The sequence below is a fragment of the Mus musculus genome, chromosome 3 (assembly GCF_000001635.26).
Source record: "Mus musculus strain C57BL/6J chromosome 3, GRCm38.p6 C57BL/6J".
NCBI classification, from domain to species: domain Eukaryota; kingdom Metazoa; phylum Chordata; class Mammalia; order Rodentia; family Muridae; genus Mus; species Mus musculus.
The window spans coordinates 28,874,486-28,946,574 of NC_000069.6; the positions used below are offsets into that span (position 1 = coordinate 28,874,486).

General features: G+C 39.3%; 1 protein-coding gene and 1 long non-coding RNA gene across 7 annotated transcripts; one reads left to right on the forward strand and one right to left on the reverse strand.

Annotated features, from left to right (window-relative positions):
* Positions 1 to 8,793: 8,793 nt before the first annotated feature.
* Gm33102 lies at positions 8,794 to 22,729 on the reverse strand. Its single transcript, XR_389636.2, has 4 exons — positions 22,506 to 22,729; positions 18,106 to 18,178; positions 16,779 to 16,870; positions 8,794 to 8,999 (listed from the first exon to the last, which is right to left on the reverse strand). It is a non-coding gene; the product is annotated as a predicted gene, 33102 (long non-coding RNA).
* On the forward strand, positions 18,134 to 52,240 carry Gm1527 (predicted gene 1527). Of its 6 annotated transcripts, NM_001033479.5 has the most exons (15): positions 18,134 to 18,241; positions 21,070 to 21,253; positions 24,214 to 24,366; positions 26,316 to 26,357; positions 27,743 to 27,824; positions 28,887 to 28,964; positions 35,894 to 35,957; positions 39,881 to 40,060; positions 40,763 to 40,938; positions 41,187 to 41,348; positions 42,945 to 43,054; positions 43,444 to 43,627; positions 45,932 to 46,184; positions 47,111 to 47,184; positions 51,972 to 52,240. In NM_001033479.5, exons 2-15 carry the CDS (start codon positions 21,108 to 21,110, stop codon positions 52,218 to 52,220), a joined length of 1,953 nt encoding a protein of 650 aa, NP_001028651.1. In that variant the 5' UTR covers positions 18,134 to 18,241; positions 21,070 to 21,107; the 3' UTR covers positions 52,221 to 52,240. The 6 variants fall into 6 exon arrangements, with proteins under 6 accessions (NP_001028651.1, XP_017175122.1, XP_030108523.1 ...); XM_017319633.2 differs by lacking the exon at positions 18,134 to 18,241 and having other exon boundaries at positions 21,056 to 21,253; XM_030252663.1 differs by lacking the exon at positions 18,134 to 18,241 and having other exon boundaries at positions 21,056 to 21,253; positions 51,969 to 52,234.
* The last annotated feature ends 19,849 nt before the right edge of the window (positions 52,241 to 72,089 follow it).

Here is a 72,089-nt window from a genome sequence, read left to right on the forward strand (position 1 = left end):
GCAGACTCAATTAACCTGACCTCCAAGATCTCTCAGACACTGGATCACCAATCAGGCAGCATACACCAGGTGCTATGAGGCCCCAAACACATACACAGAAGAGGACTGCCAGGTCAGGTTTTAATCAGAGAAGATACACCTAACCCTCAAGAGACTAGAGAACTCATGGGATGGAGAGATTTTGTGGGGTGGGTTGATAGGTGTGGAGTCATCCTTGTGGAGATAGTTGGAGAAAGTATGGGATCTGGAGCTATTAGAGGGTGGACAGAAAGGGGAATAAAATCTGGAGTGTAAAAACCAAGAGTTAAATACGATTAAAACAAAAAATAAAAAATAATAAAGTATTCAAAGTCCTTAGTCATGAGGGCAAAGCAAATCAAAACAACTCTGAACCCAGCAGAATGGCTAAGATCAAATCCTCAAGAGATAGCACATGCAGAGGAGAATTTGGAGCAATGGGAACACTTCATTGTTGTTGTGAGTGTAAACTTGTAATCTCATTACAAATTAATTTGGAGATTTCTGAGAAAGCTGGGGCTAGTTCTATCTCAAGATCCACCTATACCACTCCTGGAAGCATACTCAAAAGCTTCATACCCAATGAACTATGTTCATAGCAGCTTTATTAGTAATAGCCAGAAACAAAAAGAAGAATGAAAGAAAGAAAGAGAGAAAGAAAGGAAGAGAGAGAGAGAGAGAGAGAGAGAGAGAGAGAGAGAGGAAGGAAGAAAGGAAGAAAGAAAGAAAGAAAGAAAGAAAGAGAGAGAGAGTGAGAGAGAGAGAGAAAGAAAGAAAGAAAGAAAGAAAGAAAGAAAGAAAGAAAGAAAGAGAGAAAGAAAGAAAGAAAGAAAGATGTGAGGAGCCGCCCTCACAGTCGCCATTACAAGATGGCGCAAGCGTCAGGGTATCTTTCCATTACCTGAGCCCTGCCTCTCCTGTGGCGTCATCTGGGCTGATGGTGGGCAGCCAATCCGGGTGGTGCACGTCTCCAACCATACTTCGCAGCCTATATAAGGGAAGGGTTTTCTGCTCTCTGCGTCTCCTCTCCTGAAGCTGATCATCTATCTCTCGAGATGCATTAAAGCTTTACTGCAGAAGGATCCGAGTGTCATGCATGCGTTCTTGCTGGCGAGACAGTAGTGCAGGTCATCTGGTGCTGGAAACCCAGGATCAACATCGCCGGCATCGAGGAGAACCCCTGGAGACGGGGTGGATTCAGAACTGCAGGGAAAAGGTAAGTTCGGAGAGTTATGTCTGATTGTGAACCTCTTATCCCTTTTGATTTTGGTCTTAATCTAGATGCACCCTAGGAAGGGGTGGTAGAAGCTCTAGTCTTGGTTGCCCTGGCCCTCATTCTGTTTCTTATTGTTTCTTATTCTGTCCATCGAGGCTGGTGTTGAAATTTGCGGTGTGGTCAGTCCGACCTAGATAAGCGGCAGCACCGAGGTATCTTGTAAGCCTTCTGTAGATAAGGGAGCAGAGCGCTGTGTTTACTTTCACTTTGCTTAAGGAGTACCATAAGTTGGGCGTAGATCAGCCGCAGGCACTCACTCTATCATGGGCTCCTCACAGTCAGTGATCACTGTGTTACAGGCAGTGCTAAAGCAATGCGACCTGCAGGTCGCCTCCCGTACGCTGCAGAACTTTGTTAAGGAGGTGGATCGCATTGCTCCCTGGTATGCCTGTTCAGGGTCTCTAACTGTAGCCTCATGGAATAAGCTAGGAAGGGACCTTGACCGTAAGCATGAAGAGGGAGACTTACGCCTGGGCACCATGGCAATTTGGAAGCTGATAAAAAACTGTCTAGGGGATGAAACCTGCCGACCCGCCATTGTGGAGGGACAGGGAGCACTAGAAGAGGTTCAGGACAGTATGTCAGAAACCGAACAGAGCAAGAGAATGGGAGCTCGAAAAAAGAAAGACATGTCTAAGAAAAAGGGCCCTCCCCGGGATTCAGAAGGAAGGGGAGAGAGAAAGAAGGGCAGTGAAACTGAGCCCTCTACTAAGAAAAAGCCTTACACTAATCTTTATCCTATCCATGACTTGGAGGCCTTAGAGATTGATAGTGCAGGGTCCGAAGATCTAGGCCCCAGTGAGGAGGCTGAATTAGAGGAGGAGGCAGCAAAATATGAAGAACAAAGATATAACCCTGACGGATGGTCCTGATCAGGAAGTAATAAAAAGGGTAGCATACCAGCTACTGTGCCCACAGCGCCACCGCCTTATGAATTTCGGTATAGCGCTAACTCCTTTTTTCCTCAGGAAGAGTTAAAAAAGATACAGGTGGCATTTCCAGTCTTTGATACTGGGGAGGCGGGGCGTATGCACGCCCCAGTGGACTATAAACAACTTAAAGAACTTGCTGAATCTGTCTGTAACTATGGGGTCATTGCCAATTTTACTCTGGTTCAGGTTGAGAGATTCGCCAATATGGCCATAACCCTGTAAGATTGGCAAATGATAGCAAAGGCTACACTCCCTAATATGGGACAATATATGGAATGGAAAGCTCTATGGTATGATGCGGCCCAAAATCAAGCCAGGGCCAATACCACAGCAGTTGATGACAACCAGAGACAATGGACTTTTGAATTGTTGACCGGCCAAGGGCAGTATGCCACCAATCAAATTAACTATCCTTGGGGGGCATACGCCCAGATAGGGGCAGCTGCGGTCAAGGCTTGGAAGGCACTTACAAGAAAAGGGGAGGCTGGGGTCACCTTACAAAGATTGTTCAGGGCCCCCAGGAACCATTCTCTGATTTTGTGGCAAGAATGACTGAGGCCGCAGCCCAGGTCTTTGGCGACCCCGAACAAGCCATGCCTCTAGTTGAACAGCTCATTTATGAGCAAGCCACCCAAGAGTGCAGGGCGGCCATCACGCCAAGAAAAAACAAAGGGTTACAAGACTGGCTTAAGATATGTAGGGAGCTAGGAGGCCCTCTCATCAACGCGGGACTAGCCGTGGCTATATTGCAATCGCAGAGGCGCCCTAATGTTAACAAACAAAAGGCGTGTTTCAATTGTGGGAAAGCTGGACATTTGAAGAGAAATTTCCCTGTACCTGAACGCGCAAGAGGAGCTGTTCTTTGCTCCCGCTGCGGAAAGGGCTATCACAAGGCTAGTGAATGCCGCTCTGTCAGAGATGTAAAAGGAAGACTCCTGCCCCTGATAGGTGAAGTTAATCCCTTACAGTCAAAAAACGGGGTGCTGGGCCCCCGATCCCAGGGCCCTCACAAATATGGGAGCCACTTTGTCAAAAGCCAGAGTAGGACAGAGGAGATGACACCCGACGAGTCACAGGAGTGGACTTGCGCGCCACCTCCAGTTTCTTACTCATGCCCCAAATGAATGTGCAACCAATCCCTGTTAAGTCTCCTGGACCCTTACCCCCTCAGACTATGGGTCTCATTATTGGGCGAGGATCTCTCACTTTACAAGGCCTTGTGGTTCATCCTGGGGTAGTGGATCACCAACACCTGCAAGACATTCAAGTCCTTTGCTCCTGCCCCCAAGGTATTTTTTCCATTAGCCCAGGAGATAGAATTGCACAATTAATATTCTTGCCCAGCCCCGATAAGGATGAAGATAACACAAAAGAATTGAGAGGTATGGGTTCTTCTGGCCCCGATTCAGCCTATCTAGTTATGCCTTTGAATGCCAGGCCTACTCTACATCTTTTTATTAATGACAAAGATTTTGAGGGGATTATGGACACCGGAGCAGATAAGAGTATCATTTCATCTTACTGGTGGCCCAAGAGCTGGCCTGTTACAAAATCTTCTCATTCTTTACAAGGCCTGGGTTATCAATCTTGCCCAGCAATTAGTTCATCCACCCTGACATGGCAAACCTCAGAAGGACAGAGGGGCCTGTTTACTCCATATGTGCTCCCACTGCCGGTTAACCTATGGGGCAGAGATGCGCTTTCTGAGATGGGAATCACAATAACCAATGAATACTCAGTTCAGGCCACTAATATTATGGAGAAGATGGGGTACACAAAGGGAAAGGGATTGGGAAGCAAAGAACAAGGTAGACTTGAGCCTGTCTCCCACAACGGTAACCCAGGCAGACGGGGTTTGGGTTTTTCCTAGGGGCCGTTGGGGTTATAAGACCCATTCCCTGGGTAACAGAGGAACCCGTGTGGGTCTCCCATGGAGGCAGTCAACAAGTTAGTTACAGAACAGGTGCAGCTCAGACATTTGGAACCTTCCACGTCCCCGTGGAATACTCCAATTTTTGCCATAAAAAAGAAATCAGACAAATGGAGGTTACTTCATGACCTTTGAGCAATTAATGCACAAATGAACCTTTTCGGCTCAATCCAGCGGGATTTACCTCTGTTATCTGCCCTGCCTAAGCAATGGAAAATTGTCATTTTAGACATTAAAGACTGTTTCTTTTCCATCCCTTTGTGTCACCAAGATCGACCAAGATTTGCTTTTATGATTCCAGCCCTTAATCATATGGACTTATAAGAGGTGCCAGTGGAAAGTCCTCCCTCAGAGCATGGCAAATAGCCCCACTATGTGCCAGCTTTTTGTACAGGCAGCATTAGAACCTGTGAGACAATATTTTCTCTCCTTACTATTGTTACATTATATGGATGATATTCTTTTGTGCCATAAAGATATGATGGTTTTACAAAAATCCTACCCATTTTTGATAAAAATGTTAGCCCAATGGGGACTGCAGATAGCTGCAGAAAAGGTTCAGATTTCGGAAGTGGGTTCCTTTCTGGGAACCATTATTTTCCCAGATAAAATACTTCCTCAAAAATTGGAAATTCGCAGAGATCATTTACATACTCTTAATGATTTTCAAAAGTTATTGGGGGATATAAATTGGCTTAGGCCTTTTTAAAAGATTTCCTCTGCCGAGCTTAAACCTTTATTTGATATTTTAGAGGGGGATTCACATATCTCCTCCCCCAGAGCCCTTACTCCTGCGGCTAATAAAGCCTTGCAAGTAGTAGAGAATGCCTTACAAAATGCCCAGTTACAGCATATTGAGGAATCACAACCTTTCGACTTGTGTGTCTTTAAGACAGCTCAGTTACCAACTGCAGTATTGTGGCAAGATGGACCATTATTATGGATCCATCCCAATGCTTCTCTGGCAAAAGTAATCGATTGGTATCCTAACACCGTTGCACAACTTGTGCTTCATGGCTTAAAAGCAGCAGTCACTCATTTTGGACAAGATCCTAAATTGCTAATTGTTCCCTATACTGCCACACAAGTTCAGGTCCTTGCAGCTACATCTGATGACTGGGCAGTATTAGTCACCTCCTTTTCAGGACAAATTGACAATCATTATCCTAGACATCCAATTTTACAATTTGCCCTGAATCAGGCCATAGTGTTTCCACAGGTGACAGCAAAAAACCCGCTTCCAGAAGGAATCACAGTGTATACAGATGGGTCAAAAACTGGTGTATGCACTTATGTGACCAATGACAAAATAGTGTCTAAACAATATAATGAAATTTCACCTCAGATTGTGGAATGTTTGGTGGTTTTGGAGGTCCTTAAGGCCTTCCCGGGACCACTTAACATTGTGTCAGATTCTTCCTATGTGGTCAATGCAGTCAACCTTCTAGAGGCTGACGGGGTAATAAAATCATCCAGTAAAGTCGCTAATATTTTTCAAAAAATACAGGCTGTTTTATTACATAGGAGATTTCCTGTTTATATCACCCATGTCAGAGCACATTCCGGTCTCCCTGGGCACATATCCGGGGGCAATGATCTCGCAGACCGAGCCACCAGGGTTGTGGCTGCTGCCCTTTCATCCCAAGTGGATGCTGCAAGAAATTTTCACAAACAATTCCATGTGACGGCTGAAACCTTGCGCCGTCGCTTTGCATTGACCAGAAAAGAGGCTAGGGAAATAGTTACTCAGTGTCAAAACTGTTGCCAGTTCTTGCCAGTGCCACATTTGGGGGTTAACCCACAGGGGATTCAACCACTACAAGTCTGGCAGATGGATGTAACACACATTTCCTCCTTTGGGAGGCTTCAATACCTGCATGTTTCTGTGGATACTTGTTCTGGTATCATTTTTGCCTCGCCTCTTACGGGGGAAAAAGCCTCACATGTAATTCAACATTGCCTTGAAGTTTGGAGTGCTTGGGGACAACCCAAAATTCTTAAAACAGATAATGGATCGGCCTACACCTCTCAAAAATTTCGACAGTTCTGTCACCAGATGAATGTAACTCATTTAACTGGTTTGCCATACAACCCTCAGGGACAAGGCATTGTGGAATGTGCCCACCGCACTCTTAAATCTTACCTAATCAAACAGGAAGGGGGAGTCGACGAGGCTCTGCCCTTAACACTGAGAGTGGCCGTCTCCATGGCACTCTTTACTCTTAATTTTTTGAATCTTGATGAACAAGGCCGCACTGCGGCTGATCGTCACTGTTCAGAACCAAACAGACCTAGAGAAATGATCAAATGGAAAGATGTCTTAACTGGAAAATGGAGAGGCCTGGATCCTATTTTAATAAGACCCAGGGGAGTTATTTGTGTCTTTCCACAGGAAGAAGACAATCATCTTTGGGTTCCAGAACGCCTCACCCGAAGGATCTCCCCTTCAGAAGATGTGGACAAAAGAGGGAACACTGAAACAACGATGGATACTGACCCTTCTACTGGAGATCCTGGTTCCTAGTATATCGGGGGAATTGCGTTGGGGTATTATGTCCACTTTTCCCCTGCCCATGCCTGTCATGCACAGTGCACAAGTGTTTCCACGTTTCTTTATTACTGATAGGGAGCTGGGACTTGCCTTTTTACCATTAGATGGGCAAATTCAGGCTCTGATGGAAAATAGAACTTTTCCCTCAAAGGAAGCCTGTGCTTTGTGATGATCTCTGACTTGAAAGACCAAAGCCAGTGTATATCCTTATATAATCAATCAGCGGCCTGGCTGAAAGAGGCTGCTTGGAGAACCCACTTTGAAATAATAGCTAATGCCTCGGTAATCCAAGGCTGGTGGCCTAGTCGTAAATCCAGGAAAGCACTGCCCCAGCAACCCAGAATGGCACCCTTTTGTAAAGGAAGATCCTCAGAGAACTCCATGCTTCCTTGGACTGGGTGCCAGGCCAGAAAACCCGCTTGGGTGGTTGAAGGATTTTTTTCCTTTTTCCCATACATAAGTGTAGAGATTAATGAAATCTTTGCTGGACATGATTTTACCTTCATGAATCCTGATAGGGCAGATGCTAACCCTTTTGATCAATGGTTACTTTGTGAGGTTAATGGGAGCTGTACCGATTTTTTACCTATGACCATGATTGGAGGTGGATATAGTGAAAAGGGCCAAATGGGTTTTGAGTGGAAGGGCACTTTGAGTGCTGGTTCGGGGTCCTTCGATTGGTCCTCCTCTAATACTAAATATAAAGCATTTAAAAGGGTGAATTATACTGTCACCCCGGTTTGTGTTTGGACCCCCTTTCTGTGGGTGGTAAGTAATAAAAGTTTAAATAGTAATCAATTAGAGTTAGATTGCTTGCTTAATGAATGTTTCTATGCCCTGTGTTGGGATGCTACTAAGTATCCCTTTGCTTTGGTTACTGGCATGCCTAGATTTGTTCTAGTTCCTGTGGAAGCCCCTAGCAGTTTAAGCTTATTTAGAGAAAAGAGAGATTTTGGAATCTCTGCTATTATAGTTGGCTTGGTAGTAACAGCAGCAGTAGCTGCCTCTGTCACTGCTTCGGCCCTTGCTGTGTCTGCTACGGTTCAGACAACGCAAACCATCAATGACCTTTCGGCAAGAGTGATATCGGCCCTGGACAGGCAGGCCACAGCCAACTCCCAGATACAGGGAGGCCTCATGTTGGTAAACCAAGAATCGATCTGGTCCAAGAGCAGGTGGATATCCTGTGGCAAATGGCTCAGCTGGGTTGTGAACATAAGCTGCCTAGCCTCTGTATCACCTCAGTACAATTTGAGAATTTTACAAGAGCAGCTAACCTGTCAAAGGCTTTGTCTCGTTATTTGTTACAGAATTGGACCATAGAATTTGAACAGACACTCCGGGAGCTGAGGATCGCCATCTTACAAGTCAATTAGACATGTCTTGACCTGTCATTGATGGAAGGATTTTCTACCTGGATTTCTGCAGCATTCTCCTACTTCAAGGAATGGGTGGGGGTGGGTTCGTTTGGAGTGGCTGTGTGTGGTGGAGTACTGCTCCTACTATGGATGATTTGCAAACTTAAAGCCCAAACAAGGAGGGACAGGATGGTAGTAACCCAGGTACTTGTTGCTTTGGAGCATGGTGCCTCCCCCGATATATGGTTATCGATGCTCAAGCAATAAGGTCGCTGGCCATCCAGCTCCACAAACCCCTGAGGCGAGTCTTGCTGCATGGGGCGGAGCGGGTGTGTTTTAGCAGCCCAGGAGAGTTGCGAGGCTAAGCACTGCACTGGAATGGCTTTGCAGTCTAATTTGAGCTTCTTCCTGGGAGATATGCCATCTTTCAAGAAGGTTGAGTGTCCTAGTGTCCTTCCCCCAGGAAAAACGACATGGGAGCGGACCAAGACCCCTCCGGGTGACGAGCCTGGGAGGAGGTTTTGTGTAAGGCCCCTATGCTTGCACACTGGGGATTTGACCTCTATCTCCACTCTCAGTACTGGGTGGCCTGTTGCTTCTAAAATAAAAGTAAAGGGGGAGATGTGAGGAGCCGCCCTCACGGTCGCCATTACAAGATGGCGCTGATATCCGTTGCTCGTGGTGAAAAATAAGTAGTGTGCGCAGGCGTTAGGGTATCTTTCCATTACCTGAGCCCTGCCTTTCCTGTGGCATCATCTGGGCTGATGGTGGGCAGCCAATCCGGGTGGTGCACGTCTCCAACCATACTTCGCAGCCTATATAAGAGAAGGGTTTTCTGCTCTCTGGGTCTCCTCTCCTGAAGCTGATCATCTATCTCTCGAGATGCATTAAAGCTTTACTGCAGAAAGATCCGAGTGTCCTGCGTGCGTTCTTGCTGGCAAGATGGTAGCGTGGGTCACAAAGAAAGAAAGAAACAAAGAAAGAAATGTCCCCCAATGGATGAGTAGATAAAATAATAATATCATACAAACAACAAACAAAGAGATGTTGTACATCTAAACAATGGAATAGTATTTAGCTATTAAAAACAAAGACATCATGAATTTTGCAGGCAAATGGATCAAAGTTAAGAATATCATCTGTAGTGGCTATTCCTGGTTGTCAACTTGACTATATTTGGAATGAACTACAATCCAGAATTGGAAGGCTCACCATCGACCCTTATCTGGAGGTTTGGAGATCCTTATCTGGATCTTGGTATGGAGATCTTGAGCCATAGTGGCTATGGATTCCAGAAGATTAAATCTCTGAGTTTAAGGAACACACCTTAACCTGGGCTACACCTTTTCATCTGGGATTAAGGGTGTGGTGGAACACACCTTTAATCTGGGCTACACCTTCTGCTGGAGACAATATAAGGACATTGGAAGAAGGGAGTCTAGCTCTTGCTCCTTCTCCTGCTTGCTGTGTGAGACTGAGTAACTGCTAGATCCTTGGACTTCCATTCACAGCTGTGACTGAACAATTGTTGGGAATTGGGCTGCCGACTGTAAGTCATCAATAAATTCCTTTACTATCTAGAGACTATCCATAAGTTCCGTGACTCTAGAGAATCCTGACTAATACAGAAGTTGGTACCAGGAGTGGTTCTAGAGTAACAGAAGTACAAGGATGAATCTTTTAAAATACTGGAATTGGCTTGTTGATCCACCAGCACTTTCAACTATTGAAACCTCTCCAGATTCTCTCCCTCCTGGGAGCTCAGAGAATTTTGAAGACTCATGGTTGAAACTATAATCCGAACTTAAAGAAGCTAATGCCCTTGATTTTCTTAATGAATTAGGTGATTCAGTGCACAAAGCTTTCTACAAGATGGGGAAAAAAATTGGAAAATGATTTTACTGGCTGGCTGGTCTTAGTATCTGTGGAAAAAATGATGAATGAAAGGAAGGAGTTGTGTGATAAAATCGAAAGGCTCCAGACACAAGTAAACAATCTAAAAGTTGCTAAGTGTGTCCTTGAAGAGAATCTTCTCTCTTGTAGCAATAGAGCTCAAGTTGCAGAAAATCAAACTGAAACCCTCATTGTAAGGTTGGCTGAACTACAGCGAAAATTCAAGTCTCAGCCTCAGAGTGTGTCGACAGTTAAATTAAGGGCTCTAATTGGCAAAGAATGGGATCCTATAACATGGGACGGGGATGTGTGGGAAGACCATGTTGAAGCTGAGAATTTTGAATCTTCAGATTCTCAAGGGTTTGTCCCACCTGAGGAAGTAGTACCCTCAGCCCCACCCCTTGAAATAATGCCTTCCTCACATGAGGAAATTAATTTTGCAGAGTCTGATAAACCAGCAATGACTTTCACTACTGATGTTTCTCAAGGCCCACCAATAGTTTCTTCTAGACCTGTAACCAGACTCAAAGCAAAACAGGCTCCTAGAGGGGAGGTAGAAAGTGTAGTCCATGAGGACATTCGCTACACTACTAAGGAGCTTAATGCGTTTGCTAATTCATTCAAGCAGAAACCTGGTGAATATGTGTGGGAATGGATTTTAAGGGTGTGGGATAAGGGTGGAAGGAACATAAAACTAGAGCAGGCTGAGTTTATTGACATGGGTCCTCTGAGTAGAGATTCTAGGTTTAATACGGAAGCTCGCATAGTTAAAAAAGGTGTCAAAAGTTTGTTTGAATGGTTGGCTGAGGTGTTTATCAAAAGATGGCCTACTGGAAATGACTTGGAGATGTCTGATATTCCTTGGCTTAGTGTTGATGAAGGGATTTTAAGACATAGGGAAATTGCAATGCTAGATGGATATATTGTGTAAAGCCTAATTGTCCACAATGGGAAGGTCCAGAAGATATGCCCTTCACCAGCTCTATAAGACGCAAATTGGTGAGAGGGGCACCAGCACATTTGAAGGTTTGTTCTTTCCTTTTTCCTTGTGCCAGATCTTAGCATTGGAGATGCTTCTGCTCAATTAGATGAATTAAATTCACTGGGTTTAGTTGGATTCCGAGGTAACAAGGGCCAGGTGGCAGCATTGAATCACCGGAGACAAGGTGATCCTAGTTATTATAATGGACAGCGAAGACAAAAGAATGTTTATAATAACATACCCAGTAATGGTCAGCACAGGAGAGGTGAAATTTATAATGGCATGACTCGGTTGGACCTTTGGTACTGGCTAATCAATCATGGTGTTTCCAGGAATGAAATACATAGGAAGCCTACTGCGTATTTGTTTGATCTGTATAAGCAGAAAAATTCTCAAACAAATGAAAGAAAGGCTACATTAGATCGTGGTAAACAGCAATCTCGGCCAGTGAATCAATTTCCAGATTTGAGCCAGTTTGTAGATCCAGAACCCCTTGAATGAAGGGGTGGCCAGGTCCCGCTGAGGAAGGATCTTGATAAGACACCCAAAGGTTTTGCTGTTACCCTTTCTCCAGTTCTTCCCCAGAGGGACCTATGGCCTTTTACAAGGGTAACTGTACACTGGGGAAAAGGAAATAATCAGACTTTTCGGGGTTTGCTTGATACTGGTTCTGAGTTGACACTGATCCCAGGGGATCCCAAGAAACATTGTGGCCCTTAGGTTAAAGTAGGGGCTTATGGAAGGCAGGTGATTAATGGAGTTTTGACTGATGTCCGACTCACAGTAGGTCCAGTAGGTCCCCGGACACATCCTGTGGTGATTTCCCCAGTTCCAGAATGTATAATTGGGATAGATATACTCAGAAATTGGCAGAATTCTCATATTGGTTCCCTGAACTGTAGAGTGAGGGCTATTATGGTTGGAAAGGCCAAATGGAAGCCTTTAGAGTTGCCTCTGCCAAAGAAAATAGTGAATCAAAAACAGTATCGTATTCCTGGAGGCATTGCAGAAATTACTGCCACTATCAAGGACTTGAAAGATGCAGGGGTGGTGGTTCCCACCACATCTCCGTTTAACTCTCCTATCTGTCCAGTGCAGAAAACAGATGGATCATGGAGAATGACAGTTGATTATCGAAAACTAAATCAGGTGGTAACTCCAATTGCAGCTGCTGTACCAGATGTAGTTTCGTTACTTGAGCAAATTAACACATCTCCTGGCACCTGGTATGTGGCTATTGATCTGGCAAATGCCTTCTTCTCAGTACCTGTCCATAAGGACCACCAGAAGCAATTTGCTTTCAGTTGGCAAGGCCAACAGTATACCTTCACAGTTTTGCCTCAAGGATATATTAACTCTCCTGCCCTGTGTCATAATTTAGTTAGAAGGGATCTTGATCATTTGGATCTTCCACAAAATATCACATTGGTGCACTATATTGATGACATTATGCCGATTGGACCAAGTGAGCAGGAAGTAGCAACCACTTTGGACTCATTGGTAACACATATGCGTATCAGAGGATGGGAAATAAATCCAACCAAAATTCAAGGACCATCTACCTCAGTGAAATTCTTAGGAGTCCAGTGGTGTGGGGCATGCAGAGATATTCCTTCTAAGGTGAAAGATAAGTTATTGCACCTGGCCCCTCCTACAACCAAGAAAGAAGCACAACGTTTAGTGGGTCTATTTGGATTCTGGAGACAACACATCCCTCACTTGGGTGTGTTACTTAGGCCTATTTACCAAGTGACTCGGAAAGCTGCTAGCTTTGTGTGGGGCCTCAAACAGGAGAAGGCCCTTCAACAGGTCCAGGCTGCTGTGCAGGCTGCTCTACCACTTGGACCATATGACCCAGCAGACCCGATGGTACTTGAGGTGTCTGTGGCTGATAGACATGCTGTTTGGAGCCTCTGGCAGGCCCCTGTAGGTGAATCACAGAAAAGATCTTTGGGATTTTGGAGCAAAGCTCTACCATTATCTGCAGACAACTATTCTCCCTTTGAAAAACAGCTCTTGGCCTGCTATTGGGCCTTAGTGGAAACTGAACATTTGACAATAGGACACCAAGTTACTATGCGACCTGAACTACCCATCACGAGCTGGGTACTATCAGACCCTGCAAGTCATAAAGTGGGACGCACACAGCAGCAGTCTATTATAAAATGGAAGTGTTATATATGTGATCGGGCCAGAGTAGGTCCTGAAGGCACAAGCAAGTTACATGAAGTTGCTCAAATGCCTATGGTTTCTACTCCTGTTACAATGCCATCTGCTGCCAAGCATGTGCCTATAGCCTCATGGGGTGTTCCCTATGATCGACTGACCAAAGAGAAGAAGACTAGGGCCTGGTTTACTGATGGCTCTGCACGTTATGCAGGCACACCCAGAAGTGGACAGCTGCAGCATTATAACCCCTTTCTGGGACAACCCTGAAAGACACAGGTGAAGGGAAATCTTCACAGTGGGCAGAACTTCGGGCAGTACACATGGTATTACAGTTTGTTTGCAAGAAGAAATGGCCAGATGTACAATTATTCACTGACTCATGGGCTGTAGCCAATGGATTGGCTAGATGGTCAGGGACTTGGAAAGATCACAATTGGAAAATTGGTGAGAGAGACATCTGGGGAAGAAGTATGTGGATAGATCTCTCCAAATGGGCAAAGGATGTGAATATATTTGTGTCCCATGTAAATGCTCACCAAAAGGTGACTTCAGCCAAGGAGGAGTTCAATAATCAAGTGGATAAGATGACCCGTTCTGTGTACAGTCAGCCTCTCTCCCCAGCCATCCCTGTCATTGCTCAATGGACACATGAATAAAGAGGCCATGGTGGTCGAGATGGAGGTTATGCTTGGGCTCAGCAACACGGGTTTCCACTCACCAAGGCTGACCTGGCTATAGCTGCTGCTGATTGCCAGATCTGCCAACAGCAGAAACCAACACTGAGCCCCAGATATGGCACCATTCCTCGAGGTGACCAGCCAGCAACCTGGTGGCAGGTTGATTACATTGGACCACTTCCTTCGTGGAAAGGACAGCGTTTTGTTCTTACTGGAGTAGATACTTATTCTGGTTATGGATTTGCCTTTCCTGCACGTAATGCCTCTGCTAAAACCACCATTCACGGACTGACAGAATGCCTTATCTATCGTCATGGTATTCCACACAGTATTGCTTCTGACCAAGGAACTCATTTCACAGCTAGAGAAGTACGACAGTGGGCCCAAGATCATGGGATTCACTGGTCTGACCACGTTCCCCACCATCCTGAAGCAGCTGGTCTGATAGAAAGATGGAATGACCTTTTGAAGACGCAGTTACAGCGCCAATTAGGTGGTAACAGCTTGGAAGGCTGGGGCAGAGTTCTTCAGAAGGCAGAATATGCTTTGAATCAGCGCTCGATATATGGTACAGTTTCACCCATAGCCAGGATTCATGGGTCCAGGAATCAAGGGGTGGAAAAGGGGATAGTTCCACTTACTATCACTCCTAGTGACCCTCTAGGAAAATTTTTGCTTCCTGTCCCCATAACTCTAGGTTCTGCTGGCCTAGAAGTTTTGGCTCCAGAGAGGGGAGTGCTCCTACCAGGAGCTACAACAAACATTCCATTGAACTGGAAGCTCAGACTCCCCCCCTGGTCATTTTGGGCTTCTAATGCCCTTAAACCAACAGGCTAAAAAAGGAATAACAGTGTTAGGAGGGGTGATAGATCCAGATTACCATGGGGAAATTGGATTACCTCTTCACAATGGTGGTAAGCAAGATTATGTCTGGAGTGTAGGAGATCCCTTAGGGCATCTCTTAGTACTACCTTGTCCTGTGATTAAAGTCAATGGGAAACTACAACAGCCTAATCCAAGCAGGATGAGAAAGGACGCAGACCCATCAGGAATGAAGGTATGGGTCAATCCTCCAGGAAAAGAGCCAAGACCTGCTGAGGTGCTGGCTGAAGGTGAAGGAAATACAGAATGGGTAGTAGAGGAAGGTAGTTATAAATACCAATTAAGGCCACGTAACCAGTTGCAGAAATGAGGATTATAAAGTAATATGAATGCCCACTGTAAATTTACAAATGCGTTTGCGATTGTACGAGGGATAGTTATATCATGTTAGGCGTATTCACAACCTTGTTATTGTTTCATGTGAACATGAGATATTATTTGTGTCAAGTTGACAAGGAGTGGATTGTAGTGGCTATTCCTGGTTGTCAACTTGACTATATTTGGAATGAACTACAATCCAGAATTGGAAGGCTCACCATCGACCCTTATCTGGAGGCTTGGAGATCCTTATTAGGATCTTGGTATGGAGATCTTGAGCCATAGTGGCTATGGATTCCAGAAGATTAAATCTCTGAGTTTAAGGAACACACCTTTAATCTGGGCTACACCTTTTCATCTGGGATTAAGGGTGTGGTGGAACACACCTTTAATCTGGGCTACACCTTCTGCTGGAGACAATATAAGGACATTGGAAGAAGGGAGTCTAGCTCTTGCTCCTTCTCCTGCTTGCTGTGTGAGACTGAGTAACTGCTAGATCCTTGGACTTCCATTCACAGCTGTGACTGAACAATTGTTGGGAATTGGGCTGCCGACTGTAAGTCATCAATAAATTCCTTTACTATCTAGAGACTATCCATAAGTTCTGTGACTCTAGGGAACCCTGACTAATACATCATCCAAAGTAAGGTAACTCAGTCCCAAAATAATATGTGGGGTATGAACTCACTTATAAGTATATATTATCCATAAAATGCTGATACCATGCTACACTCCCCAGACTCAAAGAACTTAAACAAGAAAAAAAGCCTAAGAATGTATCTCACTTTGAAGGGGGAATTAAATACTCATAAGAGTTAGGTGGAGGGAGGGAAATTGGAGGGAGGGTGATGGGGAGGGAAATATGAGGTAAGGGAAGGGAAGGCCAAGAGAGATGACTAGATGGCCCTGAAAATGAATAGATATTTGCAAGTGAGGTGTGAGAAGATGGCTGGCATGGACAGAACAAGAAAGAGACCTGGGACAAGGGAGGCACCTAAGAATCAAAGAAGATGAACTTATGTGTGTCTCACTACATTGGGGATCTGCAACCTGAAGAGGCTGCCACTGATAGCCAGGCAGGAACCATAGTTGAGAATAGAATCTCCACCCCACCCACAAAAAAAAAAAATTCAACACCAAATGGGATAGGAAGTCTGCTGAAAGACAACAGAGTCAAATCACCTGGATCCTTGGGGCTCTCAGAGCCCTATCCCACTTAACCACCAAACAAAGAACATACAAGAGCTGAACCTATGCCTCCACACACATCTGCAGCAGATGTGCAGCTTGGGTTTTCATGTGAGTCACAAATAACTGGAATAAGGGCTATATTAGAAGGTGTTGCTTATATGGGGGATGTGTTCTAGCTGGGCTACTTTGCTGGCTTCAACAGATGGAGCACCTAACTTTGCAGACTTGAAGTGCTTTGGAGTGTGTGTGTGTGGTGGGGGCATAGGGAGAAGAAAAAAAAAGAAAAAGAAATAGAGTCACAGGAGTAAGGAGCTCAATTGCCAGGACAAGCTACACATGGCAAAAACATGTATTTTCATTGAGTCATGTTAATAATAACAACACCTGAAGTAAATTCACACCTATGTACTACCCCTGGGTGGAGCTCAAGAAAATATTCCCAGTACAATTCTGTGTTTGAAGGAACCAAGGCTACAAGATTCACATCTTGTTTCCTGGAGCTGACTCGCACGCATTCAGAATTCTCATACAGCTCGGTTCTTGAACTATGTTCTGACAAAATTGAATAACTGTTTCTATTTTTGGAGCTTGTATGACTTACCATGAAGTAAATATCCTCAGTTTACATTGTTCAAGAGGAACAAACTGATTCTCTCAGCACTGCCAAGGGGATTATATTCCAATCTATAATTGCTGATAGAGAAACAATATTTGCAGACTAAATATTTTTCTTAATCTTTTAGTGAATTGCTTATTCTAAGAGAGTACATAAAATGATATTTAAATACAGAAAAAAATCTGTATAATCAAAATCACCATTACCCGACTGAAATTAACTAACCTTGCGTCAATGGATACTTTGATCATTTACCTCAATCTACCAGTTCCCATATTACAAAATTTATCAATACATATTTTGAAAATATTCTAAAAAGTAATGAAAATTTTTAGGGTTCACATTCTGTAATAAAGATTTTAAAGACTGCTTTTCTACTCTGGGATTGAGGGGTCCATAAGGGGATGGAAGACCAAGAGAGCAAAATAAATGAACAAAACCCAAATACCTCATGGAAACTGAAGCAGGAACACAAGGTCAACGTGAGTCTATAAGGATCCTCTGTACATATATTAGGAATGTGTAAGCTACTGAGCCTCTGAATCCATTGCCTTGTGTTGGGGCTCTTTTGCTCTCTGTTAGCTTACCTTGTCATATTTTAATATAATGCTTTTGTTTTTCTTACTGTATTTTATTTTGATATGTTGTTATCTCTAAGAAGCCTGTTCATTTCAAATGAGAGAAAGAAATGGACTGAACCCAGATGTGGAAGTAGGGGTGTGTGTGTGTGTGTGTGTGTGTGTGTGTGTGTGTATCTTTTCCCAGACATGTTGGTCTCTAAGGTTCACATTGTTAATAAACCTGAGTTTTCATGTATATATTTGATAGTTTAAAAAAAGAATTAGGTATTGAGAATGGTTGAGAATGTTTTGCAAAAAATTCTTTCTCTTCTTGAACAGGTATTATTCCTGAAATTAATCTTTCTTTCTTTCTTTCTCTTTCTTTCTTTCTTTCTTTCTTTCTTTCTTTCTTTCTTTCTTTCTTTTTCTTTCTTTCTTCTTTCTTTCTTTCTTTCTTTCTTTCTTTCAATCTCTTTCTTTCTTTCTTTCTTTCTTTCTCTTTCTCTCTTTCCTTTTCTCTCTCTTTCTCTCCTTCTCTCTCTCTCTCTCTTTCTCTCTCTCTTTCTATCTCTCATCTATCATATCATGTATATTTTTATGAAGATCTGCTATTTAATATAGATACCTATGGTTCAACAATTGTTAAAAGAATATTTTTTCAAAGCTAAAAGATTGAAAGACACAGAAGGCTCTTGTGCCCTTGTCAGTTATAGCATGGGCCTTTGAATCTTGACATCACAATGACCTGTTACCTTGACTACTGAAGCATCCTCAGACTTCAGTGGTTTGCTGACCAACAGCAGTCTCCAGTTCGGTATTTAGTGCCTAGAAGAAAAGCAATAATTTATAGTCTTTGACTGGTTCTCAATTCCAGGCTCCACTGTAAAGGTATGTGTAAAATAATGAACTGACTCTTATGATAGCCCTATGGAATCAGGAAGTGCTCTAACTTGATTCTCCAGACCTTGTAAACTAGCTTTGATCTTGGCAGCAGCTTCATGAAAAGTTACACATTAGCAATATCCAGTGCCAATCCCTTAAAGAAACAAAGTTATGACTACCAGGAATGGGTAAGTATGTGTTGATCTTACTTTCTATAAGTCTTCAAAAAATACCTATCCTGGACATGTGAGAGGAGTATTTTCTAGATGATTTCTAGTGGTTTTTTCCTTACTATGAACACAAACTTTTCTTGTAAACTGGTCAGACTTCAACTTAAAACCTATGAACTCTCTGGTTTTCAGCAAATTGTTATTTTTTCCTAATTATGTTGTGATTTTTAAAAATTTTTAAATATTTTAATGTTCATTCAGATAGAAAGGGATCATTTTTTCACATATGTTCACTTACTTTTAATTTTGAATATCATGAAATTGAACTGGTACTATTTTTGTAAAATGTCCTTGCATTATTGTTTTATGTTTGCTATGATAACCATTGGCTTCTCTTCCTCCTAACTCCTTTCATCTCATGGGTCTTAAATGATTTCTATGTAAAAGGTGGTGTCTCTCTACGTATCTTTGAAAGATATTTTGTATGTTTTGGACAGCATGATATTCACTTAATATATGCTTTAGTATTCAAATTGTATGAGCACAGTAGAGTAAACAGCTACCAAAGAGTAGCTATCAGTCTGTCTATTGATCTATCATCCATCTGTCTCTATATTCTGTCACCTATATAGCTTTCATATACATATCAATGGTTGTGAAAATATGTTATTCCTTACAAAGACTTTCAGTTCAATAAATGTTTGGAAAAGGTTTTAAAGTTGCTAAGTATAAGGAAAGGAAATGCATGTGTCACTTTGTCAGATGGCATGAGCCATAGACTACTGACATCACAATGGTCCTTCAGCCTGACTAGGACAGAAACCACAGACTTCAGTAGTTTGTCTACCAACTGTAGTCACCAGTTTGGTGTTCGAAGTAGGAAGGCAAAAGAAATTTTCAAGTTTATTGTAAGTTTCTTCCTTCTACCCTCCACAGAAAAGGTATTTTTATAACTTTTTTTTCATGATAGATTAATTATATCAGGAAGTGTTCTCTTTGGATTCCTCTAGATCATTTGAGCAAACTCTCAACTCAGCATTGTTTTCTTGAAAAGGTAGGAATATTCAGTACCAACCTTCTCTAGAAACAACATTATTATATGAGAAGTATGTTTTGAGCATACAATAGAATGGTTTCTGTAAATTTTTAAAAAATCAGTCTAAGTTAGGAATAAGGATTATTTTCTGTGCAACTAAATTGTTTTAACCACCATGACTACAAGTATTTTTAAAATAAATTTGGTCTCATCTTTTTGGTAGACGCTGAGTATCTGGTTTTCTTCAGATTGTTATAGTTTCCAACACATATTGTGTTCATGAAATGTATTTCTGAGCATTTGCACATTAATTCAGATAAGACAGGAACTACTTTCCTGACATGTTCATTTACTTTCAATTTTGTTCATTACGAAATTGAATTAGTAGTATTTTTGACACATCTTTACATTATTATTTGAAGTGTGTGATGACAACTATTGGCTGCTGTATCTCTATTACATTTTGAATCTCAGGGATCCTAAATGTTTTCCAAGTAAAAGATATGTTGTCTCTGTACATAATTTTTGAGAGATGTAACATGTTTTGGGCAGAATTATATTCCCTTAAAGAAAACATATATCATAAATATTCCATTTGTATGAGCAGGTCACAGTAAAGAAACCACCCAAAGTTTAGTCGCTCTTCTCTCATGGGAAGAATTTCATTGTGGATAAGAGAGGAAACATGTTCAGAGGCAGCTGGAAGAGTTCAGAGAACAGAGAAAAAGAAAATAGATTTGGTATGGCCAAGGCTGGGTAACAGAGAAGGAAGAATATCAGGAGAGAAAAATGGGGATAAGTTGAGTAGGAGAAACTTCACAACCATAAATATGGTTGGCAGGGGTTCTAGAGTTAACATAGCAGAGGAAATGGAGAGGTTTCGAGAGGTACAGGAATCTAGGAGGAGACTTTAAAATGTACAAATATTTTTAGTTTCCAGAAAAAAATGTTGATATCCTTATAGAAGCCACAGGCAAGAGGCAAGGGAATTGATCTCTTTGTCTGGACAAGACCAACTTTCACAAAGATTTTTGAATGCGGGAGGGTTTGTTTGTTTGTTTTTCTGCTTTGACAGTGATCTAGTTGATTATAACAGTTTTGACAGCTCAGCTGAATGAACACCAGGATCACTATAGCAGAGGTCTTTGGCTTGAGTTGTTTCGATTAATACAATTACACCTTCGAAAAATAATATACACCAGCTGTTCATTTCTATGTTTTCACTGTTCAAGACAGTTTGGGAAGGAACAATTATACTAAAAGAGAAATTTGTGAAGGAAACAGACATAGGGCAATATAGGGAAGGTCAGAGTGTTCATATGTTTAAAAAGCAGTCTAAAAATTTTAACTACAGTTAGTTTTTTACATTTCTTACTATCTTTCCCATTAGAATATTATTTATGTTAAGAGTTACAATTATCTTTCAATATCCCATACTTATTTATTTTGAATTTCATGCAGGTATACCATATATTAACTGTTAACATTATAAATGTTGCTATAATATCCCTTTGATCTTCTCTTTCAAATTTATTTCCTGTGTTTTAATACCATGAACACTTTAAAATTTAGTGTGAACATTGGTCTTATAACTTATCCACTGAATACTTGAATACTTGTTCTGTTAGGTGGAGACCTGGATCAGGAGTATCTTTTTTTTTTCTATATGGAAACCATTGTGAAGAAAGACATGGGAGGAATCCATCGAACCTTGCTGTGCCAAGGCCCCGTGAAACTCAAATGTTTCCAGAAAACGAAAAAAAAAAGACATCTCTCCTTATTTAATGATGTCTTGGTTGTGTCGCGTATCCTGTGAGTATGTGCAACATGCATTCCTCATTATGAGAGGCTACACTTTAATTAGTTCTTTCTGTACAAAAATAAAATATGTTCTTTTACTTGTTTTTTAAAAAAAACATTATATTTACTTCATTACTTCATGTTTGCAACTTCTTTTTTCTCTACCATGGTTGAGGTTTGGTGAACCTCCTCCACATTTCTCAATTTATTTTGTCACAAGTTTTAGACACATATTTTAAGAAAGAAATCTTTAAGGTGTTATCCTACTTTTGAATCCGGGGAAAGAATAACAGCGAATTTGAAGAGGAGGCAGATGTGGAAGCACATGCCAGTGATCCCAGCACTGTTAAAGCTGGCATATGAGAACTGGAACTTTGTGGGATATGTGGACTGTACTCTGAGACATGTTCTCAAAATAACATATTTGAAATATGAGAACCAGGTGTCCTCTTGCTTGTTGTTTCCAGATAGATTCAAGCAGCAAGAGTGGGGAGTCCCTGATTACAATCCTTGCACACATGTGACAACACATGTAAGCTTCTTGACTTCATAGTTCCCAAGTGGGTATGAAGAGATGAGAAGCAGCTACTATCCCTACTCATAGCAACTACTAATCAGGGGAAACTGCAGGGACATACTAGAGAAAAATGCTGTGATTAAATGAGAACATGGTTCATTGTAATTTATACTAGAGAAAAATGCTGTGATTAAATGAGAACATGGTTCATTGTAATTTATACTAGAGAAAAGTGCTCTGATTAAATGAGAACATGGTTCATTGTAATTTATACTAGAGAAAAGTGCTGTGATTAAATGAGAACATGGTTCATTGTAATTTATAACCACGGAGGTGTTTTCTGGGACCACATCACATATAATCTCCAGTGACCATGAGCATAGCCTTCATATTATTCTAGAAGGTATGAAGTTGGTACTGACATTATCAAGTAAATAATTTAAGGTATGTTCTCATAAGTTTGTATATGGTTTGGAGGACAGACATCAATAATTAGTTTATTTAGCATAGGGGATAAGCATTCTGGCCATCCTTAAATAATATTCCTGAAGATCCACTTCCACAATTGTGAGAAAATGAAATGTTCAGAAGAGAATAATGGAGTAAATTTGTTTTTCAACCCTGATCAGTCACTGTAAGCACCCAGCATAGAAAATGGTAGTTAGTGTCTGACTGATGCAGGCTCAAAATAAATGAATGGCCTGGCTATCAATCTGTCTTCCTTCTTGTCATTTCTACTCAACTCACCTTCAGTCCACACTTGGAAATCCTCACATTTCCCTACCACCACCACGTAAAAATAAGAATTGACAGCCAGGAGTCACGTCCCGGGTCCTGCAGCATGTGGTTGTGGGCGTTGGGGTGGTTCTGCAGCTGGGGAAGGAGGATATGGTCTGGTCTGGTCTGGTCTAGTCTGGTCTGGGACCTCCTCCGTTTCCCCCCCTCCCTTCTCAGCCTCTGCCTCTGCCTCCAACTGCCTCCAACTGCCTGCCACTGCAGTGGCTCAGCTCTTGGGCATCTGCCTCTTTCCCCTCTCGCTCCTCTAAGTAACTGACTCATTTCAATTAAAAATGTATGAATACTGGTAGTGTGTCTTTTAATTGTAGTTGGTGAAAGTAAGTGAAATTCACTTTGGTTTTTGAGAGTAAAGGAGACTAAAATGAATGCATTCCTTGAAACACCATATATTTCTTCTGTTTCTGCTGAGTAATAATAAAAATTAAAATTATTTTGAGATTGCCATTCATATTATGGTAAGAGCATTATTAGTTTCATAGGAGATGATTGTCATTGTTTTCATTTTCAAGGATGATTATCTCTTATCAGACATTTAAATTAGAGATTCTAGGTTCAAGCATATCTTCTGAATTTTGCTTCATATATATGAGTATATATGTAAATATACAATTGCATGTCTTGATTTGGAGAGAAAATATAAGAACAAATGTTTCATATGATGTAGTCATGTGTGTGTATGTTTGTGTGAGTGTGCATGTGTATCCTTTAGTAAACATTCCATAATATGCTTGTATTTTGACTGTTACATGGTACATTAGATAGTGTCAGAAATTTTTTCTGTAGTAGCTTGTTTTAAAAATGTCACACCTTTGAATTTTAGAATGATATATATATACATACACATACTCGTGTGTGTGTGTGGGGGGGCATGATTTTTGAATCAGGGTTTATATTGTTTCCTGAATCTGAGAGTGGCAGAGTAAGTATTTTCAGTTTTTGACCATCATATTACCTTAACAGTGTCCAATGCAGAGTTATGTACTCAACACACACACACACACACACACACACACACACACACACACATACACATGCACACACAGATGTAATATTCAGTCTATCATAAAAGAATAGAAAAGACACAAATCTGCGAATGATTCTGTTAAAAGATAGAAGGGAAAGCAGAGAGCAAAAACAACAACAACAAAATAATCAGAACACATTGTATATGTATTTGAATTTTTCAAAGGACTAGCTCCATATATTGGTGAAGAAGGAAAGCGATGCTTCCAAGGTTATTGTTTCTTACAAACACTTTCTGTAAGATCAGAATGCTTGATAGGAAGACATATTTCCAATTATTTGTTTAAATTACTGGGATAAATAATCATCTTTTGGGGCACTTGTATAGTTGCACTTTGTATGTTGAGTAAAGGAGCTATTGTAATGAGGTATATTCATAGTATATTCATTTTAAACATTCTCTAATCCAAAAAATGATCAGGCTACCTCTATTTGTGAGCACTGAGAAGCTTCTATCCAGGAACTTTTTCAAAACTCGCTTTGTTGAATTCCATCTACCCTGGTTTGAACTGTGCCTTAGTGACAAAATGGAGGAGTCCTCCTCTGCTCTGGGGCAGGAGGAACTGGGTATTTCTACAAGCAATACCAACTACAATGCAAATCAAACTAACAAAGATACTTTATTTTCTTCTAGGAATAAAAGAGAGTTTAAGATAAAGTGCATCATCCCACTGCATCTCCTGTGGGTGGTGGTGGATGATGTGGCCCAACGCAGAAAAAATGAAATCTGTACTTGCAAGACCCTTTACCTGCATTGTCCCAATGGACACTTTTGGGCCACCTTTCGGTAAGACCTACAGTTTGGGCTTGTATTCACAGGAAGAGAGCTATAGAAATTGTTGGGCAGCTTAGTGGTTTGTAATTCACAGGTTAAACCAATTAACCAGAATGTTTGCAAAAATAAGAATCCAGTTTAGTCTGATTGTATAGAGGATACCAACTGAGATTTTCTCCTTCTATGATGACCCTAGTTTGTCTATACTTTTCACAACATACATTTCACATGTCCATAGATTCCTTAGTTTTTTATCTGTGATGTTCATTGGGTCTCCCAAAGATTCTGGGGAAAAGCAGATGTACCTTGTCTTCTAAGAAGGATGTGGACTAAACAAGGACTTACCATATCCTCCACATTCTTTCCCCCATAATGTCTGGTATTATCTAGGTTTTGAAAATACATACATTGATTTCTCTCCAATAATACTGCATAGTATACTTAAATTTGACCAATATCTGCAGTACTTCCCAGTTAATTTCCATAAAAATAGTATTTAATTGGACAAATAAAAATAGTTTCTCATAGAAAGTTCAAGTATTTGAATATCTGTGTAGCAGAATATCACTTGTGTAGAATAGTCAACTGGTAAGGATAAAAGGTCAAGGGGTAAGATTCCCATGGATCCACAGATGATAGACATGCACATTATCTCATTTTGATATGCCTTAGCTCAATGAAGAGGTTCTTCTAAGCCTTCCTCAGTGCCCATACCCTTCTTTTCTCCCCCAGTTCAACACCTCTGAATCTGCCCTCAACTTTGTTTGCTCAGTCACCTTAGTCCTAGCTCAGCACCCCAGATCCACCCACAGCTTAATTATGTTTCTAATCTCTGACCTGCTACCGCCAAGTCAGTTAGGGAAGCAGCCAATGGCCAATATATGTTAGATCTCACATGGCTGGTGGTGACTCTTTTTCCATCTGTAGCATGGTGATAAAAATGGTTGCAGACAGAGAATAGAGTGGGTGAGCAGTTAATGGTAGGAACATGAAAGTGCCAGTCTCTTGGCAAGAATCAGTTCCATACGAGGTCAGCTTGAGTTATAGATGTTAGAATTATGGCAAAGTGGAGAAGAAAATTTTGTGAATGTAAGATCTTTGCAGCATGGATAATTATTTTCAGAAAGAGGAAACAATGTACACATTAGCGCACAGATGGAAAATTATACCTGACATAGGGTTGTGAGCATAGGGAAGAGGAATAGTGCATTGGGTAGGGGTTGCTGTTTGGAAAAGCAAAACATTGATCATCAAGATAATGTTGATGACTGTAAGACACTGTGGATGTGTCAAGTATCAAAGAGGTATAACTCATTCAACCTAAAACTTGCAGTTATAAAAATTAGCGTGGTGATTCATATTTAATCCATCTCAAATTAAGAGTATTACATGCTACAGTGGAATGGTCATGGGATGATTATTAATTTGTACCAGGAGAGTTGATATGATGACTCACACAGATGAAGCACTAGTTTCTAGGATTCCTGTCCTGTATGTCAATTCTGTAGTTCACAGGAGGAAATAAACAATTTTTTTTCTTAAAAGGTGTTCCCCATGTCTTGTGTGTTCTAAACAAAGGTCATATAGCTCACCTGTGGTTTAGTGTGAATAATGATCCCTTACTATGTGAAAAGGACTTCACACTAAGAGTACACTGTCTTAGCTGTCCTTTATACACATGAAACCAAAGCTAGGAGTCATTGATGGCACAGAAGTAGTCACACAGCTCTTGGAAAATAGACAGGTTTTGAAATTCCCAACTAGCTTCCACACTATAGTCAACTTCCTGTCATACAAGTGTTCTAGTGAAACATGTCATTCATAAGGGCAGTCATGTGGAAAATACCATCTACACCTACACCCTCATGATGGACATTGGCTTATAAATTTTAGGAGCAATAATCTTAAAAGTCTTAGCATTATCAAGACTCTAATCTTGTTTTTCTCTTTCAACATTACAGTTCACAAGAACAGAAAGATCAGTGGCACTATTTTCTCCAAAGGTATTTTACTTGTGATTGTACATTTATTCCATACTAATATGGGAATTGCAGTTTGTGCTTCATTTCTTTTTGAAATTTAATTTTATTTTCAATTCACTTTTACACTCCATATTCCATTCTCCACCCCTCCCCCATCTGTCCTCCAAAGCTCCACATCCCACACCTCCTCCCCACCACACTCTTTCTGCACATGGAAGCCACCAGCCACCCCACCTGACCTCTAAACTCCCTGAAGCCTCCAGTCTTTTGAGGATTAGGTACATCTTCTCAGATTGAACGCAGACCCAGAAGTCCTTTACTCTATGTGTTTTGGGGACCTCAAATCCAATGGTGTATCCTGTCTGGTGGTCTAATGTTTGAAAGATCTTAGGGGTCCAGATTAATTGATACTGCTGGTCCTCCTACAGGATCACCCTTCTCTCCAGCTTCTTTCAGCCTTACCTAATTCAACAACAGGGGTCAGCTGCTTGTGTCCATTGGTTGGGTACAAGTATTGGCATCTGACTCTTTCAGCATATATTTGGTAGACTGCCTCCAAATATGTTGTTGATTAGATGGTCACTGGATACTTTTTTAGATTCTCTTGTCTATAGCATATTTTATTTAATTTTGAGGAAGTACTGCATTCTTTGTCTCCTTTTTATATTGGAATAAACAGTGCTCTTCAGTCTTACTTTCAATTCCACTCTAGATGTTACTCTATCAAATCCATTCAAATTATCTGATACTTCCTCCTTTGAGGTCAAGCAGATTTTTGCCTTTTTTTTGTGTGTGTGTACTAGTCACAGATCTTCCCTAGAGCCATAGAATTTATGGACTGTCCCTGGAGTGAGTCTTCCTTCTTCAATGTCCTTATGTAGGCCTCCAGTATAAGGTGTTGCTCAGATTAAAGGTGTGTACCACCATGCCTAGATCTGGACCTTGCTTTCTCCCAGGCTGACTTTTAACTCAGATCCACTTCCCTCATTCTCTAGGGATTAATGATACCTGTGTTCTACCTTGACTGGGTCTAAGTTTTTCATGGCTACTATGCCTCAAGATCTCCATGTCAAGGTCCTAGTCAGCCTCAAGATCTGGATCACAGGTGTACCCTCCATTTCTGGATTGTAGTTCATTCCAGGTGAAGTTCACTTGACAACAACCTTGTAAACAAAAAGTTCTGAGGCCTGGCTGTGCTTCCTAGGTCAATTTGCTATTACCTGACCGTGTCTTTGGTTCTGAAACACTTTTAAATATTCCCTAATCCAATAATGCATATTGCTGAACTGCTTGTCTGGTATTTAACACTAAGATGATACTTATAAAATACTAACAGTGATTAGCTTAAAATAAGCAACTAGCAAGTTAATTTTACTATTTCTTGTATTTTTATTGCATTTGAGCAGATCAATTCATGAAGCCAAGAAGGGTATCAAGACAAATTTATCATTGAAGATACACACTGAAGACATCCCAACCTGTGACAGTGTATGTGAATACAAACCCAAAACTGATATTTCTAGTTTATGAGTTGCAGATAGACAGTCTGGTTGTAGTGTAAGAGAGTGGATGGGAGAGGTAGTAAGAATTTATGCATATGGAAAAGCTGTATAGATATGGTATGCACACTTATGTTTTTTATATGTGAGAAAAATATGAAGCAAGATTGATCCACATGCTAATGCAATATATTTATATACATGTATATATACACGTATATACATATGTATATGAATTTTCTTCTTAAATGACTGAAAATTACATCACTTAGTTGCATCAGCATACATTTCCATGCCAATTATTATTAATAGAATTAAACTGCTTTTTCCCCAGAGTTCTTATTGCTTATATATTAACTTATGTGTTGTTCAACTACTATTTCTTCTAAAATATTTCTGTCTAATGAAAAATAATTATTATATAAGATAACCATAAACAAATCTTAAACAGGACAAAAGATTACCAAGAATTAATTTGCTCTCCACATCCACATGTTTCATAACATCGTATCTCTTTACCTTTGTCCTCTGCCCTTTCGGCATTTCTTTGTGCATCATCACACCTGCTTAGGAAGGCCAGCTACATAATCATGACTCTTTACTCTCATGTTTATTTGCATGTTCTAGGCATAGGGATATCTTTTCATGTAACTTCCACTTAGAAATCAGTTTTATGAACTTACCACTGGTTGGTTTGTGTGTGTGTGAGTGTGGTCATATGTGTTTACAGTGCTTAAGATAAAACTCATAACTTCACACATACTATGTTGTAGCAGTTTTATCATTGAGTTACACAACATAGCTACTAAATAATTGTCTATTGGGGCTGGAGAGATGAATCAGTGGTTATGAGCACTGACTGCTCTTCCAGAGGTCCTGAGTTCAATTCTCAGCAACCACAGGGTGCCTCATAACCATCTGTAATGGGTTCTGATGTCCTCTTCGGGTATGTCTGAAGACTGTAGGTTATAAGTAATGATTAAACAAAACTAATTTTGTAATCATAAGCTTCAAAGTTATTTTATACGATATTTCTCTGTATTTTTCATAGACTTTATCTGTAACAGCAACAAACCTCGATACAGTGAATGATATAATCGAGAAGCTGCTACCAATGATAAGAATGCGTGTAAGTTATTTTCAAGTTACCTAGAGTTAAAATTGAAATTTGTTTTTGAGATCCACATATGCGCAAATGTTTATTCATATAAATAATACAGATTAAACAATCATGATGAATTTACAAATCATAGTTTACAATCTTTTCCTATTGGAACTAAAGTCATCTAAGATATAATAGTAGTCTTGAGAGGGACTTTTTCTTGAATTTCTTGTCTTATGTTTCCATAGATATGAAACCCAATGGTATTGAGCTATACTTTTTTTTTTACTTTTTGAAAAATTAATTTTTACACTCCATATTTTATCCACACATACACACCCATCCACCCTCTGACTGTTCCACATTCCATACCTCCTCCCCAAACCCTGGTCTCCACGTGGATGTCACCACCCCCACTCCAGCTGACCTCTAAACACCCTGGGGCCTCCAATCTCCTGAAGGTTAGGTGCATCATCTCTGAATGAACACAGTCCTGTACTGTATGTGTGTTGTGGGCCTCATAGCAGCTGGTGTATGCTGCCTGCTTGGTGGTACAGTGTTTGAAAGATCTCTGGAGTCCAGATAAATTGAGACTGCTCGTCCTTCTTCAGGATTGCCCTTCTCAGCTTCTTTCAGCCTTCCCTAATTCAAATACAGGGGTCAGTTGCTTCTGTCCAATGGTTGGGTGCAAACATCTGCCTCTGACTCTTTCAGCTACTTGTTGGGTCTTCTGGAATGCAGTCATGCTAATTCCATTTTTGTGAGTGCTCCATAGCTTCAGTAATAGTGTCAGGCCTTGGTACCTCCCCTTGAGCTGGATCCCACTTTGGGCCTGTTACTGGACCTTCTTTTCCTCAGGCTCCTCTCCATTTCCAACTCTGTAGTTCTTTTAGACAGAAATAATTATGGGTCAGAGTTCTGACTATACAATGGCAATCCAATCTCTCACTTGATGTCCTGTCTTCCTACTGGAAGTTGTCTCTATAAGTTCCCTCTGCCTACTAATAAACATTTCATCTAAGAGTTGAGTTCTGAGAGTTTCTCACCTTCCAGGTCTCTGGTGCATTCTGGAGAGACCCCTCAACATCCTATTATCTAAGGTTGACTGTTCCAATTCTTTCTGCTGGCCCTAAGGGCTTCAGTCCTTTTCCCTCACCCAGTACCAAATCAGGTTACCCTCTTCCCCCAACTCGCCATCCCCACATCCAATTTTTCCTCCCAGACCCCTTCCTCCTTCCCACTTATGATTGCTTTTTTCTCTCTCCCAATTGGCACTGAGATGTGAGATGTCCTCATTTGGGCACTTAAGTTTGCTGGCCGTTTTGAGTTCTGTGGAGTGTGTCTTGGGTATTTTGTACTCATTTTTTTTTTTTTTTTTGGCTAATATCCACATATTAGTGAGTACATACCATGTATGTCCTTTTGGGTCTCAGTTAACTTAATCAGGATGGTATTTTCTATTTCCATCCATTTGCCTGCAAAACCTAGGATGTCATCATTCATAATAGCTGAGTAGTATTCCATTATGTAAATGAAAAACATTTTCTGTATCCATTCTTCTGTCATGGGATATCTAGGTTGTTTCCAGCTTCTGGCTATCACAAGTAAGGCCAGTGTGAACATAGTGGAACCCCTGTGGTATTTTGGGGTATCTTTTGAGTATATTCCCAAGAGTTGTATAGCTGAGTCTTCAGGTAGATATTTTTCCATTATTTTAGGAACCTCCAGATTGATTTCCATAGTGGTTGCACCAGTTTGCCATCCCAGCAGCAATGGAGGAATGTTCCTTTTTGTCAACATTCTCTTCCACTTGTGTTATCACCTGAGGTTTTGTTCTTAGCCATTCTGATTGTTGTAAGGTGAAATTTCAGGGTCGTTTTGATTTGCATTTCTCTGATCACTAAGGACCTTGAACATTCTTTAAGTGACTTTCAGCCATTGGAGATTCCTCAGTTGTGAATTCTCTGTTTAGGTTTGTACACTATTTTTTGATTATGTTGTTTGGTCTTTTGGTGATTAACTTCTTGAGTTCATTATGTATTTTGGATATTAGCTCTCTATCAGATGTGGATTTAGCAAAGATTTTTTTTTTTTTTTTTACCAAATTGTATGTTGCTGATTTATCTTATTGACTATGTCCTTTGCCTTCCAGAAGGCAAATCTTTCCTGTTTCATGAGGATCCATTTATCAATTCTCAATCTGAGAGCTTGAGCCATTGGAGTTCTGTTTTGGAAATTTCCCCCTGTGCTAATAAGTTCAAAGCTTTTTCCCACTTTCTCTTCTATTAGATTCAGTGTATTTGGATTTAGGTTGTTGTCCTTGATCCAGTTGGACTTGAGCTTTGTACTAGGTGACAAATATGGGTCTATTTTCATCCTTCTACATAGAATCAGACAGTTAGACCAGCACCATTTATTGAAGATGCTTTTTTTTTTCATTGTATATTTCTTGGCATCTTAACAAAGATCAAGTGACAGTTAAGATTGTGGTTTTATTTCTGGGTCTTCAATTCTATTCCATTGAGCAACATGTCTCATGTCTGTCTCTGTATCAATATCAGGCAGTTTTTTTTTTTTAAATCATTATTGCTTTGCAGTAAAGCTTGAGGTCAGGGATAGTGATTTTCCAAGCTGTTCTTTTATTGTTAAGAATAGTTTTTGCTATTCTGGTTTTGTTGCCTTTCCAGATGAATTTGAGAATTTCTCTTTTTGTGTCTTTGAAAAATTGTGTTGTATTTTGAAGGGGATTGCATTAAATCTACAGATTACCTTTGTAGGATGGCCATTTTTACATGTTAATTCTCCCAATGCATGAGTATGGGAGAGCTCTCCATTTTCTGAGATCTTCTTCAATTTCCTTCTTGAGAGACTTGAAATTATTGTCATAAAGGTCTTTCACTTGTTTTTTCAGAGATACCCCAAGATATTTTATCCTATTTGGGGCTATTGTGAAGGGAGTCGTTTCCCTAATTTCTTTCTCAGCTTGTTTATCCTTTGTATACAGGAAGGTTACTGATTTATTTGAGTTAATTTTATATCTGGCCACTTTGCTGAATTTGTTTGTCAGCTAAAGAAGTTCTCTGGTAGAGGTTTTGGGGTCTGTTACATATACTATCATATCATCTGCAAATAGTGATGTTATTACTTCTTTACCAATTTGTAACCCCTTGATCTCTTTTTGTGGTCTTATTGTTCTAGCTAACACTTTAAGTACTATATTGAATAGATAAGGGTACAGTGGTCATCCTTGTCTTGTCGACAGTTTCACTGGGTTTGCTTCAAGTATGTCTCCATTTAATTTGATATTGGCTTTTGGTATGCAGTAAATTGCTTTTATTATGTTTAGATATGGGCCTTGAATTGCTGATCTCTCCAATACTTTTAACATGAAGGGGTGTTGTATTTTGTCAAATGCTTTTTCTGCATCTAAGGAGATGATCATGTGATTTTTTTCCTTTGATTTTGTTTAAATAGAGTATTATGTTAATGGATTTTTAAAAATATTGAACAACCTTGCATACATGGGATGAAGCTTATTTGATCATGGTGAATGATTGTTTAATGTGTTCTTGGATTCAGTTTGCAAGAATTTTATTGAGTATTTTTGCATCGATATTCATAAGCAAGATAGGTCTGAAGTTCTCTTTTTTGGTTGGGTCCTTGTGTGGTTTAGGTATCAGAGTAATTGTGGCTTCATAAAATGAGTTAGGTAGTATATGTTCTCTTTGATTTTATGGAATAGTTTGATGCAAATTGGTATCAGGTCTTCTTTGAAGATCTGATAGAATTCTGTACTGAATCCATCTGACCCTGGGCTTTGATTGCTTGGGAGGTTTTTAATGACTTCTATTTCCTTATGTGATGTGGGCCTATTTAGATAGTTTACCTGCTCTTCATTTAACTTTGATACATGGCATCTGTCTATAAAATCACCCATTTCGTCTAGATTTTCCAATTTTGTTGAGTATAGGCTTTTATAGTAGGATCTGATGATATATATTTTTTAATTTCCTCCATTTCTGATGTTGTGTCTCCCTTTTCATTTCCGATTTTGTTAATTTGAATACTGTATCTGAGCCCTTTAGTTATTTTGGCTAGGGGTTTTTCTATCTTGTTGATTCTCTCAAAGAACCAACTTCTAGTTTTTTTGTTTCTTTGTATTGTTTTCTTTGTTTCTGTTTGGTTGATTTCAGCACTGAGTTTAAATATTTCCTGCCTCCCACTCCTCTTGGGTGAGTTTACTTCTTTTTGTTCTAGAGCTCTCAGTGTGCTGTTAAGTTGTTAGTGTAAGATCTCTTCAGTTTCTTTACCAGGGTACTTAATGCTATGAAGTTATCTCTTAGCACTGCTTTCATTGTGTCCCACGAGTTTGTGAATGATGTGTCAACATTTTCATTAAATCCCAGGATGTTTTAATTTCTTTATTTCTCCCTTGACCAAGTTATCATTGAGTAAAGAGTTGTTCATTTCCCACATATATGTGGGCTTCCTGTAGTTTTTGCTTTTATTGAAGACCAGCCTTAGGTCATGGTGATCTGATGGGATGCATGGTGTTATTTCAATCTTCTTGTATCTTTTGAGGGTTGTTTTTTTGAACAATTATGTATTCAATTTTGGAGAAGGTATAATGAAATGCTGAGGAGAAGGTACATTCTTTTGTTTTAGGAAGAGAGGTTCTGTAGAAATCTTTTAAACCCATCTGGTTCATAACCTTGCTTAGTTTCTCTGTGTCTCTTTAGTTTCCATTTCAATGACCTGTGCATTGGTGAGAGTGGGGTGTTGAAATCTTCCACTATTATTGTGTAGGGTTCAATGTATGTTTTGAGGATTTAGTAGAATTTCTTTTATGAATTTGTGTGCTCTTGCATTTGGGGCATAGATGTTCAGAATTGAGACTTTCTTTTGGTGGATCTTTCCCTTGATGAATATGAAGTGTCCTTCTTCATCACACTTCTCTGGGTGCAGAGGATTCTCAACTTCTCTGAGAGCAGCAGGTCCTCTAGAATGGATCATGGAAGCAGACCAACTAGGAGTCTGAGCTATACTTTTACTACCACTAGAAAATAAAAATACATTGTAATAAAGTGAGATTAATTGCTCCAATGCACACACCTGATTTAAAGTATGTCAATCTTACAGGCCACAAGATCTTTCTTACTTTTTCTTTCTTTCTTTCTTTCTTTCTTTCTTTCTTTCTTTCTTTCTTTCTTTCTTTTTCTTTCTTTCCTTCTTCCTTCCTTCCTTCCTTTCTCTTTCTTTCTTTCTTTCTTTCTTTCTTTCTTTCTTTCTTTCTTTCTTTCTTTCTTTCTTTCTTTCTTTTTCTTTCTTTCTTTCCTTCTTCCTTCCTTCCTTCCTTTCTCTTTCTTTCTTTCTTTCTTTCTTTCTTTCTTTCTCTCTCTCCCTCTCTTCTTTCTTTCTCTTTCTTTCTTTCTTTCTTTCTTTCTTTCTTTCTTTCTTTCTTTCTTTCTTCCTTCCTTCCTTTCTTTCTTTCTTTCTTTCTTTCTTTCCTTCATTCCTTCCTTTTCCTACCTTCCTTCCTTTCTCTTTCTTTCTTTCTTTCTTTCTTTCTTTCTTTCTTTCTTTCTCTCTCTCTCTCTTTCCTTCCTTCCTTCCTTCCTTCCTTCCTTCCTTCCTTCCTTCCATTTTTCTCTTTATTAAAATTTTATTGCACTTCCTTTATGGTGCATGACTCCTCTCCTCTTCCATTCCTTCTTGTTCATTTCCTAAGTGTGTAGGTGTAAGTGTGCATGTTATGATATTTTTGTGGTGTTCCGAAAATTTTAATTAATGTGTTTGTGTATTTCTTTCTATGTTCTTTCTCTTTTCATACTTATATGTATATTTGATCTTTCTGTTTTTAAGTGTATATCTGTAATTCTATCTATCCATCCATGTACATCTGTCTATTTATCTGTCTATCTATCTATCTATCTATCTATCTATCTATCTATCTATCTATCTCTCTGTCTGTCTATTTGTGTGTGTATTCCTCTGTATGTTTGTATGCCCCTCTTCTATCTCTTCCTGTGAGATTTGTGAGTTTGTATGATGACTCTGAGTGTCAGTCTGTTTCTCTATCTCTATTACTCTTTCTCTCTCTGTCTGTCTCACTCTTCTCTCTCCTTGTATGTTTGCGTGGGTAGAGGTTTGAATGTCTGCTTAAATGGATTTTTTTTGTACCCTAGTGTAATAGTTAAGAACTCTATGTGACAATTCCTTGGTTTCAGTCATGAATCAAAAGAAAGTACAAGTAATGGTAACTCCAAATAGAGGATATTATCATTTTAGTAACTCCTGGAGGTTGCTAACTATTTCAGCAGAACATTCTGTTTATATGATTGTTTCAAATGGGTTCATAACTCTGTGTGAAATACTTATGTTGTGGAACTTCTTTCCAGTATCTGGCCTATTTTTCAGGTTAGACAATTCCTCTCCACAACCTGGCTACCTCTGAATGAAAGCTAATGGTTCTGTGTACTCCTACACACCCTCAAAGACTGTTTTTGTCTATTTGCTGAAGTAACCATACCTTTCAAATGTTCTTTATTTCTTTCTGAAGACATCATAATCACTGAGTGTCTGACTCCCTGAGTACTATGTTGTATGCTCAGGTCAAATCAACTTTCAATATTCCACTGACAGACTGGAGAGACCTATGTGAGTCATTTTGTTATAATATTGGTCTTGTTTAGTGTTGATGGCTGAATGCAATTTCTAATTCTGCTGTGGATCAATAGAACAATGTTCACTCAGAGAGGAAAGGCAAGTACCCAAGGGTTTTCTCCTGAAATCGGTCCTGATGACTCAAACTTATGGTCAGAAGACATGCCATTAATACAGGTCCTAATAATTACCCTTGCTATAGAGCTGGAAATTGTAAGAAAAGAAAATCACTAGATTCTTCAAGACTCTAGTGTCAGATCATTTGTGATGATTGGTTTCTCTTTTGCTCTCAGAACAGTGAAGATTACCAATTGTGGTTCAGTCATAGCCGTGAGGAAGCTCCAAGAGCACTCCAAGGTGAGTAACAGGGAAATCTATGGAAGGACCATTTGAGTTCTGTGCTTTAACGGCGAAATTTCCATGTTTTCATCATTTACTCATAAGTATATGTACAAACAAAACAAAATAACTAAACAGTGTTTCATTTATTAAATTCATAAATAATAACTATTATAGCCTTGAGTCACATGATAACATCTCATTATGAAAGAGTCTGTGGTCTGACCAAAAAAAAACAAAAACAAACAAACAAAAAAAACCCAAAAAACCAGAAAGTTCTGTGTTTTCAACTAGAGAAACATAATTTTCCTAAAAAGAGATACAAAACAAAACTCTGGATATATTGTTTCTGAAGAAAATAACTTGATAAAAAATCATTTGGTAATCATTACAGAAAATCCTACTAGCAAAAGAAACTTTTTATCGATTCACAACACTCAGGTGATTGCTCATAGGCATCCATCACTCCAGTTTCAGGGGATCAAATTCCCTGGTCTGACCTGCCCAGGTATCAGGCTCAATATGATACAATGATATACATCGGAGCAAGCAAGTTACAAGGAAAAACAATTCTGAAATGAAAACACATTCAAAGAACAATTCAGTGTCTTCAAGGAAACTTTAGTCACAAGATTTTTTTTTCTTTTGTGTCTGAAGATTTCACATAATCAATAAGACATTCAGTGACTTTAAAAAGTATTCTATTTGTTTTTTTGTTGGTGCTTTTGACTCAGGATTAAAAAAAGGAAGGTGAAGGAGACAGCAGTAGGTTGGAGCAAACGCCCCCAACTTTCTACAATGTGCCTGAGGACTTGAGTGTGCATTGTTTGTTTTGGTTTTGTTCTTTTTAAAAGACTTTCCAAGTATCTATAAAATAGGTGGTTCCAAGAAGCCCTCACCTTCCCCAAAATCACACCCACTCCTAAGAAGAGGATGGCCAAGTCCATGCTCTGGGTCTACATCAAGGAAGGTGACAGCATTGCTCCTGAGTAAATTATGTACTGCAAAATCTTTTTAAAATCTTTAACCTTAATACTTCTTCATTTTTGTTTTTAACCTCTGAATGGTCATCCATTGTGCCCACTCTCCCATTTTTTGTTCCTCAACTTTATGTATGGATGCTTTCATCTCACTGGGAGTGGGCTGAGTTGTCGAGGCAGCCAGGGCTGGCCTGTACACTGACTTGAGACCATTTTAATAAAAGTGCACACCTTACAAACAAACAAGCAAAAATATACTGTTCAATCCAAACTATGCAGATTCTGTTTTGTAATGAAAATTGTAAATGTAACCGTATTTCTGAGTCCATGTGAAATATGCATGTCACATCTCACTATAACCAGCAATTCTCCACTGAATGAGAGATCATATTTAGATTATTGGAGACTTTCTGACTGAATCCCCTACTGGTCCTTCTATTGCCTTTTTAAAAAAATAGATCTCACTAACTTAATTATTGCCAAGTAAATAATACTAATGAAATTATCAGAAGCATTTGGATAAGATTTAAAATTATGAGATCATCAAGTGTGTTTGCAAGTGTGATCTTTTAAAAGCTAACAAAAAGGTGAAGTTTTAATGCCTAAAGTGACCTTCAGACAAGTGACAGTAACAGTGTCTTTTAGAGATCAGAGAACATTGTTAGTCAAATTTTTCTCATTGTACCATGAAAAGAATCAGTGGTGATATTTTGATTATTTGATGGAAACTAAAACTGGACTACTTTTATTTTTCTTCAATATTTATTTTCAGGGTTTTAATACACTAGATAATAAGCAGCACAAACTCAACCCACACATTTGACTTCATTTCCCTTTAGGCAACACTATTGCTATTGAGTCCAGGCAGGTAAGGAAGTCTCAGTCCCTACTGTTTCAATCAAATGAGTGCTAAAAATATAGGCATGTGCCAAAATCATCTGGTCTTTTCACTTTTTATAAGGTGGACATACTAGCAGTACTAAGTCAGTGAAAAGACAAACGTGGTGTGGCACATTATAAAATAAAGTTATCGAGTGAAATGCATCATCTTGATATTTAATTCTAACATTTCAAAGAGGTTTGTATGCCATTGATGTTTCAGAAATCCTAAGAATTTAATGCTCTTGTTATTTTATCAGCATCATTTTGAATGTGTATTTCAACCAACAGGCCATTCACATGTATCCATCCTGTCTAGGTTTTTCCATAATGATCTTTTGAAAGGATCTGGAGTCCTTTTATCTCAATGTTGCTGTAAATCTTGCTCTGATTATAGCACTGACATCTCTCTGTGTCAGAAACAAAGGCAAATCAAGACTAATCATATTGGTGATTCATCAGAAATGGACAAAGCCAAGGTTTCATACTTCCTAGAAATCCACAACACAGCACATACTCTAAAAAATTCTTCAGAGAAGAAATAACTTAAAACACAGGGGGCAGCACATCAAGCACCTAGATTTAACTCCAACTTTGTATTTGTCGTTCTGCCCTAGAGTCACTGTTAATTGGAACAGTCTAGAAATGGTGTTATTCTTACTGCTTGTGAGAAATCTTCACATACACAAACAAGAAAAAAGTCTTGAGACTGTGGTTTCTTTAAAGACATTGAATTGTTCATTGAACGTGTTTTGGTGCCCTCACTAATTGTAGCAGATAGGAGAGAGTTTACTTTAACTGTTGTTGTTCTTGGGCTTCTATGGAGACACATGTTTTATCTCATCCAGCTGTGTGATTGTACACTTTCCTCTGGTGATTCTTCTTAACCCTCAGATTACAAATTATCTGAAGTGCTGAGAAAAGTTATCTACTCTAGAGAACTTCATCCTGCCTCATTAGTAGGCCACATTCTCCCAGGTCCATGTCCCCTACTAGAGTCCTAATACCAGTTGTGTGTCCAGAAGTGCTCATGTATTTTCTACAGCATACAGCATCAGCCTGACCATTGTTAAAAGAGAATATCAATGGGAAGAAGTAGAGGTCATTCCACTTCACTGATTCCAAGAAACCATATGCTTACACTAGGGATGGAATTGGATTCTATAAATATGGCTGGCATCATGAGAAAAAATGACAGAGAAGTGATTGACATGACTAATAGAATTACTTAGAGTGTTAGCCTCCTATCTATCTATCTATCTATCTATCTATCTATCTATCTATCTGCAGTGGGAAGTATTTAAATTGATTAATATAAAGCTAGACAAGTAACATAAGCTTCTTATGATATAAAAATCTTATTGATGTCAAAGACTAAAACAGGCAGATTTTTAAAAATTTTATATTAGATATTTTCTTCATTTACATTTCAAACGCTATCCCGAAAGTCCCCCAGACCCTCCCCCAACCCTGCTCCCCTCCCCACCCACTCTCACTTCTTGGCCCTGGTGTTCTCCTGTACTGGGGCATATAAAGTTTGCAAGAACAAGGGGCCTTTCTTCCCAATAATGGCCAATTAGGACAATATGAAGCTAGAGACACACGCTCTGGGGTTACTGGTTAGTTCATTTTGTTTGGCTCTGGCCAATTAGGACAATATGCAGCTAGAGACACACGCTCTGGGGTTACTGGTTAGTTCATTTTGTTGTTCCACCTATAGGGATGCAGACCCCTTCAGCTCCTTGGGTACTTTCTTTAGCTCCTCCACTGGGGGCCCAAAACAGGCCAATCTTAACACTGTCAAAATAGAACACAGCAAAAGCCTGCCTTACAAAGTGTTCTTATGGGTCTAAATAAAGTGACAAATTGAAATTCTTCTCCTTGATTTTAGAGTTCTTACCTTACTCAATTTTCCCCTATAATAATACCCCGTAAGACTCCTAATGCTTTGGGGGTAGAGTCTACATTGTTCAGAAGAAGAATGAGATATAAAATAGTGCAGTGCATGCTAAAGCCCATTGGAAGGGTTGCTCAGTCTCATCATTATTAGTTTCAATACATGTTCTTATTTTCTTCTTAAAGGCTTCAAGTATCCACATATTATTATCATGACCAACTTTCAAAACACCTGCAATGGATCAAACTCAAGAATTTTAACAGCTTTTCCTGCCTTACCTGGGATGTTTGTGCAAGACCTAAACTCAGATGCTCAGGGACATTTCTTCTTAAAGCCCAGACAGCCAGCTATAAACCAGCAGCAAAGTGAGTCCTCCACCTTCCTTCAAATACCACCTCAGTTCTCATTTCAAGTTGGCTTAAAATATCAATGCATGTTGTCATTTTCTTGATTAGGGGAGGGGAATTGTAGGAAACACACCAAAACAATATGCCCCAGGTCCAGCTTGAGATCTCTATATTCTGATATCAAGACTAAGCTTGATGATAGGGAGAACATTCCATTTGTTCCAGACAAATAGAATGTATACATTCTCATGAAGGGGACATACTGCTGATGAGGGAAATTTAACAATGGTTCTTCTAAAACCTTAACAAGAAAACTAAGAATACGAAGAGCTTCACTATGACATTTGAAGACAATAGAAAACTGATTGATGTGAATAGAAGTGAGGGTGTCTATGAAAATTGATATGACTGGTAATGCTAAGGCTTGTACATAGATTAGGGAACTTGGTCAATTAAATATCAATTATCTTATGATTCAGTGCAACTTAGACAGCATCATCTTGTGAGAATTCCCACTGGATCATGTCTTAGAGAACATTATATTGTGTCTGAGAGACATCTCTAAGATTAGTAACAGAGTAGAGTATAGGGAATAAGAATATATATACACTATAGGATGCCTAACCCATTACAACAGGGATATTATGCAATTGAGATTTGGTTTTTTAAAAGAGCCGTGTAAATTACACTACTACAGATAATGATCTCATCTCCTCTTAGGTGCAGAGGAAAGTCATTCTAAGATACAAAGACCAGTTTTGACATCTTGCTTCCACAGGGGCTCTGTGCCCCACCAAGATCAAGTGTGTACTGTTCCTACAGCTAATAATGGAAAACTCTTCGGAACAGAACTGAGTTGCATCTATCATGAGGGAAAATGGCCCAAATTAATTGTGGTAGGTCTCACATGGTTCATTTCTGGTTTCCTAAGGAAAGTCTGATAAAAATAACCATAAGTGTTGCCTGATCTTTCATGGTTAACATTAGAGTGGGATGTGTACATGAAAAGATTGAGGTACAAAACCAGTTCAAGGTCCTCCTTGTCCATGCCAGCCCTTGCCCTTGCACAAAATGGTCTGGTTCTCATGAGCAAATAGTGCTCTGTGCTGCATGAGTGACAGGTATTTTCCTTTCTTCCTCTCAGGACATTCTGTCAGTCATAAGGAAGCAAGGCCCTTCAACAGAGGGCATATTCGTGATTGCTCCTGAAGAGACATCATGCAAAGCCCTAAAAGAGAAATTAGAATCAGGGGAAGAATTAGACCTGAAAAAATTCTCGGTGCACGAAGTTGCTTGGATACTCAAGGTATGGAAGCCCTTGCATCATCCACTCTCAGGATTTCTCTGAGTTTACATGAGTACTTTCCTTCCTGCATTCCCTTGAGTGAGAGTAGATATGTAGGAGAGAAATCTGGTAATCTCAAAGGTTCCTCTGCTATTCACAATGTAAGAAATAGGGACTCGAACTAAGTTCCAGTCAGAATGAACAGTAACACACCTAAGTACCTTTCCTTTGATTTTTTTCATGTGGCCATGAGGAGGTCACTTCAAATATGCACATGAGGGTCACCTGGTAAGCATTTGACTACCAGTGTCCTTCTTTCTCTGCCATGCTGTCTTTTCTTCCTGAGAGGCAGATTTCTCTTCCTCAATATAGAGGATGCAATTCCTTCATGGATCTCTTTGCTACACATCCCTAGTAGAATTTCATGATTTACTTGTCTCTATCTCACAAAATATTGCTACCCAAATGCAGGTCCTCATTACTGTGAAACAGTTATTCTTCACACTGCCATACCTGTAGCACCAAAACCGATAATTTTTATAATCAAAATTTAATTATATCATTTCACTACTTCCTTTCTCTTGCTCTAAGTTTGTTTCCTAGCAGTCTCCCACTTCTGCTAAAATACATGCCCCCCTTTCATTTATGGTTATTATTATATAAATAAAAATGAGTCTGTAAATATGTTCAAAAATCCTGAATGGTCCATTTTCCTTGGTAGTATATGGACAATTTCTTTGAAGCTTGTCTTCACAAGATTTACCCCTTCCCAGTTAGTGTTAGTAACGTGGCTGATGTTTTATTCAGAAATTGTTTTGACAAGCATATTAAGTTGTTGGACTACCAAAAGTGAAGACTCCCACACATGTCTAAGAGGCCCTGTCTCAAAACACATTTCCTGATCCTCTGATGTACAGTATTTCTAACTCTTCTAACCAATGTGTGGAGCCCAAGTTTCAGGCCTTAATATGTAATATGCACACAGTGGGGCTTGGAGCCTCAGGATGTTTGGTTCTCTGCATTTGAATGGCTGTGGTTTTCTGTAATAGTCTCTATTTGTTGCCAGAAGAACCTTCTTTGATGTGTGGGAGAGGGCTACATTGTCTATAAATATTAGCTTTAATACTTAGAATAGAGTTGTGAACCATGCTTGATTTATGAAATGATGATAGGACTTTCTCTAAGAGCCATGACCTCATGTGATCCCATGCTTCCAGTAATAGATATGAGGCTCTGCAACTTAGAGATTAGATAATAACTTAATATGGTTGTCTTTATTGTAGTTACCATAATTGTATACTTCTGTCACTTAAAAATAGTATTTGATCTGAAGTTTTGATCTCTGAGGTGGGCTAGTTTGCTCAGTTGTCCACTTAGAGGCACATTGAGCTCTGGAGAGATTTTTCTGCAATTTAAGCACATCTGAAAATTTTCTCTTAGTTTTCCAGTATTGATGGACAAAACTTACTGAGCCAACACATCCGTCACACTCTAACTAGAGGAAAGATTGGGAGCTGTGAAGAGAGTTGGAACCAACCTAAATTTTAGAGTTGACTATGTCTTGAGTAATCTCCGTAATTTATTTTTTCTACAAAATATATTGTCTCTCTTCATAAGGAATTCCTTGGACACATTAAAGGCTGTGTGCTGACCTCGACATTATATGAACAGTGGCTTGATGTCCCCAACAAGGTCAATAACAAAGACAAATTAAGAGCAGTAAAGAGGTAATGGCTGGTAAATTGTGTGAAAACATTAACAAAATAGAAGTAATATTTGCTTACACACATTAGAGGCTATATATATCAGAAACATTCACTAAAAATACTGACTTACAGCAAAAAGTTTCAATTGTTCACAAACATGGAAGACATTTTCAGAGGTGTGACTTGGGGAGTCACTGTGAGTCACGCTTATGATTATCAACTTTGTTTTCCAGTTACATTTGTCATTTCCCTGGAAATCTGGGGAAACATTTCAAGCAATATTTCGAGTATACATTCTTACTTCCATTTTATTCATGGAGGTCCACACATAAAACACAACTACTCTGTCCTACTTCTTTGTATTTACAAATTGAGTAATCTGTCTTGAAAATAACTGTCTCTTTGTTCAGTCTTTTAGATAAACTTCCTCTTGAAAATGCTGCTCTGCTGGGAAACCTTTTTAGGATACTCCATACAATTGCAAGCAGTTCTTCCATTAACAAAATGAAACCTTACAATATATCTACCGGAATAGCATCATCCATCTTATGGCTTCCTAGCTACCGCAAGGTGATAAATGATATTGACCAAAAGGTAATTAGACATGAACTTTAAGTCTAGCTTTCACAAGTCTTGACAATGAGACAGGAATATAGGATTATCCTTAGAGTCTGTTATTTTGTTGTTGGTGGTGCTGGTGGTTTTGGTTTTCTTTCGTTTTGTAAAGGAAGTACATCTGTAAATGGCGGTTCTTCTGGAGAGGAAGAATCACTAGTGCACTTTAAGTAAGTAAAATATAAATGAGGATTTCAGCTCAATGACTCATCTTTTGTCAGTTGTGATTAGATTATCCTTCAACTAATCCACGGAGAAAAAAATGCTGTGAAATGATTTAAAAAAAAAATCCTGAATACTGGGTTCAACAAGCAAGACTGAATTCTGATGTAATCAGTGTAGAATGTGTGAAATTCTACTTGTTTTCACTGTGGTTTCCTAGGCAAAACAAAGGCAATAAAATTTGGATTATTTTTATCAGATATTGTTCTTTTAATATTTTATTAGGTATTTTCTTTATATACATTTCAAATGCTATCCCAAAAGGTCCCTATACCTTCCCTCTGCCCTGCTCCCTTACCCACCCACTCCTGCTTCTTGGCCCTGGCATTCCCCTGTACTGGTGCATATAAAATCTGTAATACCAAGGGGCCTCTCTTCCCAGTGATGGCCGACTCGGCCATCTTCTACTACATATGCAGCTGGAGATACGAGCTCTGGAGGTACTGGTTAGTTCATATTTTGGTTCCCCCTATAGGGTTGCAGACACCTTCAGCTCCTTGGGTTTTTTCTCTAGCTTCTCCATTGGGGGCCCTGTGTTCCATCTTACTGTGAGCATCCACTTCTGTATTTGCCAGCCACTGGCACAGCCTCATATGAGACAGTTATAACAGGGTCCCTTCAGCAAAATCTTTCTGGCATATGCAATAGCGTCTGTGTTTGTTGCCTGATTATGGGATGGATCCCCAGGTGGGGTAGTCTCTGGATAGCTCATCCTTTTGTCTTAGCTCCAAACTTTGTCTCTGTAACTCCTTTCATGGGTATCTTATTCCCTATTCTAAGGAGGAATGAAGTATCCACCCATTGGTCTTCCCTCTTCTTGAATTTCTTGTGTTTTGGAAATTGTATCTTGGGTGTTCTATGTTTCTTGGCTAATATCCACGTATCAGTGAGTGTATATCTAATGACTTCTTTTGTGATTGGGTTACCTCCCTAAGGATGATATCCTCCAGATACATCCATTTGTCCAAGAATTTCATATAGCCATTGTTTTTTAATAGCTGAGTAGTACTCCATTGTGTAAATGTACCACATTTTCTGTATCCATTCTTCTGTTAAGGAACATCTGGCTTCTTTCCAGCTTCTGGCTTATCAGATATTGTTAATATGACTCCTGATTAGTGTGAATAAATAAAACATTGGCCTCATGATTCTGGTTTTGATTAGTTTGAGAAATTATAGAGTATACATTTCTATGGGAGCTGCCTTTCAAATAGTATAATTAAATATCAAAACTTCTACAGTATTGGGATCAAATAGTGATATTTGACTCTCAGTATTTGAGTTTCTGATTCATTTTTAATGGATCAACTCCCCTTGGACCCGAAAGGAATATATTGTAGGACAGCAAAACTGAGAATCAATATTCTTCAGATTATATAGGATCAAATATCAGACAGAAAAAAATAGGTTTCCAAACAACATGCCATTGGAGTTCCATAAATGTCCAGTTTCCTCCAAATAAGCATTATTTGAAATACCTTCCAACATAAAAAAAAAAAACCAACAACAACAACAACAAAAAACAAAAAAAAAAACAAAAACAAAAAAAAAAAAAACTGAGGCTCAAGCTGTTACCATTGTATCTGCACTAAGTTATCCGAGACATGTGAATGTTACTGCTTGGATGGCTTTGCCTGTCTCTTGCTTTATAGTTAGCCCATGGGAACTTTCAGGATTATGGTGCCCACATTCAGAAGTCATCTTCTCTCCTTTGTTGTGCCTATCTATAAGCATCCTCACAAATATGCTCATCCATGAATGTGTCAAAGGCAACCAAAGTTACTCACCTGGAAAGTACGTGTCACATACTGGCCATCACAAGGTGAAAACTGGAAACCATCCTCTTACATAGTATTGCACTGTGATGATCATACTTGTAAATCGGATCTCACAATCATTTTTTAAACTTCTAACAAAAAGCCCACCACCATATTTTATTACAGCTAATGTTTTCTCAGAATTTGAACTTCATATATTTAACCTCCAAAAATCATAAGTCAATGTGATTTGCAACCATGAAAAATGACAGAGACCCTCTGTGTTTGCCCCATTTTGTCACAGATTTCTCTCATAACTTTTATGATCGAGAACTCTCCTGAAATTTTTGGAATTGACATGGTTTGGTATGAAACCTCACTTTTTTATCCACAAGAAGCAAAGGCCTCATGTTCCCAGAATGCTACATCTAACACTGGGAACATAAAGGAAACAGAACCTGAACTCAGCAGCTGCCCCAGTGGGAGGACACACACCCCTGGACATTATGCACGGCAGATAAGTCCAGCTGCTCCTCTTGTGTGTGAGAGTATTATAGGTGTGTAGAAATGTTTACTACCATAACTTAAAAGTTGGAATCATTTAGCACTGTAACTATGAATTATAGCAAATAGCAATGAAGAATTTACAAAAATAATTGAAGTGAAACTTCACCTGTGTGTTATAGATAATTTCCTATTGTAAGATACTGCTTCCAAATTTTGGTACCTCTTTCCACTGGTCCTGAATTTATGTAAGAGGTAAATTCCAGAAACGAGATTAAATAGTTAATTAACCATATGTCACTTACTTTGAGGTATTGAGTATTAATTTAAATGTATATAATACATAGAACAGCAGTTTAATACCAAATTGGGTTTCCTCTACAAAAAGCTCTGGTTGTCCTTAAACTTCCTTTGTAGACCAGGCTGACCTCAAGCTCACAGAGATCCTCTTGGCTCAGCTTCTCAGATCTGGGTAAAAAGGAGTGAGCCACCATGATTTTCTCTTACACAATTCTTAAAATATAGCATAATATACCCATATGGGACACATAGAGACTATGATCTCAGATTTGATCTCTCAGTTCAGGGGGTGGGGGAAGCCAGATACTGAAACAGAAGTGCAATCAGGAAAGTTGTGTTGTGAAGTGCAGATACTGGTGTTAATTTAGAGTTGCTCTTGGCTCTTCAATCAGAAAGTCACACTAAAAGATTGGTACTATATTATTGCTTGATTCTAGTACCTAGCTACCAAAGCAAACACAATGTTGATCTTGTGTACCAGATGTATGGGCCATATACAGCTATCTAGCTATCCAGTGCCTTATGAAGTAATGACATCATTATAAACGTTATAATACTGATTAGTTATTTTCTGTGTATTTGTGGTGATGCAGAAGGCATGCAGGCTCTAAAATGTGAAGGAAATGCAAGGGCTAAGTGAGTTGAATTACAACAAATAATGATTTCTCATCTTTATTAGATGCACAGAAAGATGAAGGCAATGCCTATATAACCCAACACGAACCTTCTCCTCCAGCAGTAACGCAAAATCGAGTACGTATATTTCCACCCATTGATTGCGTTGACAGTTTGCTGACTTCTCCTATATATGTGAGTTTTATTTTGGGTTTCTAGAGCTGTCCTATTTCCCATAATTTCTGGGAACCATTGTTGTAAGCAAATTATCTCATTAAATGGATGAATGTATAGATAACCTATTCATGAGAATAAGATCCTTTAAAAATGCAAAAAAAAACCTCATTGAAGTTAGAGTCTTCAAATTAAAAAAATAATGAAAAAGTGTGTGTGAGAGAGAGAGAGAGACAGAGAGAGAGAGAGAGAGAGAGAGAGAGAGAGAGAGAGAGAGAGAGAGAGAATAGTATTCCCATGTTTTTCACTGATTTCAGCCATGACCCAAACTCACCAGCTTGTTGGATGAAATGAATCTTTGGAAGTGCCCCGCTGATTCTCCAACTATAAATTCTTTCAGCTGTGTTATGACCTCATATTCCTCTATAGTCTATCTTAACATCATTGCCTGTGGAATTACTCAGTCTTATAATTAAAAATATCTATAGACCTTTACTTTATATTATCAAAAAATTAGATATGCACACTGTTCATTGCTATATATTGATCTGTTTTTACTATTGGATTATATAAAATGACCACCTTATATGGCTTAGTCTATTTCCCATATGCTATGAGATTTCCATTGGAAATATCCATCTACTGTCCAGGATCTATTTTAGCACTATGCCTGTGCCCGGTGCTGCATGTGTTGCATGTGAACATGTTTATCATGTTAGATACATGAGAATTACTGCCCATTCTTCTCATACTTTAGAGCAGAATTTTGTCATCAATGACTATAATCATGTAATTAATTGAAAAGAGAGAAAATAGGGAGTAAATAAGGGTATGATCATCATTTCTACAAAGTGAAAACATGGAAGGATGATTGAAATTTGCATGGATTCTTACATGTGACAGCATCTTTAGATATAGATAGTGGAAAATAAGTCACAGATGAAGGAAATGAAAGTCCCAGGAGTATAGTGAAAAAGAAAAGCTTCCATAAAAATACAAATGTCAGTATTCACAGTAGAGGCCAGGACAGACAGGAATTAAAATAGTATACACACACACACACACACACACACGAATATATATATATATATATATATATATATATATATATATATATATATACTCACACATATATGTGCATATATATACATATAAGATATAAGGAATAATGATAAAAATATAGTATATGCTATGCAATATACTTTCTGTCATTTTAACTAATCCTACTTATATAAGAAAGAATAATATATGTTTGTATTATTTCAGGTACAGTCTTATGTACCTCAGGCTTTTTTTTCTGTACCTTTTAATTTTACTATAAAACCATATGCATTAATATTTTCATTACTTTTTTTACTTTATATCCTGATTTCAGTACCCTCCTCTAAGTCCCATCCTCACAACCCCCCCTACCAGGGCAGAAGGTAGATATGAAATGACTGGAAAATGAGAGTTACTTGGTGGCATGATTAGAAATTCACAGAATCCTTGAGAAGAGTTTTTGCTATCCTAGGTTTTTTGTTATTCCAGATGAATTTGCAAATTGCTCCTTCTAATTCGTTGAAGAATTGAGTTGGAATTTTGATGGGGATTGCATTGAATCTGTAGATTGCTTTTGGCAAGATAGCCATTTTTACAATGTTGATCCTGCCAATCCATGAGCATGGGAGATCTTTCCATCTTCTGAGATCTTCTTTAATTTCTTTCTTCAGAGACTTGAAGTTTTTATCATACAGATCTTTTACTTCCTTAGTTAGAGTCACGCCGAGATATTTTATATTATTTGTGACTATTGAGAAGGGTGTTGTTTCCCTAATTTCTTTCTCAGCCTGTTTATTCTTTGTGTAGAGAAAGGCCATTGACTTGTTTGAGTTTATTTTATATCCAGCTACTTCACCAAAGCTGTTTATCAGGTTTAGGAGTTCTCTGGTGGAATTTTTAGGGTCACTTATATATACTATCATATCATCTGCAAAAAGTGATATTTTGACTTCCTCTTTTCCAATTTGTATCCCCTTGATCTCCTTTTGTTGTCGAATTGCTCTGGCTAATACTTCAAGTACTATGTTGAAAAGGTAGGGAGAAAGTGGGCAACCTTGTCTAGTCCCTGATTTTAGTGGGATTGCTTCCAGCTTCTCTCCATTTACTTTGATGTTGGCTACTTGGCTATTGGATGGATCACATGGCCCCCAATGAAGGAGCTAGAGAAAGTACCAAAGAAGCTAAAGGGATCTGCAACCCTATAGGTGGAACAACATTATGAACTAACCAGTACCCCGGAGCTCTTGACTCTAGCTGCATATGCATCAAAAGATGGCCTAGTCGGCCATCACTCGAAAGAGAGGCCCATTGGACACGCAAACTTTATATGCCCCAGTACAGGGGAACGCCAGGGCCATAAAAGGGGAGTGGGTGGGTAGGGGAGAGGGGGTGGGTGGCTATGGGGGACTTTTGGTATAGCATTGCAAATGTAAATGAGCGAAATACCTAATAAAAAATGGAAAAAAAAAAAGAAATTCACAGAATCAACAAAGAACATACATTTTGGGGAAAAAAAGACAACAACAAAAAAAAAAAAAAGAAAAAAAGAAAAAAAAGCAAGGGTTTATTTTAACTGCTAGTTTCCAGAAATAAGGTCCATAGTAAAGAAGTCACAGTTGTGTTACCTACAATGGAATAGGATTACTATGGAATAGCTTGTTCAATTTCAAAAGTTTCTTAATTTGATACTATTGCTATGGTAAAACACTGAGAAAAAGCAACTTATGGAGGACGGGTTAGACTTCAGGATATACTTCTAGTTACCAACTGACTACTGAGAAATGTCAGGGCCTAAACTGAAGCAGGGCAGGAACCTGGATGCAAAAACTGAAGCAGAAACTGAGTAGGAGTGCTTCCTCCTGTCCTGTACCTCACATATTTCCTAACTAAAGCTCAAGGGTGGCCCCATCCTAGAGAGCTTGGCCCTACAAATTCCATTGTTAATCAAGACAATATTCCATAGACTTCCCTACACAATAGGTCAATGTAGTGGAGGCATTTTCTCAACTGTGGTCCCTCTTCTCACCAACCTCTTCTCTTAGTCATTTTTCTATTCCTGTAATAAAACACCAGGACTAAGGTAACTCATAGAAGTAAATGTTTATTTGAGAATTAGAGATGTAGAGAGATTAGAGTCCTTCAAAGTCCTGACAGAGGAGCACGGCTGCAGGAAGGAAGGACAACCAAACAGGAAGCAGAGACCTATGGCTTTCATCTTAGGCAGCAAACATGAAACACAGAGAGTATACTACAAATGGCTCCTGAATTCTGTAAACTTAAGTTCTAACCAATGGCATACTTCTTCCAGGAAAGCCAAGCCACTTAACCCACCAAAAATATGTGTCAAAGATAATATCATATACTGTGAAGTCTGGAATTAGACAGGCATCCCATTCAAACCATCAAAATGAAACTCCACCTCCTCTTCACACCCCTGCAAAAAGTCACCAGTTCAAGGAAACTTTGAAGCCATTAATTTGATTCACTCACAGTTATTCTGGCAGCATGTCAGTTCTGAAATGTTACTTTGCTCTAGTAGTTCTTCCATTCTTTGCAATATGTATGAAATTTTACCTAGGTTCAGTAAGTTGCAAAAGACTTAGTGTCTCCATTTCAGACAGAGATTTCATTCCACAGGTTCATATCTGTTCATAGTAACTGATATTTTCCTCCATTTTGGATTTCAATTTTTTAATGACTTCAATTTTGTACACTCTGTGAAATGACAGAGGATCTTGTTTTTGCATTGTGCTGTACAGATGTCTATTATACAAGCTATGATTGACAACTGGAGAGGATGACCATATAATTTGTAACAATAATCAAAAGAGGTCAGATGACATAAAACTTTAGAAAATAATGCTGGTAAATCACCTGTTATGAACGAAGCCATAGATGACCAGAGTGGGGAAACCTCAAATGCTAATATTGAAGAATTAGATTTCAACTGCTCCTCCTAATGAAGAAGGTCCTACAGGTTGAGAAGTTTTAATTAGTCATCAAATGGATGGAAGGATGATATCATTCCCTAATTTCATAAATTTTTATATATCAGAGCAGCATTGGGGCATATGATACTAGAGTATGAGAAATGTTTTAAACAATACTTTAATTAAATAATATATGAATATATGTACATATATGTAGGTATACTTACTGACACACTATTATACATACTTATATACATGTATGAATGACAGAGGGACTCCTTATTTACCCCCTGCACGAATTCTAGAATATTAACTGCTATATTTTGCACCTTTTTCCCTATGGTCCATAAGTCATGAAGGATAGCTTAGATATGAAAATATTTTTTTAAATATCACTTAGAAACAATGATTTGATTTAAAAATTTGTTTAACATTCTCAAAGGTTAAACATGTATCAACAAGCTTTGCTATCCTTGTACAAAGACACTGATGTTTGTTTAATTTCATTTGAGAGATAATCTTGCCAAACGCTTAGCATTTTGTAGAAATATTAAGTTGCAAGGGATCCACTCCAACACATATTTGAAGAATCATAAAGAGGTTAAAACATACCTGATTTAACAAGTAACACCATACAAAATCAGATAAATTGTTAACTCAAGTAATTTTTTATGTAGAGTTGAGAAAATGTACTAAAAACTAGTTTTATCTTGAAGTGGAGTAAATCTATCATTTGAGAATGATTGTCTAACGATGACATTTTTACGTTTCACTTAGCAGGAGTCAATGAACCAAGTTCAACATACAACTTTCTACAACAGAAACTTGGTTATGACTAAAGAAAGTGTCGACCCTTGTATTTCAATGTTCCCTTCTACCTCCCACTCAAAGAAGGCAGAAGAAATTATTAGAAGAAACAACTTCAGGTTTCTTTTTAACCATACTTATTTGGTACAAGTAGTTTCATTCACTATACTTATTTTATGTTGTATAATCCATTTTGTAATTAATTATAATAAATGGCATTAAATTTTGTTATATTGCTTATACTCCAATGTGCCTGATTCATGTTTCTCCATAGCCTTTGAAAAATGGTATTTTCAGTATTCTCCTCAATCTCTGTTACTCAGGGACCTGCATTCTTGTGACAGATCCACTAGAATCAATTTATTAATTTTTTTCTTCCAAACTACAATCAAAATGGCATTCTAAATACTGCTCAATAAATGAAAGTTGGGGATTTAATCTGACCAAATTCTTCCAAATTCTCACCATAAAGCAGTCCCCATGTCTAAGAATCCACTATTTAGTAGTGCAATAAAACTAGACTCACTCCTGTGCACTGTAGCAACACTTTTTTAATAAGAAATTTAAAATCCTATTTCTGTGAAAAGGTACTCTATAAAATTATATACATTCTGAAAAAAAAAAAAGCTCATTATTTGAGGGCTCAGGATATCATCATGTAGCAATTCTGATGTCAGGAGGTTGTAGCTGGTGAGGTTATTCTTCTAGTTGAGAAGCAGAGAATGACAAATGTTAATATTCAGTGAGCTTCATCTTTTTATACATTCAAGGAACCATGAAAGAATAAGACAGCCCAGTTATACTGTTAGTTTGCTCACATCAGCTACTTAAGCATAGATAGAAAGTTAATGACATTAAATATACCCCCAGAGTCATGCGCAGAATACATTGTCAGAGATAGTTCTAAATAAAAGTCCATTCACACTCAACATTAATCATCAAACATGATAAAATTAAAGTTGAATCATATTTTTAAAAATGTATGAATGTTCAAAGGCCCTAATGACCAGAGAATTCACTGATCTCTTCATTGTGTGCAGTTTTGGTTTTCAATGATGGTCTCCATTTAATGTGCAGAGGCTGCTTTGATGAGGGTTGATGGCTTCACTTATTTGTGATTATCAGAATAATATTTAGGATGCTTCTGTAAGAAATTGAGTTGATCTAAAACACAGAAGTGGATGTTCACAGTCAACTATTGGATGGATCATAGGGCCCCCAATGGAGGAGCTAGAGAAAGTATCCAAGGAGCTAAAGAGATCTGCAACCCTGTAGGTGCAACATTATGAACTAACCAGTACCCCGGAGCTCTTGACTCTAGCTGCATATGTATCAAAAGATGGCCTAGTCGGCCATCACTGGAAAGAGAGGCCCATTGGACAGGCAAACTTTATATGCCCCAGTACAGGGGAACGCCAGGACCAAAAAATGGGAATTGGTGTGTAGGGGAGTGGGGGTGTGTGTGGGGGGGACTTTTGGGATAGCATTGGAAATGTAATTGAGGAAAATATGTAATAAAAAAAAGAAATTGAGCTGATCTAGCAAATTAGTGTGATAAACGTTCATGTCTCTGACCTTATCTCCATAAATCTGACTAGATTTCTAGTACCAGTAGCCATGATTTCAATCCTGTTCAGAGAAATATTTCCTATTGTTAAAAGTATTTCAAATAACTTTTCCCCATCTACCAACGTTTAAGATAGCACTTGACTTTTTCTCAGGGCTGAGGCTTTGAGTGCCTGTTGTCAAAAAAAATCTTAGAGGGATGGCTCTGAATTCAACTGATTCTAGTGGGATATGACTTAAAAGCCTCTAACTTGAAGTTTAGTTTGTATGGCACATAAAACAGTAGGCAAATTGACATGCTACAGAAGCAATTGATAGTTGTACCAACCTGCAACACCTATGAAGGATGACAGTAAACTTTACATCAAGATATCATAATAGATGCAATAAGTGACAGTTGCATGTGGGTAGTATCCAAGAGGTCTTTGATTAAACTTAAGTTTATTTTCTTTACTTCACAACTCAACACAGATCTTGGTCTTTCATCTAGTTTCTTAGAAAAAAATGTAATTCTGAAGAGCCTTCTAAAGTTCAACAATTTATGCCTTGATTTTTTGTCTCTAGGATTTTCCCATGCAGGTCCTGTGACTTGACCAAGGCACACATTTTCACTCCTTTCTGACAAATTCATTTTCTTAATATAATGTAAAACAAATGAAATATAATTATAATATAAAAGTCCTTCCTTTTGTCTACTTTCACTTTCTACTTTCCATGTCTTCAGTTAGCCTTAATCAACTATAGTCTGAAATTATGAAGAGTGGAAATTTCCACTAATAAAAACCTGAATACCTATTAAATAGCTTACCATACTAAATTAAGTAAATAGTTGGTTTTTTTTCTAGTTCTTGCCTGTTTCTACGAGGACGATTATCATTGCATCACCTGGCATTTTCTTACAATATCTGCAGCCCATCATTGTTTCCTGTGAGCTGTTAAGAATGGCTGAATGTGCTCATCTTTGATAAAACTCAAGGAACTCTTCTTTGATACAGGACTTGCAAACTACCAGGCATAATATTACAACTAAAGGAGACCAAGGTGATACAAATTGGAAATGAAGAAGTCAAAGTATCTTTCATTGAAGACCAGTAAACCTAAGTGAGCCTAAAAATGACACAAAAAACTCATATAGCTTGTAAACTCAACAAGTAGCAGCGTATACAATTAACAAACAAAATTAATATTCCTTCAGTGTAAAAATTACAAATGTTCTGAGAAGTAAACCAGGGAAATACCACTATTCACAGTAACATTAAAAATTATAAAATATCTTTGCATTAACGCTAACCAAGAAGAGAAAGACTTGTATGATTAAAAAAAGATCTGAAAGAAATTGGTGAAGATATTAGATAATAAAAAGATTCTCACATGCCCATTAATCAGTAAGGTTAATATAGTAAAAAAAAAATGACTGTCCTAAAATACTCTCTTGATTCTATCCTTTTTCAATGTGATAAAATTTATACTTTTGATGTTTCTAGGAGACACAATACTGCAGAAATGACTTTTTAAACTTTCATTCCTCCCATCATCTGCCATGTTCCCTTAGCCTCACCCATAAAGCCTCACCAATATCACTGCCAAAGCATTAGGTGAACAAGACAACACCAATGAACATGAAAAACCAAACGGGACATAGAACCTACACAAAGAAATATAGGCAACTACATCCTGAACATTTGTATGTAAGTGTATCTAAAACAAGTGTGTTTCTTGGATGCAGGGGAATGATGGAATCCGTTTTCTTATTCAAACCTGTAGTCTGTGTATTTTTATTTGTGTAAGTGAGACAAGTTAATGTTTAGCATTGCAAAGAGCAGTATGTATGGATCTCTGTCATTCAGTTGTTGTCATATACTACTCCCCCCATGATGAATGAGTACAGGGTTATTTATTATATCTATCCTAGAGTATACACCTTATCTTCAGACTAGTGTTTCAATTTGTAGACCTAGATTGCTAAAGAGAAATAGCTTAATGTTGATTATACTGTAATGTTTCTCCTCTTTTGTTGATATGAATGTTACTTTTGCTTGGTATTATAGTCTACTCTGGTATCTGTGTTCTTTGACAACATAGACTACATAGGCCCAAATTGTGATACAGCCCAAGAAGAGGCTGCAAGGCCTGACACTATTACTCATGCTATGGTGTGCTCACCTAAGGGGCCTATCATGACTGCCCTATAAAAGACCCAACAAGCAGCTCAAAGAGTCAGATGCAAATATTTATTTCCAAACAGTGGAAAGAAGCTGGTGACCCTGGTGATTGAACTAGGGAAAAGCTGGAAGAAACTGAGTTAGGAGGGCAATCTTATAGGATGACAGGTAGTCTCAACTAATCTGAACCCTGGAGATCTCGCAGACACTGAGCCACCAACAAGGCAGCATACACCAGCTGACATGAAGCACTGAACACATATACAGCAGAAAACACCAGAGCCTGGATCAGTGATAGAAGTTGCTCCTAACCCTCAAGAGACTTGAGGATTTAAGAAGTTCAGAGTTCTGTTGTGGTGGGGGTGGTGTCATCTCCCTCTTGGAGATGGGGGGGCAAGGAGGAGGTATGAGATGTGGAAAATTCAGAGGGTGGACTGGGAGGGGGACAAATTCTGGAGTGTAAAAAAAGATATAATAATAATAATAATAATAATAATAATAATAATAATAATATAAATAATGATATAAAAACAACTAAGACTAAGACACTAGAAGAAAGAATCAAGACACAACCACACATTACACTCACCGGTATGCCCCAAATTAATAGATGGCAACAAATAGCTTCATGCAGCTTGCTGTTCTTAAACAGAATATCTTCTTTGTTTCCTTGGGGTACCACCAATTAGCAATTTTTTTGTTGTGCTCACCTCGTCCAGCAAGAAAAAAACGCAACATGGTCGGATTCTTCTCAACAGCCTTTTTTATTTCAGGAACACCTCGATGCTACGGGGACTCCGGGAACCCAGGGAGGAATGCTTATATACACCTCAGCACTGGGGAGGGCTATGTGTCCTCCTGGGATTGGTCAGTCTGCCGGCACTTTGATTTGTATGCACCCGCTCGGGAGGGTTTGGCGCCAGATTCGGGCTAGCGCCTGTGCAGTGGCTTTGTTTCTGGCAACAGTGTACTGGAGGCCGGTGCCATCTTTTAGGTGCCCGGCTGCCTACATCTCCCCCTTTTTTGTTTAATAATATGATGCTGGACTAGGTCTGGGCAAGTCTGTCCATCGGCCATGGCTCCTGTCTTAGGTCGATCCTTTCATGTCACTGCCTTACCTGTCCTAGGGTTACCCTATCGCCTCCAGGCCCCATGTCTTAGGTTGGTCTATGCATAAGGAAAGTTGCCTGTCACTGGATACCATGGATCTGTGTGACTACAACTGCCAGATGACCTAGGGAGAACTCTTAATTTTTTTAAAGAGGCCATCCAAACATTGGGAGATGCGCCATCTTTAATTGCCATCAATGCTTGGTACACCACTGCCTTATACTGAGCGTGCTCTCGTTTGAATCGACACAATAGCCAGATACAAAAGACACAACCCAGGAGGACCACTGCCCCCCAGGCCAACATTCCCGCCCATTCCTTAAAAAATGAGAAGGCATTGGTGATCCAGGAGGTAAAGTCCCCAAGGTGACAGGGTCCAGTCGAGTGCTGTTGAGTTTGGCAATCTGGAGGAGCAGCTTTCTGGACAACTGCTCTGCTTTAGCCGACCAATTTCCTACTCAGATAGGAGGCGACTCTGTTTAAGAGACTGAGAGAAATTAGCTTGTACAACTTTATACAAGGGGCACCAATGGGCATAGGTGGCAAACATTTCAAAATCTACTATAGGCACAAAGGTGGGGAGTTTCACAACCACAGCAGTATACCCTGCTAACATTCTGCTAAAAAACACTTCCTTCCAGAACTATTACAATCTATATCTCTGTTGGAGGAAGCAATTTTCGCGTCAGCCTCTCTGGTACCCAAATCAGGTGTTCTTGACCTTGTGGAAAAACACAAACAGCTCCCCTGGATCTCGAAATAACAGGATCTGGGCCATACCATTTTCCAGTTAGGACATCTTTCCATTTGACATCTTGTTTAAGGATAGGTGAGGTCATGGCATGCCTATCTGCAGCCGAACGACCATGTTCGTCCAGAATTAAAAAATTTAAAGAGGGCTAAAGATAATTGTTCTTTGGGTGGCCGGCCATTGGCAATTCCCCCTTTTTGTTTTTGTAAGAGTTCTTTTAAGGTTCAATGTGCTCTTTCCACAATGCCTTGGCCCTGTGGATTGTAGGGAAGGCCAGTAGAGTGACTAACCTGCATTATTTTGCAAAAGGTTTGGAATGATTTTGATGTATATGCGGGGCCATTATCAGCTTTTAAACAATCTGGCCTTCCCCAAGATGCCCAGGCTTCTAGGCAATGGCCAACCACGTTGCGGGATTTCTCACCGGACATGGCGGAGGCAAAAATGACACCTGAACAGGTGTCAATTGAAACATGAACATATTTTAATCTTCCAAATGCTGAGACATGAGTAACATCCATTTGCCACAATTTTAAAGGAAGCAATCCACGAGGGTTAATACCAACATGAGGAGGGTGGTGAAATTGTACACACTGTGGGCATTGTAACACCACATCTCGTGCTGAGGCTTGAGAGATATCAAATTTCTGCTGAAGTGTGGCAGTAGGAACATGATACAATTGATGAAAATCTTTTGCAAGCTCCAGTGGGGTGGCGTGAAAAATAAATTCCATGCGAGTGCTAGCGTCCACTAAGGCATTTCTTTCAGCCATAGGGCCTGGCAAGGTAGAGTGAGCATGAATATGGTGAATAAAGAATTTATGTGTTCTTTTCCAAATCAATTTTTGTAACTCTAATAAGATGGTGCACACAGGGCTGGTGGGTCTAATGCGTCCTGCAATTTCTAATGCACGCACTGCATTTAATACATAAGCCGAATCAGAGACTAGATTAATAGATTCCTTAAAAGCTTTGAATAATTCCAACACAATTTTACATTCAGTAAGTTGCGGGGTGCCAGGATTGTATTGAAAAAGAACGGGTTTTCGAGAATTAACTACATAGGCACCAACACCTGTTTTAGAACCATCTGTATAAATATCCAATGCACCCTATATGGGTTTAGATGCTGTGACTTTGGGGAAAATCACTGGATGTTCACTAAAAAATTGTAGCAAAGGATCTTTGAGATAATGATTATCTAATTCCCCATCAAAACTACAGCACAATAGGGCCCAATCATCTATCAAAGAACTTAGGATCTGTATTTGATTAGCATTATAAGGTATAATGATTTTCTGAGGGGGGTGCTCCAAAATGTTGAATACACTATTTAATGCCCAAAATCGCTAATTGAGCTACAGCAATGGGATAATATTCAAGGGTTTTATTGGGAGACACATGAGGATAAATCCACAATAGAGGACCTGACTGCCACAACACTCTTGTTGGTTGACGGAAAGTCTTCAAAACACATAGGAGGATCTTTCCATCTATACAGCTTGGCCTTTTCTAAACACCTTTCTACCTTTTCTAATGCTACTCGGGCTTCAGGGGTGAGAGTACGAGGTGATGAAAGCTGTGGAGTGCCCTTCAATATATCAAAAAGAGAGATTAATTCAAAATTTGATAGCCTCATATATGGACGAATCCAATTTATATCTCCCAACAACTTCTGGAAATCATTCAATGTTTTCAAATGATCTTTACGTAATTCTATCTTTTGAGGTGTAATAAAATGTGGAGTAATTCGAGCACCCAAGAACTCTCCTAAATTTCCCATCTGAACTTTGTCAGGAGCTATAAATAATTGTTTCTTTTCTAATTTTTTTTCTTTTTTCTTTTTCTTTTTGTCCTTTTGTTGACCGATACTCCCTTTTTCATCGGGTTGGCTCTATATGGCCAATCCGGATCATACCTATCTCTCTCATATTGAGCTGCCTCTTCTTCTAGGTCAGCTTCATCATCTTTACTAAGCTCCGAGTCACTGGAAGCGGAGCTTGATAAATTTAAATCCTTTAGAGAGGGATATATCTTCACTATCTCCTTTTCTTTATCACTAATTACTTTTATTTTTCCTCCCTTTTCTTTTCCTTTTTCTTTCTCGCTATTTCCTTTTCCTTTTGAATTTGCCTTTTCTCCCTTTTCCTTTTCTCTCTCTTTTTCACCCCTTTTCTTTCTTTTGCTTATGCGTTTCCTATCTTCCTCTGACATACTTTCTTGTTGTTTTGTGAAACATTTTCTGACCTGCCTTAACTGCTTCTATCATACAAAAGCAGAGGCCAGAAATTACAAAAAATGAAACAAAAACACTAAGAGCTACCCACACTGGGTCTATGGGCGAGAAAAACATATCCCTCCTTTTCACCGGGGATCAATTTGGGAGACTTACCGGTACCGCCGTTCCTCAGCTGAAGAGTTCTGAATCCACGAGATCCTCGGTCCCCGTGCCGGCCACCAATTTGTTGCACTCACCTTGTCCAGCAAGAAAAAAACGCAACACGGTCGGATTCTTCTCAACAGCCTTTTTTATTTCAGGAACACCTCAATGCTACAGGGACTCCGGGAACTCAGGGAGGAATGCTTATATACAACCCAGCACTGGGGAGGGCTATGTGTCCTCCTGGGATTGGTCAGTCTGCCGGCACTTTGATTTGAATGCACCCGCTTGGGAGGGGTTGGCGCCAGATTCGGGCTAGCGCCTGTGCAGTGGCTTTGTTTATGGCGACGGTGTACCAGAGGCCGGCGCCATCTTTTAGGTACCCGGCTGCCTACATTTTTTGTCTCATTATTTTAAATTTCTGGGATTACACATAGGTATATGGCAACTCTAGATGATCACAAAACAAATACAAAGAAGCAAACAAAAATGAAAATTATGTGTATATTGTTAGTCATCATTAAGTAATTAAAATGATATATGTGAAATATGATGTAAATTGTTAAGCTCTGTGTGTGTCCTTCTTCATGTATTTATGAACGTGCTTCTACTTGGTAGGGTTTGTTCTCTCCTTCCTAGTACAAGGACTCAGTAGAACATATTTACTAGGGGCATCACATTTGCCAGAAAATGCTGTTATCTTCTAAGCCACCATCCTAGGTCAAGGCTTAGAGGTTTAAAAACCTGTCTGAGGTTCACAAAAGGAGCCAGGTCTTAGTTCAGGACTTTGGTGCAAACCTATAATAATCCCACCACTTTGGATTTGGAGGCAGGAGGAACTATAGTTTCATGACAGCTTTGTCTACATAGCAAGTTTCTGTCTCAAAACATGACAAGACAAATCATAAAAGCCCATTACGGGGGATCACATCAGTGATGTCATTACTTAATAAGCTGGGACAGGAGGAACACCTGATATATTCTATTACTGTATGTCATAAATGTTCCCTTCTCAAAAAGGAGCCAGACCACGCCTTTTTTTTTTTTTTTTTACTATTTCTGAAACTTAAACTTAATCAGTGTGCATCCACTTGATTGACTCTATATCTTACTACAGAAGTTTACTTGTTCAATTCTGTTCTGTTTATAATAGCTAGAAATTGAAAATAGCCTAAATGTATATCACGTGATGAACAGGAAGTAACAACATGTCGCATTTACACAATCAAGCTATTCATCCATGACCAAAAAAAAAAAATGAGATGATGATATTTGCAAGTAAATGGGCAGAACTAGGAATAACCTGAGGAGGGTTGCTATGATGTTGGCATAAAAATTGCCCAAGGTTTCTTATGTGCTTGTGTTTTAGACAAGATGGATACAGCTTAATTTTCACTTACACAATGTGGACATAGAGAAGAAGTCCATGCTGTTTTGAGGTTTTGAGAAAACCTTCCTCCTATACAATCACATAGTACAATGTCACTCACTCGTTATTGTGGTTGGTTCAAACCAAGGGTAAAACCAATATACTAAATTGAATGAGATACAAATTTTGAATGTTAATTTAACTTATTTTTTTCTCTCTTTTTGAATTATCTTTAATCTGGTTTTATGGTCCGGTTGTTATCCCCCATCCGCTCTGACCTCCTATAGTTCTTCCCATTCTTTCTTCCCCTACCCCAGTCTCCAGGAGGATATCCCCACCCTCCTCATCCCACCCACCCATGCCTTCCCATTCTCAGGGGACTTATGTCTCTCAACAGTTAGGTGCATTTTCTTTCACCTATGCCAGCCCGGGCATTCCTCTGCTGTTTATGTGTCAGTGTCTTCATATCAGCTAATATATGCTACCTGTTTGTTGGCTCAGTGTCTGAGTGATCTCAGGTTTCTAGGTCAGTTGAAACTCTTGGTTTTCCTATAGGGTGATCCTTCTCCTTAGCTTCTTCCAGTCTTTTCCTAATTCAAACACAGGAATCCTCAGCTTCTGTACATTGTTTGTGTGTAAGGATCAGCATCCTATAAGCTGCTTGTTGCTCCTCTTGGAGTCCAGACAAAGCTCCTAGCTGTAAGCACACAATGGCATCAGTAATCGTATCAGGCATTTGAGCATTTCCTTGTGGTGTATCCCAATTTGGGCCAGTCCCTCAACTTTGTTTCCCTCATATGTCTCTCCATTATAAATCAAATTGACTTAGCAGGCATCAATACAATAAAACTCTAAAGAATATCCATCCTTCTCACCCAACTCATGGATCTTTCTCCAAAACTGACCATATAGTTGCTAATACCAATTCTCCTCCAACTATTCCACAAAATAGAAACAGAAAGAACACTGTGAACCTCATTGTATGAGACCACAGCCATCTTGATACCTAAATCATACAAAAACTCTACAAAGAGGACTCCAGATTGATTTCTGATATGCACATTGATGCAAAATATACTCAATAAAATACTCAAAAACTAGCAAAATATCAAAGACATCAAAACAATCTACTGATTAATGCAGTCAGTGTGTCAGTGTGTCTGGAGTTTCTTAGCCCACCTGAGGCGTTTTAGGAAAATTAATGAATTTTCCATCAGTCAAATCCTGTCTGTCTCATGCAAGAAGTGATGTCTGGATTCACACATGGGGGCCATACAAATGGATAAACCAAGTGTATATCTGATGCTGTATATTTTAGGTTTTTTTGTAGAAGAAAAATATGCAGATATCTTCTGCTATCTTTACTTATCTCAGTGTCAATATGGATTTTTTTTTCCAATCTGGTGCTTGGCTCTTTAAACTGTTTTGGACTTGCTGTCACTAGAATATAGGCTTATGTCCAGCCCTATACAAGATAGAACTTAGATATGTCTCTTAAACTCCTTGGTTCAGTGATTCCTCATTTGTCTAAGGGAGATAGATAATCTTCAGTGTTCAAGGGAGGAGACATATGAATCTCCTGAAAACCTGGCTATCTTAATGTTTAAAATCTATAGAGAGGGAAAGTCTTAATTTTCTCCAGACAAAACAAGGTTCCTCCTAAAAAAGGTTTCAAGGAAGAATCATGCCACACAATTATTAAGTATACTATGTGTCTACAGTCAGGTTGCTTATGTTCCCAGGGCTACAAGGTTAGAAGGAAAGACCTCATGACAGCAGATGCAAGGGGTGGGGGTTGAAGAGAATGTGGCTTGACCTGTGAGATGGTGGCACCTAATCTAACATTATCGATAACTGTACCTTCACTTCATATTTACTATAGTGATAAATCTATGTGTTCCATATGTATTTGCATCTTTGTATTTCTGACCACTAGAGAAAAGTCAGCAACAAAGGCTAAATATTCTATGCATAATTTACATCTTCCCTTCCAACCCTCCCAAAAGAAATCTCCTACTTTACTTTTTAAATTTCAATCTTCCCTTTCTCTTATCTTTATTAAGATTGGCTTTTTCCTACAATGAATGTCATGGAGACCCAACTCACATAAAGCAATGGAAAAGATAAGTTTAGGGATGATTTGAGCCATAAACACATTTTGCCTACAGTTCTCCCTTCATCCCAGGGAGGTTCTGAGTGACTGAGGCTACATGGAGTCACTGGGAGTTTTGGAATAACCATTAATTCTGAAGGAAGTTTCAGGTTGAGGGTCATTATTGCTTAATTGCAGTTTGGGATTAGTGACAGGATTTTTGGTGACCTTATTCTGTGTGCTAGCCTTCTTTTATAAGAAAATCCATGGAACTGAAATGTCTGGCTTCCTTGAAAGTTTAAATGGGGATTTGGTGGAGAGGGGCATAGACTGAAGGTTATGAGAGTTTAAGGGACAGCCAAGACTATTTTTCCTCCTGTAATTACTCTGAGATTAAACACATTTCTAAAATAGTTGGGAAGGATGACTGAATTCACAGCAGAATGAATTTTAGCTAGATTCTTTATTAACTTGCAACTGATTCTGGAACAAAGCAGTTTCATTTCCTTAATGTTCATATTTCAATCTTGCCAACATTTCTTGAGTTCTTTCTATGAAGACCACACTAGGGAAGGCATGGCAGACTCTGGAGTACTTGAGTACTCTGATGGGACATTCTCCTCCATCACTGTATCTGCACTGCATCCCATTGTGTAACAATGTATATAAATAAATGTGTTGGCTGCCTTCCAATTAGGTTGTAGTTGTAGATAAAGAAATTTAGTGTACTAAAATTTTCACATATTTTCAAACATTCTCTCCCTCTCCCTCTCCCTCTCCCTCTCCCTCTCCCTCTCCCTCTCCCTCTCCCTCTCCCTCTCCCTCTCCCTCTCCCTCTCCCTCTCCCTCTCCCTCTCCCTCTCCCTCTCCCTCTCCCTCTCCCTCTCTCTCTCTTGCTTACATTTTCTTATTTTCTATTTTCTGTGTACCTTTCAGTTTTGAAGACACAGTGAGCATCCTATATCATGCACAGCTAAGTCTCTCCAAACCCTTGTGTTCTAAGTTAACTGTTTTTGAAAAAGCAAAACAAAACAAAACAACAACAACAACAACAACAACAACAACAACAACAACAACAAAACCAGAAAACCCATGAAATCCAGAAGAGGAGAAAGGACATGACTGCTCCTAGGTATGGAGGAAGAGAAAGATTGTTGTAGATATGTGGGAGAGCATAGCCAGAGGTAGACACTTCTGGGAGAGTTCAGAGTGCTCATGATGCTGGAGCATGTGGGAAGAGAGGAAGGGGAGAGACAGGTGGAAACAAGGTACAGTGGCCAGAAGCCAGAAGAAGGGGCAGAGAGCATCGGTAATTAAAATGTATGAATTATGTAAGGAAGAGCCTCTGGGGGAAGGGAAGTCCAGTCTCTGGCCTGAAAAGTACAAGGTAGAGTGCAGAGTATGCCAGCCATATAGGAACTGAGGGCCCTTGAGAGAACCTGAGGCTAGGTCTACTTTGACATGTTAAATAGGCACCTCAGCCACTTGTCCTTGCTTTGAAACTTAATGGGTATATGTTGGCTTATATTTTTCAAAACTTTTAAAAATAAGTGGACTTAAATATTTTAACCTCCTTTCTAGCTCACTACCCACCAGAGGTATAGAAAGGAAATATTATTAGGCTAAAGGGAGGTGTGGACCAGTTTAGAAATAGTTCTTTGGAGCAAGTGCAATCTGCATTGTCAGGATATTAGTAGTTCATTTCACATGTATCATCAGAGCTCAATCCACTTACAACCACTGTTCACAAATCAGCAGCAGCAGTTTGATCCAGAGGTTCCGAGAGACTGCCAATCAGGCTGAGTCAGTGGAAGTGGCAGGAAGCTGCTGGGACACCACCAGAAGTCCTTTGTTGCATTTCTGTCTATGAATTCACGACCAACTTAGACCAGCAGAGAATGGAAGGGTGAACCAATACCACACAGTGTTCTCCATTGTCTGTTGGGTTATATTTGTAACATTTCCAAGCATCATGTGACCTCTCAAGTATCAGCCGCAGCAACACAGTACATGCCTGTTTCTCAGGCGGCTTCCAGAAAAGCAGCAAGTGTCAGTTCTCAGCAAAACATCCTCCAATGTGTCTGCTTCAGCAAAAACATCCTCTCATAAAACAGTTTCCAGAAAAACATCACATGACATAACTGAGCCTCCAAGGAAACTTCCACTTCAGGTATATGCCACAAATGAAAAGTCATGAGCATTCGTACCAGAGAATATTCTAGACATTACAGCATTAGAACTCAGAGCCCAAGGATGCTTCCAGAGGGGATTAAGAGAGCCTACTCCATCCAACACAATCTCTCTCCCCTTGTAGTTGCTTGGAAGAGCTGACATGCTATACCCACTACTGAAGCCCTTTCTCTCTCTGCTATCATAAATGGTCAAATCTCACTTGACAGCTCTTCTAGGAATTGGAGGCCAATTAATTCAAGTCATCTGACACAGGTCTTATATTAAGTAAGTCTGTTTCCTTCCTGCAGACTCTCTCTTGAAAACCCTTTCACTTTAGACTCCAGCTTCCTAGCTAGTTTTAGCATTAATCAGCCTCTTGCCAGTAGAATAACTCCGTCAATGCCAAACCTCTGCCTCTCCAAACTAGACATGTAAGGTTAGTAGAACTCTTGAGTGTATAGTTCTCAAGGAAATGATGACTTGAAAGTGGGAGCAGAATACTTAAGTGCTGGTCTAGATAGGAGACCATAGTGGCGCGGAGGCAGGAGAGTGTGTTAGAACTAAAATCTTGAAATATCCTTGTGGGCCTGAAAATGTGTGGTAGGGGCTCCTGGTATGGTGCACACTAGGAATGATTTTGTATGTCAGATAAATGAAAGTTTACAAACTCATTATAAATAAATTCATCACACTTAGATTAAATTTGTAATTTAAAATATCCCTTTGGAAGTACATTGTCTGGTACCCCAAGAAATTCCTTTTTCCAAGGTTGGGTATTTAGGCAAAAGACAGGAATCCCACAAGTTCCTATTGCTAAAGAAATAAAATAAAATAAAAATCAAAAACAAAACCTATCTCTTTATCTCTGACAAAAGAGACATGTGACTCTTCCATTAATATAACTGTGGTGACTACTTACTTGTCAAGATCAATGCTAGCCTCTAGGCTCCTTCAGTGCCTGCCTACTCATGACATTCACCCCAGCTCACAAAAACCTGTTCTCCCGTTCCCACATAACCTTGGATAATTTCTCCTCTTACTTCTCCCTGCTTTTCCGGGAGAAAGCTTTGGCAGTTTGGCAGCTCTGATGATGCATGTGAAATGAACTACTAATATCCTGACAATGCAGATTGCAGTTGCTCCAAAGTTTTCCCCCTTTTGCCCACAGAGTAGCTCTTTTGGTTTCTTTACTGCACCCATTTTCCCTTCACCTGGTGCTGAAACCGGAGAAGGTCATGAATGAGCTTCCCTTCTAAGGGCTTCAGCCTCCCCTAGCTGAGCCATAACGCCAAGTTTGCCCTCCTTCAGGCAGACCATTGCCACCCAACTTATTTGTCTCCAAATTCTTGACTTCGCTCCTTTACCTGTTCTAACATTCTGTCACTCCCTGCCTACTCAGTAAGGGTCTATCTGCCTCTTGGAGCTTTATACCTACTTCTGGCCTACCTGTCTGGGCATCTCCATGCTATGTCTTTAAGGATTCCCACTATGTGGGCATCTCTTTAGAGCACCAACCATGTAGGTATATTTCTGCTACACCCTTCAGGGCTCCATCATGTGGACAATTCTTCTTACTAAGGCACTGGCTCCTCCCTCTCACTCTATTGGAACCCTTCCCTTTTTACAAAAGCCTCTCCCAGTGCACCTTCAGCTCTTTGCTCCTCTACCTGCTCTACCTCGTGCCTCTCCTCTTCTACTGGGTGAGTGCTACCATGCTGCCCCCTGCTTTGTCTACTATTACTACAAAAGCCACAGAAGGATCCTCTAACCATGTTGCCCCCAATCATAGGATGTCTTTCAACTGTGACTCAGGACATTTCTCTCACACAAGTCCCTTAGTCTGATTGGGGATGCCTGGTTTGAATTTCTTGTCACCACATTTCCCAACTTCTACTCTCTTTGCAGAGGAATCTATGGATAGCTCCTCCCATCTATCTCCTTACTTGACTGTTCCCACTCTTTAATTTTGGACTCTTCCCATTCAAAATCTATCCTACTCATGTCTCACTGCACTCTCAGACTTAGCAATGACATAAAGCATCGTCACCTTATTTTTTATTGCAACACAGCCTGTTCACAGCGATCTTGACTATCTGCCTCAATGGCCCAAGGATGGCCCATTTACTAAGCAAATCCTCACTAATCTTGACAGATACTTCCAACACACGGGCAAATGGTGTGAGTCCACCTATATGAAGACTTCTTCGCTCTGTCCTCACCCTTCCCTTTGTACTGCAAGCCATACTCATCAGGTTCTCCCAGCAAAAGCCAACCCCTCCTGCAGGTGACCAGGACCAAGAGACCTGTAGTGCCACATGCCCATATGTCTATGATTAACCTCTCCCAAGACAGAAAGGTGCTATGGCTCTTTCTTTGCTGACACTTGATGATGTATCAGCCTATAAAAGGTTAGTACTTTTTTCTCCTAGCTACTTGAAGGATTGGAGATAATGCCTAGAGAGATATTAGAGAGATTAAATTTAAAACAATGGGAAATTATTTTAACCTTAGTAGTCTGTCACTTTTTGGTTCTTACATGAAAATAGTTACAAAAGACTGCTGTCTGCTGTACTAGGAAACTGCAAGAGCTATGCCCTGTGAGCAACAAGTGGTATCAAAACTATAAGTAAATGTGCTTTCACTTTGTATTTAGTTTCTGTCTTAAGAAAGCAGGGGTTGGGACTAATGACTCTAGAGTCATGGAATTTATGTTAAGAATTTCTAAAAAATTACTAACAATGTTCACAGCCTTGATAATGTAGTTTTAGTAAATAAAAGACTGGGTTAATGCTCTCTGGTCAAGAAAAGAAAAGGCAGGAGTCCTTATCCTTCCACTGGGAGTTCTGCCTGGCTACAGGAGGTAGCCACTTTAGGCTCCATATGCCTCAGTGCTAGGAATCTCAGCTAGAGGTACCCTCATAGACACCCAAAGTCCTCCCCAGTCATAGGTCTCTGCCACATCCTAGAGAGATGGTCCACTTCCAATAACCCACCACCAATTTCCATTCACTCTCCTGTCCCTCTCTCTGGAAGGCTTTCCCTGAACCTGCCCCCTCACCCCACTCCCACTACACTCTCCTGATCCCCTCTCCAACCCAGTTGACCCCTGGGTGTCTTTCCCCTGATTTTAGTGGAATTACTTTTAGTTTCTCTCCATGTAATTTGATGTTGGCTATTGACTTGCTGTATATTGCCTTTATTGCCTTAGGTATGTGCCTTGTATCCCTGATCTTTCCAATACTTAACACGAAGGGGTATTAGATTTTGTCAAAAGCATTTCCAGCACTGAATGTGTTTTTTCCACTTTGTTCATATGGTAGATTACATTGGTGGACTTTCATATATTGAACCACCCCTATGTTCCTGGGATGAAGCTTACTTGATCATGGTAGATGTCGTCTTTGATGTGTTCTTGGATGTGGTCTGTGAGTATTTATTGAGTATTTAAGTTCAGAAGGGAAAATGTTATGGAATTCATTCTTTGTTGAGTCTTTGTGTGGCTTTGGTGTTACTGTGACTGTGACCTCATAGAATGAGGGTGGTAATCTTCCTTCTATTTGTATTTTTGTGGAATATTTTGAGGGGTATTGATATTAGTTCTTCTTTGAAAGTATTTTGGAATTCTGCACTAATACCACTGGCACTGTGTCTTTTGTTTTGTTTTGTTTTGGTTTTGGTTTTTGGTTTTTCCATTGCAATATGTTTAATGACTGCTTCTCTTTCCTTGGGGGTTACAGAACTATTCAGATTGTTAAACTCCTTTTATATATTATTTGCTTATACTTTAGGAAACTTTTCACTAGTAGAATGTTATATGAACATATAAAACATTTTATATGAACATATACATGTCTTGTGTGTTAGTTATCCCCTGTGCTTTGTCCTCTACTTTATCCTCCCACCCCTCACCCCATCTAGCCTTTCATTCCATTGTTCCCCTTCTTTCTTTTATCACAGCTTTCTATCTTCCCTCAACTCAAGCCCCAAATATAGCCCTTTTCTAAGTTTCTGATCTCTATGGGTATTCCAAATGAAACACACACATCTAACAATTGAAAGCTAACATCAACAAATTAAAAAAAATATATATGACATTTGTCTTCCAGGATCTATGTGAGCTCACTAAGAATGTTAGCTTCCAGTGTTATCCATTTACCTGTAAATTCATAATTTCATTTTTCTGAATATCTGAATATCATTGCATTGTATATATGTCCCACATTTTATACATGTTTAACAGTTAATGGACATTTAGACAGTTTCCATTTCTTAGCTATTGTGAATAAAGCAGCTATAAACATGGATGAGACACCTGCTCTATCTTAGGGTGTGAATGGTTCCCACAGGTTTGTACCTTAGAATAACTGGTCCTCAGCTGGTGGAACTATTTGGGAAGAATTAATAGGTGTGGCGTTGGAGAAAGTGTACAAGTGGTGTTGGGTTTGAGATGTCATTCCCAGTATCTTTCTCTCTACCTTGTGCTTGTGTCTTAAGATGTGAGCTTTCAGCTAAGATATAGGATAGAGTGTCTTTTGATTATGTGTCCAAGAATAGGATAGCTATGTACTGTTATTGATCTTTTGGAAGAACATCCACCCTGATTTTTATGACGACTGTACCTGTTTGCATTTTGCATTTCCACCAGCAGTAAATACATTTTCTCTTCTATCCACATCTACAGTAGCAATTGTTTTTTGTTTTTTTTTTTTTTTGGTTTTTTTTTGTTGTTTTGTTTTGGTTTTTACTTTTTTAAAATTTAAATCTTGACCATTATTACTAGAATAAGATGAAATCTCAAAGCAGTCTTAATTCACACTTCTCTGGTGGCAATGGATGTTGAATATTTTAAAAAGTATTTCTTAGCCTTATTTGTTCATTTGTTTGTTTGTTTATGAGAATTCTCAGTTTAGGTCCATGCTCCATTTAAAAAATGTTTTTGTTTGTTTGCTGTCTTGATATTTCCCTCTTTTGAATTCTTTATATTCTGTAGATACTGGCCTTTTGTGAGTTGTGAAGATGTTTTCTCATTCTGTAGTGTGTCTAATCACTGGAATGATAGTTTCCTTTGCTATACAGAAGCTTTTTGGTTTCATAATGTACTATTTATCATTCTTAATGCCCGTATTACCAGGGTATTGGAGTCTGCTCAGAAAGTCCTCTCTTGTACCTGTAAGTTCAAGTGTATTCCTCATTTCTATCAGGTTCAGGCTATTATTACTTATTCTGAGGTCATTGACCCATTTAGAGGTGAGTTTTGTGCTGGATGACAGAGAAGGATGTAGGCTCATTCTTTCACATGTAGCTATCCAAAGTGATTTACCTCTTTACATTTAGGAAATAAATTATAAATTCAATGCAACACTCATCTGATTAATTTTTTTCTTAATAGACAAGTAAGGCTGGGATAACCTCTGGCATATAAAATACTTGCTACACACCATGATGTCTCAAGTTCAAATTCCCAGAACCCACATTAAACAAAACAAAGAAAACAAAACAAGTCGGTGTTGAGATCTTTATGTAGTCATATCTCTAGGAACGGAGAGACAAGGGTCCATGGAGCAATAAAGCTAGCCAGAGTAGCTGAAGCAGTCAGGTGTGGGTTCAATATGTTAAGGTGGAACATGATCAAGGAAGATATCCAGTATCAACCTCATGCCTCCCTAGACATGTTTACCTACTTATATACATACATCCACATATGAGAATATGCATATACACACAAGTACACAACACACACACACACACACACACACACACACACACACACATACATAAAATTACATAGCTGCTGGGTATGGTGGTGGATGCCTTAGTCTCAGCACTTGGGAGGCAGAGGCAAGCAGATCTACCCCACCATCCTGGTCTACAATGCAAGTGCCAGTATGGCCACAGCTACATAAAGAAAACTTGCCACACACTCTGGTGGAGTCAGCTTGACAGGCGAAAGCTTGGAAGCTATCTTGTGAGGAAAAGAGTTTCAAGTTCCCTCCTAGAGTCTGGTGATCCCCCTAACCCATAAAATTAATTTTCCACTCCCGCGTTAGTCTAGTGTATGGATCCACGTGCCCTCTATTAAGCATTACCCTATTATAAGTGCCTTTTAAGATTGAATTCTGACATAGCTAAAGCCTCTCCCAGTGTTCCAAGATCCCAGATTACAGCAAGGAGTTTAACCTATTCAGTAACTAATTAAGCATTACAATAAAACGGCCATTAGCTCAGTTGGTCTGCAGAAAGAGCCTGGGAATCTCACTGAGATAGAAATCTTTACTACAGGCTACATTCCATGCCAAGAGCAAGTTGATATACTATCCTGATAAATGGGGATTCTCCAGACAAGATAAGATTTTACAAGGCCTAGGAATTTAGGGGGTCCGTGACACTACATTATTCTTGAGGCCTGTCAAGAGTTAAAACCCCCTGGTGCTTTAACACTAAAGTGTGAAACTCTTGCCTGGCACTAGGCTGATCCTAGGCAGGGCTGAT

Coding starts and splice junctions, on each gene's coding strand:
- Gm1527 (XM_030252663.1), top strand. CDS start 21,108: ATGGAAACCATTGTGAAGAAAGACATGGGAGGAATCCATCGAACCTTG. Junction 27,825..28,886: donor ACATCCCAACCTGTGACAGT/GTATGTGAATAC, acceptor TATTTTTCATAG/ACTTTATCTGTAACAGCAAC. Junction 43,628..45,931: donor TAAATGATATTGACCAAAAG/GTAATTAGACAT, acceptor ATTTTGTCACAG/ATTTCTCTCATAACTTTTAT.